At 32.3% G+C, this 72,089-nt stretch overlaps 4 protein-coding genes and 1 long non-coding RNA gene across 22 annotated transcripts; 2 read left to right on the plus strand and 3 right to left on the minus strand.

Moving 5' to 3' along the window:
- Window positions 1-3,074: 3,074 nt before the first annotated feature.
- Window positions 3,075-7,236, minus strand: LOC130801386 (probable serine/threonine-protein kinase PBL21). The gene is given in 4 exon segments (XM_057665227.1): window positions 3,075-3,856; window positions 4,699-5,090; window positions 7,003-7,048; window positions 7,050-7,236. Coding segments are annotated over 4 exon segments (717 nt in total). The 5' UTR covers window positions 7,125-7,236; the 3' UTR covers window positions 3,075-3,652.
- Window positions 7,237-8,725: 1,489 nt separating this feature from the next.
- Window positions 8,726-9,403, plus strand: LOC130800973 (extensin-like). The gene has a single exon (XM_057664717.1). It carries the CDS (start codon window positions 8,726-8,728, stop codon window positions 9,401-9,403), a length of 678 nt encoding a protein of 225 aa, XP_057520700.1.
- An 879-nt stretch (window positions 9,404-10,282) lies between these two features.
- On the plus strand, window positions 10,283-18,391 carry LOC130801457 (uncharacterized). Of its 17 annotated transcripts, none has more exons than XR_009039603.1 (11): window positions 10,283-10,642; window positions 12,543-12,599; window positions 12,686-12,823; window positions 12,913-12,971; window positions 13,085-13,165; window positions 14,454-14,533; window positions 15,100-15,225; window positions 15,353-15,425; window positions 15,644-16,452; window positions 16,524-16,631; window positions 16,881-18,380. It is a non-coding gene; the product is annotated as an uncharacterized LOC130801457 (long non-coding RNA). The 17 variants fall into 17 exon arrangements; XR_009039616.1 differs by lacking the exon at window positions 10,283-10,642 and having other exon boundaries at window positions 11,560-12,823; window positions 16,881-16,994; window positions 17,127-17,224; window positions 17,392-18,383; XR_009039614.1 differs by lacking the exon at window positions 10,283-10,642 and having other exon boundaries at window positions 11,561-12,823; window positions 16,881-16,994; window positions 17,127-17,224; window positions 17,389-18,383.
- A 1,553-nt stretch (window positions 18,392-19,944) lies between these two features.
- On the minus strand, window positions 19,945-28,657 carry LOC130801287 (uncharacterized). Its single transcript, XM_057665100.1, has 13 exons — window positions 28,488-28,657; window positions 28,294-28,411; window positions 28,132-28,210; window positions 27,961-28,036; window positions 27,616-27,699; window positions 27,411-27,515; window positions 25,573-25,653; window positions 25,430-25,494; window positions 24,744-24,813; window positions 24,584-24,661; window positions 23,113-23,210; window positions 22,878-23,013; window positions 19,945-20,458 (listed from the first exon to the last, which is right to left on the minus strand). Exons 1-13 carry the CDS (start codon window positions 28,542-28,544, stop codon window positions 20,312-20,314), a joined length of 1,194 nt encoding a protein of 397 aa, XP_057521083.1. The 5' UTR covers window positions 28,545-28,657; the 3' UTR covers window positions 19,945-20,311.
- Window positions 28,658-30,157: 1,500 nt separating this feature from the next.
- Window positions 30,158-38,444, minus strand: LOC130801636 (probable trehalose-phosphate phosphatase F). 2 transcript variants are annotated; one of them, XM_057665517.1, is made up of 13 exons: window positions 38,179-38,444; window positions 33,942-34,044; window positions 33,270-33,785; window positions 33,019-33,159; window positions 32,851-32,922; window positions 32,322-32,447; window positions 32,183-32,239; window positions 31,989-32,090; window positions 31,809-31,886; window positions 31,636-31,705; window positions 30,964-31,034; window positions 30,780-30,872; window positions 30,158-30,696 (listed from the first exon to the last, which is right to left on the minus strand). In XM_057665517.1, the coding sequence occupies exons 3-13, from the start codon at window positions 33,555-33,557 to the stop codon at window positions 30,628-30,630; spliced, it is 1,167 nt and encodes a 388-aa protein (XP_057521500.1). In that variant the 5' UTR covers window positions 33,558-33,785; window positions 33,942-34,044; window positions 38,179-38,444; the 3' UTR covers window positions 30,158-30,627. The 2 variants fall into 2 exon arrangements, with proteins under 2 accessions (XP_057521500.1, XP_057521499.1); XM_057665516.1 differs by having other exon boundaries at window positions 33,942-34,034; window positions 38,179-38,354.
- Between the last annotated feature and the right edge of the window lie 33,645 nt (window positions 38,445-72,089).

Consider the following 72,089-nt stretch of genomic DNA (forward strand, 5'->3'; position numbering starts at 1 on the left):
GAAGCAAGTTCGATGAACAATAATGAAACAATAAGAAATTCAATGCAAACAATAAGAAAATGACACAAGAGATTTAACGTAGTTCACTATCAATGTGATAGCTAAGTCTACCGGCACCGAGATCAAATAATTTCACTATGATCGTAACGAATTTACAAAATGAATTACAATCACACTCACAAATTTATTGGCTCACTTGTGATCTCTCTCAACTTGTGAATCCTTATGTATTAATCCTAAAATGGGAGATTAAATACTAATGTCTAATAAAAGGAAGTTATTAATAATAAACACAAAGTAACCGTCCCAAAAGACACCTCCCGTGAAAAGAAACCGCCATTTCGCGAGCCATGTACAACTACGTGAACCGCGAAATGGAGACAGAACGCACTCCGCGCCCCGCGGACTGAGTTATCAGCTTCTTCACGCCCCGTGGAGTTTTCTGTGCCCTGCGGACCTCCTCTTTGACCCATACTCATCTTCTTTAATGGTGCTTGCTAGTTTGAGTCACCATTAACAACATTAATCTTATTAAATTGGTTTTGATGGGTAGTCTTATGGTATCATTTTTTATAGTTTTTATTCTTGTTGATAATATTTACATTTAAAGTTGAATATAGCAAAACGCAAAAGCTTATATATTGCAAATATAATATTACTAACACCTTCAAATCACACAACTATTAAAAAAAGTGGTGGAGATATTGAAATTGTGTTGATATATTATAGGAAAAGAAAAAGTGTCGATGCAAAAAAAAAAGTGGCGAGAACAATTTATTAAAGAGAACGTTGCAAAATTATAATACAAAAAAATGTTGATTTTCCAATAAGTAATTTAGTTGGAAGTTTCTAGGTGCAGGGGGTTTCAAGATACCAACAAGAAGCAATTAAAAGGATGAATAAAAATAAAAAGTATTGCTGATTATTAGTAGCATAAAAGCTAGTAAGAAAGGACTACTCCCTCCGTCTCAATTTGTCTCATATTTTGTTTTAAATTATTTCATTTGTTCTATATTATTTTTCTATTTGAAAATAAATTCACCTTCTTTAATTATCTTCCATACATTTAAACTCATTTAATAATTTCATCCACATACTTTATATTTTTAAGTTCAACTTCAATTAGGCCTGACAAAAGTTGACCCGACCTGTTAATCCAACCTAAACCTAATTTGAAATAAGTGAGTCTGGGTTGAGATTTTGACCCAATTAATTAAATGAGTCGACTTGATCTGATCTGTTTATTAAATGGATTAGGTTCAGGTCAAATTTTAAACTTGAAAAAAACCTATATAACCCATTCAATTAAATGTGTTAATTTCGAGTTAAATCATATGTATAAGCTAAATTTATTTCATTTAATATTTTCTTATTTTTCATAATAAATACAAAATAAACAGCAAAAAAAACATAAAGTTAAAATTAAAGCCAAAAAAATTAGATTTAATCAACGTTAAAAACCTTAAAACGAAAACAAAAAAATTATAAACGGGTTAAATGGGTCGAAATCAGGTCAACCTGATCTGTTGCAGGTCGGGTCAAGGTTGTGAGTTTCGACCCAATTAACTAAATGGGTTGGGTTTGGGTCAAGAATTTTGTGACTTATTTATATATGACCTGAACCCAAACTCGATTCAACTTGATCTGTTTGACATGCCTAACTTTTATACACCTTCGTCTTCATGCAAAATCTCTAGATAAACCGTCATTAAATTTTAACTCGAAATAAAAATATGTGATGTTATAAGTTATAATTGTGTTCATATCTTTTACAGTTGAAATTATTATTGGTTTTTAATTCTTAGTTTGTTATTTGATCAAAATTGGAAAATTTAAGAGAAACTTTGACAATACTTCAAATTGGTTTTTTCTTTAATTTCTATTTTTTTATACTTGCAATAATTCTCTGAAGGAAATCATACTATCTCTTAAAGATAATGTATGTAATTACAAGTGACAATTTAAGAGATACTTTGACAATTGGAAAATTTTTATTGATTAAATATCACCAACATGATATATACTTAAGTAAATTGTCAATTTCTAAAATAAAAAAAAAACTTAATTAATAACTTCATTTAAAAAAACATTACAATATAACTAATCCTTCAATTAGTTAATTACCATATTTAATCATACTATCTATCATATCATATCATGTCATCATACATTATATTAAAAAGATTGAAAATTTTCAAGTGTCACAACTAAAGAGAGTCTGTCCAATGAAACTCATTTATTGACTAAAGAAAAATAACATGACATTTGATCTTGACCAATACCTGTACCATTAAAGTATCTTTGACTAGCATTTATTTATAGTTAAATTGAGTAAACTAGAGAATATAGTGTACTGTATAATATATTATTGACATCATATCATATCATACATTATACTAAAAGCCTTGTAAATTCCAAGTGTCACAACTAAAGAGAGTTTGCCAAATGAAACTTATTTATTGGCTAAAGAAAATGACATGGCATTAGATCTTGATCAATATCTCTACCATTAAAGTATCTTTGAATGACATTTATTTATAGTTAAATTGAGTAAATTAGAGAATATAAAATATTGCATTATATATTATTGTCAATTTCTAAAATAACAGAGTTAATTTATACGTATAACTGTCAAATTGAGTATTTTTATAGCAAAATATCCCTGGCTTTTTTTTTAATACCCCTATCATATTTTTATATAAGACAATGCTAAAAAAAAAAGGTGCATTGCACGCACTAATATGGATAAAAATGCTCTAAAAGATTGAATAGAGTATCGTTTCTTATTAATGTGGGCTAAGCCATGTTTGAAGGATGGGGTCAATAATATGAACCTTTTGCTAAGACAGTAGACAGCAAGAATATATGTGACATGACCTGTAAAGTTCCAAAGTCATACGCAAAATACAATTGCATTGGATGCCATCCACTTATAAAAAGCTTTTTTTCTTGCATAAATGCTCTTCTTCACTTGGGTAGCTACCTCTTCATTGCGATAACTACTTAACCCTTCCTTCCAAACATCATTGAAAATATTTAAAGAAGCCACCATTATCCCGTGGCTGCTTCCTGTGCATTGTTTTTTCGGATAAAATCTTTTTGTAAGAATTTAGTATCAACATTATTGTCCTTCCGTATTCCTTTTAACTATTTCAATGTTAATATTACTTTCTTTACTTATCCCTTTGCAATCATTATTAATGAATATTGCATCGTCATCATCATTTAGAAATAACGGAGAATTATATGCCATCAATTATCATTATCTAAAGAAGCAACCATTATACCATGTGTCTACTTGTTGGGCATTGTTATTTTCCCACCTAAGGCCCTCTTCTAAGAATTTTACTAATTACTGCAATATTAACATTAATTTTTATTACAAATAAGCTTAAAGAATGGAATAGGTGAGAATCAAATACAAAACCTTTTTAAAAAGTGGTAAAAAATTAAAATGAATGGAGAATAAGAATCAATATGAAATACCATTGGAATTGGTATATTATTACATGTTAGTCGGCCTCAATCTTTTGGGATTAAGGTTCTAGACATCAGCCCTTAGGTCAATCCATGATTCTGATGACTTGTCTACTAAAATTGAGATGGTAAATTTGACTTTTCGTTAAATTTATTAGTATGACTTTTGGTTCTACTATTTACTATAATCTTGGTGTGAAGCCAAGTATTCTAAGGCCACAGCGACATCGCTAATGAGGGGTCGGTGAGCAGGTACTTCCTGAAGACATATGGCTACAATTGCGACAAAATGTTGGAAACAGCACCATGGATAACGGCGCTGCAATGCTGGATCAACCAGCTGAATATATCGCTTTTTATCCTTGAAGCAAGGACGTGCCTGCACAGGATACATGTAAAATAGATGAGCCTTATAGGAGATGGATGATGATGGGCCAACATAACTCGACTTAACATAATTATATCATCATGCAAGAATCAGTCTCCCAATCGGTGCGCTGGCCTTGTGCAGACTTACTAATAAATAGGCTCAGCTGCTTAAAACACCCTCCATTGCCACTACGGCCTTGGATTAATGATCGGTATTCTGGAAAACCAAATTGATATGTGACATACGAGGACAATAAAATACTTCCTCTATCCCGATCACTTCTGAACTTGTCTAGATTTCTATATAATGTTACATTACGACCATTCCAAAGAAAGACAATTGTCATTGTCGGAAAATAATCCACTTGCGATCCCACATCGAAAAATTAGAGAGGTTGACTATCATATATACTTGATGGGCTGCTCCTCCTAATATCAATTAGTTTTAAGATGGAACCTCGCATCGGGTTTATGTGCAGTCAACTCTCCTCTCTTGCGGGTAATTCTAGGTACAAGCCCAAATCTTCAGTCATTTGACGAAGGTGAAAGTTTATATGTGAATGATAATTATACCATCTTTCAAAAAATTTTCTATGAGTTATCCCAATTGAATCCTTTTAGGGATGACGGGAATGCAATGAAACCCCCAATTTCTACTTTCCAACACTAATCATATCATCTTAGATCTTTGGTTTTTAATGTTCCCTTCATTTTTCAAAGGGAGGATGGGGGAGGAGGAGGTCGAAGAAACCAGGCCAGCTAAGATGTGTACACATAGAATATTAAACATCAACGGTATGTCAAGGTATACGATATCAACTTTTAATACGGATATATAAGAAGATAACTTACCCAATTGATTAGATTCTGCTCTGCGCGACTCCTATTTGGATCAATAGACTTGCGTCCACTGATAATTTCCAATAAAACAACACCCAAGCTAAATATGTCGGATTTCAGGGTGAGTTTACCACTCATGGCATATTCGGGTGCACAATAGCCGTAAATTCCCATCACACGGCTAGAAACATGGGTCCTGTCACCAACAGGTCCCAACTTAGCGAGCCCAAAGTCTGAGAGGATGGCATGGAATTCATTGTCCAGTAATATATTCGCGGGTTTCAAGTCACGAAAGATAACAGGCGGGTTGGCTTTGACATGGAGATACTCCATACCCCTGGCAGTATCAATGGCAATTCTCATGCGTGTGTTCCAGTCCAACAGAACCTTCCCTGGGCCCAAGTCTGAGAATATTTCAATACGAAACAGAATTATCAATATCATATGGATACATAAGAAAAGTTAAAAGAAACTAGCAACAAGTTCAAAACAACTAATCAAATTATAGCATTCAAGACTAGACTGATCTATTGGTTCATGTGGACAGCCACTGGAATTGGGTATTGGTTCATGTAGCCGACCTCAATCTTTTGGGATTAGCAGTCTGACACTGAAATCCAAAATGCATATACATCAAAAAGGATTGTACCGAAGGATAATCGTGCATGGAAAGACCCACATGATCAATATTAATGACTGAGGAACTTAACCTAAGAAGGCAGCATTTGTTAAAGCCAAAAAATCCATCTTAAACGCACAAGAAAAACACCACATGGGTGGGATCAGAATTTCTTATTAGTTTACTATGTGGCGGAGACTGATGATACATCCTGATTAATTAGACCTTTATTAACATGTATCTACTAGCTTGATCGAGACAGGTAATGTTCAATACATTCATAATCCTAGACCCTCAAAACCAGTCATTTCCATTCAAAAGAAGGGACGAATAATGCAAAATACAAAAAAACTCCATATGATTGGCTTATCAAAAGAAAAGATAGTATGAAGTGAAATTCATGATAGTGAGAACTCGGAATCAGTAGACAAAGTAGTCTAAACATATTTGAAATAACATTAAACAGGACATGTTTTCTTTATAGGCAGTTTCTGCTTTGTGATAACGACAAATAAATCACCCGTAAATGATCAAACTGAATCAAATTTCTTCTCTTTAGCGTAACAACCAATGCCTATCAGCATAATCATCTTATGCATTATGCAAGAACCGACCTTTAATATTACTCGCATACTGTTTACAAAAAGTAAAAAAGCAGACATATAGGTCCAATTATTGTTTCAAATTAGGTGTGTAAATATAGGTCCAATTATTGGCATGTCACTCCTACAGAAAACTCATCATAACTCGTAAATCGAAGGAATATTTCTTCGGGAGCCACTTGATAACCATTTCCGAATAACATATATAGACATAATGGACATTTGTGGCTATATATTTACACACCTAATTTGAAACAATTACTGATAGATTACAAGACTTATAAAACATTTCATTTGAAGTGATAGACAGTCGGGTTTTCAATATACTCCAGTCCTATATGTGAACAGAACTATTTCTTAATTTTTGAAGGTTTTGATGTTAGTTAGAAAGGGTTATTGTGTAGTAAGTTTCCATTAAATTCAACCCCTCAAATGAGCCGCCAACTCTCGTGATTGTTGAGGCGTCCCATATAGTTCTCTTGCTACCTAGGGTCATTACGATAAGGTAATTTGAGATCAGGTCATTAGGATAACCGGCTACACAAATTTTAAACCAAACCCCAATTCCAATCCTCTACTTAATCTTCGTTTGAACAATGGCATCCCAAAATTTTCATTATACCCAGCTTCAATGTGACAGATCTTGTATTCCTGTCCCCTTCTAACTTATAACATTGATTATTGATCTCCAAAAGAGCCATAATAAACTAAAGCCACATAAAACGTCATGTATTATGTGTTAACGAGATCTACTGATCAAATCTTAATGTATCCTGTTGGATTTAATTAATTAGTCTGTTCTAACACAGAATCTTATAAATAAAACCATAAAAAGAAAAGGAAAAAAGGCATCCTAACACCATTTTCAATGTTATAGCTTGAATAAATATACCTATATAAATTAGTACAATACACAAATGGTCAAAGTCAGCATAAACTAATCTCTAATCTCTAGAATCTAAAACGAAGATGTAATCCGAAAGCACCAATTGTGAACAAACAATAAACAAGCATATTATAAGCATAAGAATAATTTCAACTCATAACACAAACAAGAATAATCCCAATATATATGTATATTTCCGAATTACTTACCGAATAGATGATCTTCCAAGCTACCCTTAGGCATATACTCATAAGCTTAAGAGTTTTTCATCACCATCAGTGCAGTAACCTTTTAAGCTCATAAGATTCGGGTGGTGAAGAAGGCTAAGCATGAGAATTTCATATAGTAGTATCGAACTTTTATAAAACGCTAGTATTAGCACTTTTAAAAGATTTTTCCAAATGGTAACATCCAGTTTATGCCTTATCTAACTGGCCATAGCATTTTCCGTTAAATTCTTGTCAACTTCCGTTTAATTCACTATTTTAACGTTTTCATCCTTATTAAGTGTTGATTGTTGTCTTTATGATTAGCCCTAACAAATGAAGGGTTCTGCGAGGGTTTCTTCTCTTTTAGATGATTATGATAACTAATTAACTATAGTACATCAACGCTCCATTATTTTTTTGTTTCCTTTGGGAGGAACTCTTGTATGAGACTTTATTTTTATTTATTTTTTATTTTTTTTTATGGTGAGACATATTTTAGTCCGTGACACTTCGTCAATAATCATCTTATAGATCCACAAATGCACAGGTAGTGAGCGTTGACTTGCATACAACGCATGATGAGTTTCATTCTTTTCCAAAACCGTATGGTATTAGGAAGATTACCCATTAAGTATTACATATAAGTCTACAACCCACTATTTTAAAGATATGAGATCTTACTCACATATAAAGTATTTCCAACAACATATTCATATAATAAATCTATCAAAAATAATTTTTTTTACCGTGTTGTGAGCATGGAATTTAAGATGTACTCCCTAGCTCCAAAGTTTGTTATATAGTACCCCCTCAAAACCTACCAATAAAGTGTAATCCAACCTATTTTTTCTCTTCAAGTATTTGGCTAAAACTAATGGAAGCAAAAATAGTAGTTAGTCTGGTTTTAGCAGCCTTGCTAGCAAGCACAATCTTTACTTCCAAGTCCCACTCTCTAGACGAGATTGCCAATAACAATTTTTTTATAAATCCTAATATAAGTTGTTGACTTTTTTATGTGACAATTAAAGAAATGACTTTTTAATACTTTTTTTTTTCTTTCTTTCTCTTTGATAGCACAAGTCAACTAGATATTAACTTTTTTAAGTCGTCCATTTCTCATTGAAGGAGATGCATAGTATTACATGAATTGATTGTCAAGTTGCCTAAAATATACAAGCACACAACTCTGATCTACAATAACTTTTTTATTGAGAGTTGGGGTCAAATTTTGGGATGCCTGTTCAGTGTCCACAGCAATATATCTGTCATCAAAGACATTCATGCATGTACATTGTTACATTGACTAATCTAGTTCTTATGAACAATCCTCTCTTAGTTGAGATGCACCACTCTGCAATTCTAAGCCAAACTATACTACTAATTTAAGCCAATTTGATTAGATTTTTTTTTTCTTTTTTGATATTGATAAAAGAGATTCATATGTGGATTTTTCTCGAGTCATAGAACTCTTTGATCATACTCTCTTTCACGGTATGAGTTGCTACCTTCCTTTCCTCGTGCCCACGCCTTCCTTCCTTCGTCCCCAGACCCTGATCATAGTTCCTATGAGTAGGATACACTAATTATGATGATGATGATTTTGATAAAAAAATTTGATAAGATTATTGACTCTGTATAAATTAACTTCTCTCTATATATATAATATGTCATCATAAATCAAGATATCTAAAACCTTTACAAGCAATCTAGGGCAATATTGGAAATGGGACGCCACAATAGTATGGTGTGGCTGCCTATTTTGGCAATTATGGTGGCAAGTATAAGTATAACTACAAAATGTCAGCAACCTGGGAGGACTACTATAGCTCCTGAACCAGCTCCAACTTCAGTTGTGGAACCAAAACATGTTCTAGATCTCGCTCTATTTTTTCTAGGCCTTTTCGATATAGCACCAGAACCACCAACACCATCAACACCCCCTATGCTCAATCCTATAGCACGACCACGACCAGCACCACCACCACCACCACCACCACCATTTATGATGAATCCAACACCACAAGTGATTCGTCCATCACAACCGAATGAGATCAATCAAACACCATCGCCAGTGTTTAAAGTGCCTCGTTCATCACCACCAAAAAGGCCAAATCCACTATCTCCACAAACAATCTCAACTCCTTCCGATCCAATTATGGAGCAAACACCTGCGCTCAATCCTACAATATCACCATCACCCCCACAAGTTGATACGCAGCCTCGTCCACCGCCAATGCCTATGCCTATGCCAAATCCTCCACCAATAATGCCTATGCCAAATCCTCCAGCACCACCAACACCTATGCCAAATCCTCCAGCACCACCAACACATATGCCAAATCCTCCAGTACCACCAACACCAGAAAGCGATAATGAGAATGATGATCCTACATTGCCATAAAGGCATAGACCCCTTCCAGAAGATCGACTTGTATGATTTTGATCATTTCTTTACAATTGCGCTTTTTTTGTTTCAGTGTAAATTGCTCTTCATATTTTTATTAGAAGATTGGGTTTAATTTCATCAAAGAAGAGTGCAATTTGCACATTCTAATAACATGCGTTACAATTTATTGCTTCTGTTTTTAACATGTATTGAGGATTGCAGATTGCTGGTGTAAAGTAGTTAACCACACAAGCAAATACTCCAAATTTTTTTTATTTTTTTTATACTGTACATGTCTACATGAACATCTATATATGTAGATGACAAATAGCAACTCAACAGGGTATCTGGGGGTATATGTAGATGAGAAATAGCACTAGTCTAGTTTGTTCCTTTAGTAAGTCATAATCCACTATCTAATCCAAACTATATCTTTTTATAGTTGACAAGAAAGTATCTTATTATTCTACATGTAAATCAATAGTAAACTCTAATGAACTTCACTATTATAAGAATTAGATTGTCGTACATCCAATGACTGCTTCCCATCGTCGAAGCAGGATCCACTTAGCATTTGGTTGATGACATGGTGGTGTTGTATTACATGTATAACTCCATCTACATATGTTGATGTCAGCCTCTATAAAACACCTTCACCAAAATTAAGCCTTCTCCTGATAAACAAAGTCCTATTTTTGAGGGGCTAGAAATGGGGGAGAACGTTGGTGGAAAAGTTTTTGGTGATAATGGTAGTGACATTGGCAGCTATTATGGCCCCAGCATTAACACCTGCGTTGATAGTCCCCCGTGAACAAACCACTGCCAATAAGATCATTGCCAATGACTACGTTGTTTATTAAATAAATAAATAAATTCAGGGCGTACCTATTAAGATGCCTGGGTTGCCCAGGCACCCCATTAAAAAAATTTAAGTTTTCTTTGAACCAGTCTCGAACCCACAACCCTTTGATTATTTAAGTCGAGCAATAACCACTGTACTACTGCAGATTTAAAAATTCTCAAATCCCACGTAATGCGAATCAGTCGACGCTTCGACTTCGAGTCCTCCACAGTCCCAAACCATATTATTACCCAATTCATTTTCTCCTGTTTGTGAATTCCCATTCAACGCCTTCACAGTCGACGACCATCAACCACCACCACGACGGTCGACGACTCGATGGACGGAGACGAAAGTTCTCCACAGACTGTCCACTGTCCTTCATTGTCGACAACCTCTGTTTAGTGTTTAAAGTAAGTTTTAAACTTTTATTTAGGTTTTGGGTATATTATTGTCAAATTTTGCTAATTGCTACTGATGTAAATTATTGCTAAGTTTGCTAATTGTCAAAAGCCCCTGTAAATTATTGCTAATTTTTCTAATTGTTAAATTACGGCCATCAACCATTTCTTTGTATTTATTGAGTAATTTATTGTCAAATTTTGCTATTGATGTAAATTGATGATAGTTTTAACTTTTAATTCTTTGATACTAAGTGATGATAGGTTTTAGTAGTTTTAATTATTTTTTTATTATTATAGTTTCAGTTTTTAAAATGATGCGAATAAAAATTTTTTAAAGAAGAGATGGATTAGTAAAGTTTTATTTTATTTATTTTATCTTTTTATGGAATATATCATATTTAATTAATGTAATGCAAAAAAAAAAATTATTTGTTTAATTGTACTTTGAGATGCATACTTTAAAAACTTGTGCAACCTTTTTCCGAGGCCTCCATTTTCTCCACTGTCCGTCAACAACCTTCCTCCTTTCTTATTTATTATGACCAACTAAGTATACCATTGTCTCATTATAATTATACCCACCTTAGATTTCTTTCAAATCCACGACATATACTTCATAAACATTTATAAATTTAATTGTACATCTAATTTGTTTAAACTATACAATTTAATAAAATTAAATTAATATTATCAAGTTTTTGTCAATAGTTTTAATAAAAATATAATACTAATACTCTCTTATTCCCTTTAAATGTCTTATTTAATTTTTCAACATTATTCATCAATCACTTTTATTATGTTTTTTTTTTAATCTATAAGTTAAAACATAGTCAAGTGGTATCTTGTTTAATTCGTATTATTGTAAATTTTATTAATATTAACTTTTTATAATTTTGACTTAAGTACAGTAAAAAATATTTAAGATTGAAAACGCGCATTAACAAATATGTCAAAACCTAAATGAGAAAGTATATTGGACGAGTATTGTACGGAGCGGCTGTATTAATTTTTTTAGAGGTGCTTTCATGACATTTTAAATTTTTTTAAAAAAATTTTGCAGTGTATTATTTTTTTTTTTATGTGTGATTATTCTTCTATTAAATTCCAAAACACCGTCTATGCGGGAGCTGGTGAGTAAGATTGAATAATGAAATGTTGTTGTGTGATTGTTCTACCTATATACTCCCTCCTATTCAGCTGAACTGTCCCATTTGACTTTTCACACTTGCCGAGGCAACATTTTAACTCTTAATATCTCAAATTATGCTTAATTAAAAATTATAAAAAGTTGATATTAATAATCCTTGTATTGAGACAAATCAAACAAGATCCCATATGACTATGTTTTAACTTATAGATTAAGAGTAAAATACAAATTAAGAGTGATAAGTGAATAGTGCCAAAAAAAAAATGGGACAATTCAGCTGAATAGGAGGTAGTATATTATTATTTTATAGCACTAAATTATAATTACGGGTTGAGAAATGATTGAAATCAAATGAATGGAGTAGGATTTTTTATCTGAACGGTCCATTGGTTCATTTTGGGGAACTAAACCCCTTGGAGATATTATTGTGAAGGTTTTTATAAGAAAATTTAGTACAAAGAAATAGGTCTTATGAAACTTTAATACGAAGCATCGAGACTTTAAAGATAAAAAAAATATTATATCTTATTTGTCATATTAGAGACTTGAAAGGAAGAGATGAAAATAAAAATCTCAACTAAAATGTCATTCTCTTACTCAACTCCCTCCCACCTGCCAAACACCCACTTAAGTAATGTACTTAATTATGAGAGATGGAGATATTGGATGATGTGAACAATCTTTTTGAGTTATTGTTTTGAAGTTGATAGTGGGTTTAGGGAATTCTTGTTGATCGTTTATTTTTTGAGGTTGTGTGGGTAGGTTAAAAGAGACAATGTAGACGGCAACGTTGATGCTTCTGAATGCCGGTTGAAACGGGTAACCTTTGATGTGTAGCTTTTAAATCTTTGTCGAAAAGTGTCCAATACTGTATTGATCTGAGTGGTAGTGTCAATTTTTGGAAGGTGGGAGCTAAAGACATGATGAGGGAAGGAGAGCGAATCTTTCTTCCTATTTGTGTTATGGAACCACCTATCAAGAAGCAGGAGTATGAATGTAGCGAAGAAGAAATGAACTTCATTCGTTGCCTTGAGATATATAAGGTGTGATATCCTTTAACTTTTATTTTTACTGTTGTTTTGTGAATTTGGCTTGGATAATGACTCACATTCTCAATATGTTGTGAAATCAGGATTCTGCCATAATTGCTATCAACAAACCCCTAAAACTGCCAGTATAGGTAAATGACAGGTATAACGTGCATTTTGTATCCTCTGCTTTGTAGAAGAATGTGCAGCTTCGATATGTAAGCATTTTTACTTTAAAATTATGACTTACTGTGATGATTGATCGACATTCTTCAGGTTGGCCTTGGGATTAAAAAGAGTTTAGATGAATTGGCTGCCACATGTCTTAGATATGACATCAAGGAACGTCCAAGATTGGTGAGTTATGTGCATACTTTGTTTATGTGTTGTCATTCTTGTGGTTGAACCTATTATTCTGAGTCACATTTTTTATCAGTGGCCACATTGAATCGTAGGGGTAAAGCTCTAAGCGGTTTCGGACCTACCAAACCAGTAATCTGCATCATACTGGTGTAAAAAATCATGTTTTAAGCCGGTTGAAAAGATATTTCATAGTTTTAGCTGTTTTTTGGCAGTGCAACAATCGCATTACCCCGTCACATCTGAAACCCAATTGTTGCAGAATATTTAGAGTACAATCTTAGAGTGTAAAGTGTATTAGACTTCTAGTTATAGCACCACTGGTAACATAACATCAAACTGTAATGTGACTTCAAAAATCATTCATAGTTTTAGAAGGTAAACAACTTATTTGTTCTCATGAAGCTCACTAGTAAGAACTTGGGATGCAGGAACTCTTGTCTGTTGAACATGAATATTACTGGAGTTAGCCATATGCATACTTCTTAAAGTATAAGGGGAATTATGTACTTTACTAGCAGAAAACATGCTAGTTGGTTTTCTTTACTGCATCTGCACTTGGAAGTTCATGATAGGACTATAGGAGATTGGTCTGCGTGGGTTCAAATTAGTTAGCTAATGTAACAAAGTGACTTGACATTTTTATAAACTTATTGTTGTTTGTTTATGTCCAATTTTCAACTACATTAAAAGATCACTATTAGGGATTATCAACTTGAGTGTGATAGGTTAAACTAAAATCTCACAATTTTGAGTTGGTCATATCCTTCCTTTATCAACATTTATTAGAAACAATGTCATTTCTAGGTATGGATACCGCTGGTAAATCATTTTCGTTTACTCCGTTTCGTGAGGTTCATTGTTAGAAGTTATGTGGACTTCTAGCGTTTGGTGTTGCTTCTTTGTTTTTGGCACATGTCTTTGATTGGATGGAAGATTAAAACACTTGGTAGATTCTAGTGTATGTGTTTTTAATTGTAGTGTTTTGATGGAATGTTTGAACTATTGTTTTAGTTTCTAACTAGTTTAATGCACCCATTAGAAGTGGCATTTTACTTGATGATATCGTGTGTGGTTTCCTTTTGTTTTCGCTTAGAATATATGAAGGTTGGATAAAAAAAAATTTTTTGCGATCTGTCTGCAATTGTAAGTCGCCTGATAAGTTGACTCGTCTCAACAGAAAAGAATTGAAGAAGAAAAAAGGGGTTGAGGACAGTGTAAAAATACATATCTTGCCTTCCTGTTTAAATAAGCCCGTTAACGAGAAGTTCATGTTTTTTTTTAGGTTCACAAACTCGATAGAGATAGTAGTGGAATCTTGGTAATGGGAAGAACACAAACAAGCACAACAATTCTTGAACAATTGTAAGTCGTCTTGTAGAAAGCTATGCCTTTTTATTGATTTTTGAACAATAGATGCATTCTCAATTTCTTTTTCGTTCTGCTTGGATCTTGTTCATGTTTCTGTAGATTTTTTCATCACCAAATGCCATTAAATAAATTATACATAGGTTTCCACTTAAGCAAGGTATGGGGGGCCTTATTTACGCAATCTTACCTTTTTAATAAGAAAGATTTATTCTCATTGACCCTTAATAGCAAACATTACCCACAACGTCACATAAAGTGCACATAATATAATGAGTCATTTTAGTACAGTTCATTATAATCGTAAACCAAAGAATTATAAATCGTTGGCTCCACTAAGAATGGACAATTCAATTTTGTATGTCACAAGGAAAAATCTCGATCAGCTTTGTTTTTTGTTATTGGCTATGTAGGCAAAAGCTTCACGATCTTAAGGTTCTTTTGTTCTAGTTGTGGGTAGTCTTGGAAGTAAGGCAGCAAAAGAGAAACATTTCTTTGATACTCATTTGGCACGTTTCTATAGCATTGAACAAGTATGTAATTCCTCTAATCTTCAATGCCAGTCTTGCAGTTAAGTGGTTCAATTTTTTTAGATTATTTTGGCAACGAAAAAAGATCCAGAGAGTGGGAAACCTCCCACTATAGTAACAGAAGATAACATACAGTTGCTTTTTGACATACAACAGAAGGTAATAATGAGGCTTGTTTGCAATTTCCATGAAAAGTATCTATTGGGTCACCGTTCATATAAATCGATAACTACCTGAAATTTTCTTATTTGTTGCATGTTGACGAACTTCGGGTGAACTATTCAAGGCATATGGTATCCTTGTCTGATATTTGTTTAAAGCCTCTAGGTGAGGATTGTGCCATCCAAAGCATTCTTCAGGTATATGCACCGAAGTCTAAGTCATATAATTGTGATCTGAATATCAATTAAATACATATATGCTTATCCATAATTTTGGCCCGATGAATGTTTAAACATTAAAAGGAGGCGTATACTTGAGTTGATGCGGCGTTTTTGTTACACTTTTTAATACCATTTTTCTTGAATTCACATGATATCCCATAACATTTTTAACTAGTATGTTTTTTTTTTGACAGTATTCCAGATGGATCCTTACAATTATGTTGAATATGGAGGCATTCAACACGCTTTGTATTGCTTTTAGGTATTGTCTTCATGAACTAATCTAATTGTTTTTTTGGTGGTGGTTATAAAGTGAAATTCATGTGTAGTTATCTGCTATGCTTGCAATACAAATGTTAATCTACAGAAAAAAGTCGCATCACTGCTTTGAATCGAAATTTTCAGCTAAAAACAGAGAATTTTCAATAGTAAAATTATGTGGTGACTTGTATGAGCTTCTGTAACAAGCTTATGATCTGAATCAGTTCAAGTATCATGACGCACCAAAGTGAAGCTAGGTATTCTGCTTGCTCCATTTTGCCTCAGCTGGGTGGAGAATATGGGGAATGTAGACTACGCTGTATTCGACAATTGCTAAAAATTGTGAAAGTAAATGTATGTAGATAGATTCTTGTAGGCTATAGCTGGTGAAAGAAGTCCCTGACTCCCAGTGTCAAATTGTGTCAGGGATCTATTACTATATATCTTAGGTTATAAAAACGTGTTACCTTTGTCAATGGAGGTTTGTTATTGTTTACTTTCTTTGCCATTTAACAGCAAAATAATTGAACAAGTTCTTGTTAAAGTTGCCTAAAGACTCCTTGGAGATAATGATTTATGATACTGCTTCTGTCTTTGAAAGATTGAAAGCATAATAACTCTTTTTTGGAGCATGTATTCCGTTGCAGCATTACACATGCACGGACTCATGTTTGAGCGCCTTTAAAGCCCCACTTGATCCAAGCGCTGCTTGGGGAGGATTTTTTGGCAATAATTTTCCGAGGTAATACCTTTTTCAACTATGTTACAAAGCTGCGTGGATAATGGACTAATTATTTTACATTCAAATGTCAGGCTTCTGCATTTGTGGTAACTTACCAAGTTACTAACACGATTGATGAGTCCAGCGATGCAAATGGGAAGGCTATGGAATGGGAAAGAGCTTTTATTAAGTTGGCTAAGGTTTGAACTTTGAACAATACTCCTTGTTTGAGTATGCTCATGTCTTCATTTTTTTATCTATGTTTTGTAAAATGAGGAGAGGATGTGATGGAAGGGGAAAAGAAGATTACTAGTTTTAAGTCAATGCTGAAACTGCATATATCCCTTTGCCTTCTCCGTTTTTAATTAGATGTACATCATATTTGTTGAATTTCAGGTGAACTTTTCTTTGGTTGCGTGATTTGACCGTTTGTTCATTTTCATCAACAGGAGGAGCTGTTAACCATGGTGCAGCCCAACAATCTCAGTTTATCTTTTTCTTCAGAAAGCTCAATTGAGGATGAACTTAAACGGGAAAGCAATGCTGATGTCATAACAATTTTAGTAAGTTATATAAGAGGAAATGTCCTTCTTTTTGTGCTTATTGTTGGTGATGTTGTGATTATCTGCCTGCCAGTTTTGGTATTAATAATGTACTCAAGAAAATTGAGATCTTGACTCTTGACTACTTATTAGTTTAATCTGCGTCAGATAAGCTATCTTGTGATGTTTGCTACATATCTCTTACACTGGGCGACAGACCACATTTGTCCATGTTCTACATTTCATCCAAGGTATGAACTGAATAAACTGTTACCAACTTCACTTTTTACTCAAAGATAGTGTATACATTATGATCATAGTTACCATTCGTATTTTGCTAATTTTCATCACGAATTACATCATTACAAAAAATTAAAGGGTTTGATTTTATGTAATTTCCGTTTGTCAAATGTAGAAGGGTTTGGATTCTTCGCCATTTCTGATTCTTTATCAAGTTTAGAAGGGTTTGGACTTCTTCATTTGGATACTTTTCCTGAGTCTTTGTCGAATGTAGAATGGTTTGGACTTCTATAATTACCATTTGTAGACATTTGATTTCTCTATGCAGTGTTAGAAATAATTTGCCTTGCGTTTTATCTTTTGTCAAATGTCAATTGACAATTCTTGAGTTATTGGATCTATTGTAAATTTTTTTACTTGAGCTTGAATCAATTTTTGGGCACACTGCACACCAGAGGTCTGGTTAAACTGAATGAAAAGTAACAATCTAAAGCAACAAAACACAGTAATTCAAATCATAAGTTTAAAAGCAACATCAGTTTCCTAGATCTATGTGCGCACAGGGAGTCTAGTTGAGAGGAACATCCATAGCTCTAGGCTATGTTACTCTCGAGTGAGGCTAGTCAATATTTGAATGATAATTTATCTTAAAATAGGGAGTAAGGGTTCCTCTACTCCGTCAATGACCATATCAATATCAGCATAATCATTCATAACACATTTCTCTCAACATAATAAATTCAAAGTTTTAATAAAACGATTTATAAAATTGTAGTCTGGCCAGATCCTTTAAGGGATTGCTACTACTCACCAAAGATGCTTTAAAGAGCTAAACCTGGTTCTCCGCGATCACTAGAAGGGTTCTTCGATAATGTCGCCTCCTGAAGCATAACAAATTACAACATCACAAAAGAGCGTTCGATACTACAATCTAAATCGATACAACTTATTGCTTTTCCTCCTAGTCACCGCACCGTAGCTAAGACTTTATTCTTAATGTCCAACAATTTCTCCATTTATACGTCAAAACACCAAATACATTTAATTTTAGAATTCTTTCCCAAAAAAAATTAGTAAAGCCTCAAGTCGCTGCTACTAACAGCGACTTTAAGGTTAACTGGTCAACTCTTTAATCTCGTAGGTTGGAATGAGGAAGTAACTGAGAACTGGAAACTTAAAACGCATTAAGTCGCTGATACTAACAGCGACTTAAAAATAAATAAAAAAAATTTTTAAGTCGCTGTTAGTAACAGCGACATTACACCAAGCCTAGGTTAGAATGTACGGACGCTTATTTTGGGAATAAAGTTTTCACGAAGCTTATTTTTGGAATTAAGTTGTTAAAACATCTTATTTTATTCAAATTTTCTATATTTATGGAGCTTAGGTATAAATCTATTTATCAGTAAACTACCAACTAAAAGTAAAATCCAACTCGATAACATATACAAATTCGTAAATGAGACAGTTTCATATAATTTTGAAGTGATGAGACTATCTTTATTAAGCAAATTCATGTATATTTAATGTGTTAAATGATCACTTATTATTTTGAAGTGATCAATTAAAAAATTAGATTGATTAAATGAGTATGTCTCATACAAGACAAGTTGATTATATTTTATTTATCTATTACTAATAAGTAGAACTACCCATTGGATCAACAAAGTTTTTTCTTATTTATCTTGCCCTTTATCGGAAATATTAAATGGTAACAAATTAAGGGAGTAATTTACATAGGAATGCACACATAAATTACTTCATACTTAAACCTTTGCATAAGTTAGAAAAATCCATATAATTATGATTTTATTAGAAACTTTTCTCCAAGTTCCAAGTCTCCTTTGTAACATTCCTCAAAAAAAAAAAAAAAAAAAAAAAAAAAAGAAACCTTTTTTAACATCGAACATGATTTTATTTTGAAAAACTTGTTAAAAATAATTTCAAATATCACTAAATTGCTCAAAATAAATTATAATATTAATTAACTCAAAATAAGTCATTCAATTGGAGTAAACTTCTTAGGAGTATAATAATCTAAAGTATATTTTTACTTAAATAAATCATGAATATTTTGACTAGATAAATAAAACTTTAGAAAATCATAAAAAGGCTACTCTAAGAGTAATATGAAATATTTTGAGTTAATCTTAACATTAAAAATGATTTTGAGCAAATGAATTATAGTTAAGTTTATTTTTAACAAATTTTCTTTTTATTTTTAAGCCATAAGAATGTACCTAATCGTCATAATCATCTTACCCAATGTATCCCACTCATAGAAAAACTAAACACAGAGTCTGGAGAGGGAAGGACGGCGGCAACTCATACCCATAAAGGACAGCGCGCCTAAAGGAGTCCCTCGGCTCGAGAAAGATAAAGAGACGTAACTACACGAGAAAGATAAATTAAATGCCTATAAATAAAATAAATAAGTGGAACCACCTACAAAATAATAGAAAACAAAAAAAACTAATAAAAGAAACGAGAGAAGCAACAAGGCAAGAACACCAAAAGGTAATCTAAGAAGACATCAGTAGTCTAAAACATGGATATGACGCCTCCAACTACCCCTGTTCCTAGTCAGACGAGATTTAACTCATATAAGTCAACTTTTATTTGCTTATCTCAAATTTTCTCGAGCCTTCAACTTCTCTTACCCTCTACTATAATGCTTTCTACCCTCTTCACAGGATATATTGAATAAAAACATTGAACGTATCACTTAAAGTTATATTAAGTTGAAATTTATTACTAAATCACACGTTAATTAATGGATGCAAGAGCCTAGAGACGAAGCAATATGCCATCGTTATATGTCGAACATAATCCACAATTGTCCAAAAGTAACATACCCCCTTCCTAAAGCACAAAGATACAGATCCACTGATATAAACTTTAAAGACATCTTCAGGTCTAGAAAAGATATAACAATTTGTTATCAAAGCTTACATGCCATATCTAAGCCGAAGAAAAAGCAAGGGGGCAACCTATTTTGCCAGAAGTTAGAAAAATAACCAAGTTGCGAGGTGAATGCATCATTCCACTCGACTCAAAGTGAGGATCAATCTTCACTTGCGAACCAACACAACAAATTTTCACACGTTCGGGGGTGGCCAAATCTTTCCGAATAATTCCTCGACTCGGTTTGCTTGATTTGTGTAGCCATCGATACCAGCGGTAAGAAGCTCCACTGAAGCAGGTCCCATTGCTGCTGCTAAACTTCTTTGGTCCCACTTCACAAGCTGATACAAAAGGAAACATCCAAATACCCAACTTCAATTTTCCTAATGCAGTTGTAAAAATTCTGGCATACTAAATGCAATGCTTGTAAAACTTTAGGGATGAAATAGATAATACTCTCTCCTTCCAAAAGATATGTTCCTGTTTGATTGAAATAATAAACTCATATGATTAAGATGGTGGAACATATCTTGGGGACGTAGGGAGTACTATCGTAAGGGACTCGAGGATAAAAGATGCCTTATTGGGATGGTTTACTACAACACATGGTGAATGCAACAAGAGCCTCTTTTAACACTAAACTTCGTTTAGAGAACTCCAACTCTATTAGAAAAAATATATATGCTCGTTCACTACAGTTTGAGGTAGTAGCTAGCGTCTGAGGTAATAGTTTCTCAAAAGCTAACAAATGAAGCTTTTGTTTGCTTTAAAAATTTTAGGTAGTTTGATTTGAGGAGGTTTATTAAGTGATTCTCATTGCTTATCAATTTTTGTCTTTTAAAAGAATCCAAACACAGCTTCTACCGAACACGTAGTTGACAACTTGACATAGCTAAGTTAGCAGCAAACACAACCTAAGAGCAACTAAAACTTAACAGGCCTTGACTTGGACATAATGCAGATTCAATCATTAAAGTACATAGCAGTAGCATGATTACAGTAGCACTATTTGTAGATACCCTATAATATAAAGGATCTCATTTCATTCACAAGAATTTTGGGAGATGGGTATTTGAATCTCCATTATCCTGACATGGGAAATAGGACTTACCTGTTGGCAGAGGAGTCCAATACATAGCTAAAAAGGTATTCTTTCAAAAACCGTTAGTGTAAAGGAACAATATTATAGAAAGCCTTTCTTATCGCCTTTTTTGCTTAAAACAACTGTAGGAGCTCCTCAAAATATGGCAATAGTAACAATACTTATTAATTATGACAATCAAGTTCCACACTCTGCCAATGAATCTATGATTCAATGAGCAATTATCATTGTCCTCTCTTCTATTACTTTCAATGTTTGATCCTGACTCCCAGGTGTTACAGCAGTGGCGAAGCCATATGGGGAATGTCCTCTCTTCTATCACTTCTAATGTTTAATCCTGACTCACAGGTGTCATAGCAGTGGCGAAGCTACATGGGGGCTGACAGGGGCCGCGCAGTCCACTCTTGCGGTATACTGCTCGTATTGTTACAAGAGTAGTGGAGACTTTGTGATTCAATGGGTATAGGAAGTCATGCTAATACAATGTGTTAGAAGTTCACATTTTCTTGGAAACAATTTTCTTATGTTTTGTTTTTGATATAGTTGTCAATATAAATATATTGATCATATCATCATACTGTTAACAATTTTCTAATGTTTTGGTTTTATTCTAGTGCGATGTCTTATCCCCATAATGGAGAACTTTCGTATATTCAATATCCACAAAATGGAAAAGAACTTTAAATTATTTCATGGGACACTGTCTAATGCCAGAATCCTTTAAACAATGATCTACAGCATAATAAACTTGGAGCAGGCATACAGCAAAACTGGTCGCCTATGGAATTAAAAGGGATATCTATGATGGCCATTAGAAAATTATAAGGGTATTAAAAAAGTTGTCATGTTCATTTCTAATTTTCATTCGATATTCTCTTACCCCTAAAGCTAGCCTATGGGATAAGGCTAGAGAACGAAACCAAGCTTAACCAACTCAAGGCCTAACTCAATAAGGCACCAACTAATAAGCCTTGAGCAATTAGAAGGTGCATTCAGTGACACTGAGGTATGACAGAATGGCTTGGTGATGACAGTCTGTAAGGTATACACCCCCATTTAATAAAGTCTAAAAAAGTTCTGGTTCAACCAGCATTTAAGCTTGAATCAATAAATCATTTAGAAGATTATTGGCTTATCTTACAGCAACTTTTGGATCTCCTTAAAACTCTTTTTAAGAAGAAGTCACCAACTTCACATCTATGAGGTACAAATTCTGAATGTTTCAACTAGGTCAGATGAACATATTTCTTGAAGATAACCCTGCTGAAGGCTTGATGTAGTGCAGAAGAAGAAATACAACAGAATTACAATAAACTATACCAAGTTACCAACAAAATTGCATTTACTTTTTATCCTAAATTCATAGGTTTAGCTTGAAAAGTGTTAAATTTGTCATTGGGCTTGTGCATAACAAGACCCACATCTTAAAACCAATTGGTAATAAGAGGAGTAGCCTATCAAGCTTATATGTTAATCAATCTCTATCTATTTGTTCGATGTGGGAACACATGTAGGTTATTTTTGCAACAATAACAAAGTGTGAAGAAGTAGCTCATGTCCAATCAAGCATTCGATAAAATCAATTAATCCAGAAGATATCATCAAAAGCTCAACAAGGAGATGAAAATACCACTGCGCAAGTAAGGAGAGAAACAAACCTCTTCTTTGCTGAACTCATAGGTAGCCGCAGATTGTGGGGAAAGCCTCCTCATGTAAGCATATTTCTCATCAGGAGAGGTTATAGTTTCTTTGAGTGACTGTAACACCTTTAAAGGTGCTATTATGTAGTCTACCCTGCAATTTAAATGCAATACAATATGATTTAGTAGTTCTTCAAAACTATCAAGCACTTTACAGGACTAATTTCAAATACCAAAAAGATAAATTGTATACCCAAGGAGACTATATAGGTCCTGCTTGTTGCGAACTGCTGCTGCCATTAGCTTTGATTTGTGGCCATATTTATGGATATAATTGTATGTTTTAGTTACCTGCAAATATTTTGTATTATGACATTATGAGACAAGGCGTAAAATTTTTACTTGGCATGAGTTTAAAGATCAGAAATTCACAAGTGACAACTGCCAAGCTATGGATCTGAATTGCAAGGCCTAAGGAGGACCAAATGTTTTCCTCAAACAAAATAGAATCAACGGACAAAATGTTTCATAACATCAACCAACTCCAAATGCAACATGAGTATCTGTATAATATCATAGAGGCTTGAACAAAGCCCAATTGTAAGCATTCAAAACATCAGCAGGCAAAACACATAACAAGTTTGTCCAATTGAACTATGCATATAACTCGTCAAGGCTAAGTGAGGACAGCCTTGAAATTTTCTCCAAAAGACATGCACCCCAACCCCAAACAATGTACAGGATACAATTGTTACCAAGATCGAGGAATGATCCGGGTCGCGGAACGGGATCGGGAACGTAATTCACCATCTTTTAAAATTTGGGTCGGGATCGAAAAATTTTGGGTCGAGAATTTATGAGTCGTGGAACGTTATATATGGGATCGAGAAACGATTTTGGGTCATTTAATTAAAATTTAAAATAAAGGAAAAGAAAAAACCATAGAACAAAAAAAAATAAAAAGGAAAATGAAAAGGAAGTAATAAACACCCATTAAACACTCACGTGATTTTAATGAGTGTAGTTTACTTTTATTTTTTTATTGGAAATGGGCTCAGAAAAAAAACCCAAGCAAATTTAGTAAAAATCAAAACCCTATCAACAAAGATTAATACTCCATACATAGTATTGGCAGCTGTAAAAATCAAATGGCATTCTTCATCCTCCAGTACCACTGTCCAAGGCTTGTTTGTTCTTTTATTTTTCTCTTTTTTCTTTTATTCTTCTCTTTTTATTTTCTTTTTCTTCTTTTCTTCTCCTCCATTTCCCGTGTGATGTTGGAAGTTTGATTTTGTTGTTGGGTTGAGGTTGGATTGATCGAAATAACGTTTCAGATCGTGTATCCTAGCGATCCTGATCGCAATTGACCCGGGTAGAATGATCCAGATCGCAGTTCGCTTGCCAAAGTGGAGATCCCGGCTACATTGGGATAAACATTCAAGCAAGTAACTTTTTGAGTAATTTTTATCAATAACAGGAAACTGAGGGTAGTGAAATTTATAATTCTAATTCAGATAGAACGTTATTTGGTTTGCTCCAAGAGAACTCAGAATACAAGAAATTCAATAGTCACAAATTACAAGACAGGAAACACTAGTTCTAGATAATTATTTATACTGATGGACGAAACCTCCTTTTAAATTTAATTTATACTGAAGTCATTAGAGATGCTAGACATTAAACACACTTAAAGATTATAATCTGGAAGTCAATCTAAAACTCACCAAAGCCAACCCAGGATCTTCCCCTCTTTTAACAGCAGCATCAATCTCAGAGTCACCAGAATGATTACGTGCCCAATCCTGAAGAATTGCAAATGATTTCATACGATGGAAGGCATAACACTGAAATCAACCCTATGCTCACTGTTGGCAGAAATTTTACCCTTAAGCGGCCAACAAATATCTGAATCACAGATGCTCCCGCTTGGGCTGCCGCAGAAGCTTGAGCAAAGCTAAAATATCACAGAATAATCATCAGCAATGAGCTATATGACCAGAATAGTCCCATGTTTCATATATCAGGACAATCAAAAAATATATCTCAATAAAAACTGACAGGTACGTAGTTCCTCCATTCCAAATTTATTACGGCTAATCAAATTTGTTAACTATCAGGGACATTTAACTGATGCAATTAAGTTTATTAGTAACAGACCTCTAGATTTTTCACTAGTCAGTGTCAAAGAACCAACTCAACCAAAAGTTTGAGCTGATGTTTGAACTTTGAAGCGCCAGGTTATATTACATACTCTATCACGACTCCTCACACGAGAGTCCTTTGGACTAGAATTGTGAATGCAACACGGGCGCTACTCATACATGATGCTAAATATTCCACTTAAAATGAGGGGTTTGGATGATTCAAACTCGTGACTATTGTATCATGTTGGTTTCTAATACCATATCAAAGAACCAACTCAACCAAAAGCTTAAGCTGATGGTTGAAGTCCCGGGATATGCCATATACTCAATCAGTCGCGAAAAGATAGTATCCCATATTTTATCAAAAAGTTGAGTGAATGATTGACACTTGAATCACAAGGAAAACATTTTTAAAATTAAACATACCTATAAACAAATGTCAAGTGAGTTTGTATGCCCTCAGATTCAAGCACCCTTACAGCCTCTATTCCCTGAACATAAAGGTAAAAATTTTAACTAACACACTTGCTTGGAGAGAACAATAATTTTAAAATGTAGCGATTAAAAACCTGCCATGTTGAAGGAATCTTAAACAGCAAACGCTCAGGCAGGACACCAACATCATTGTATAACTTCAAAAGGGCATGCACCTGAAATTTTGATAGCATATAAGTTGTAATTAAGAGAAAGAATGTCGCATGGATAACACAGTTAGGCTGTTATATTCTCATAAATTGAAGAGTTTGCAAACTTCAGAGTTCAGGCATGCAAAATTTTTGTGTCTCACAAACTTCAAAGCTTGCAAAAGATGTGCAAAGGAGAAAACAGTCATTTAAGGAATTAACGTAACATGCTAGTGCACCAACTTATGATAAAGAATAAACCACCCATGCTAATGCACCAACTGATTCCTATGTCAAACAAAATATCCATACACCATACTTTACCCAAAAAAGCATGACATATTATGCAAACTTCACTACCTCAAGCCTTCATGCACATTAAAAGCCCTAAATACATTTTAAAAATGGCTACCGCAAACAACATATTGGCCACAAAAGCAGATTGAGGCTCGTAACCACAACTACAACTGAAACCACATTCTTGCATTATAGTTTAGTGCAACTAGAAAAGGAAAATTTCTAAGCACAATTGGTTCAAAATAAAAAATGCGCCACTACTGAACTTTACATGTAATCTTCATAGTCCATACTATGTCTTGTTTACATGCTATGTGACATCTTTTATGTGGTCTGGTGAACCCAAAGACTCCAAATAAAGAAAAAGCTGAAATTCCATATGGATAGCATTAGTAGGGGGTTTGATACTATTTTTGTTTATCTTACTCAACACAACAGTACCTACTCCCTAAGCTGACATCCCTTCCCATTACAGACCAAGCAGAAGAAATCAATGGCGAATTGTTGATCTAGCCAGAAATAACATATCTGAACAAATAGAGGGATTGATAATGTTCTGATGTTATCTCGCTGAACACAACAATAACTACTTTCTGTGCTGACATCCTTTCTCACTGAATACCAAGCAGATGAAATCAATGGAGAATTGGTGATCTAGCTTATACGGCAGAAATAATGTATCTGAATTCTGATCAAAGATTATGGTAGCCACCATTTACTATGAGACTTATACTAGTATTTCCATATCCTCAAAGATCGGACACATACTTCATTGTAAAATTTATGTTCAATTTTGCAGTAACTTGGAACTTAACTGACAATTTTCTCTGCTCATCATCTGACCAAGGCCCTCACTAAGGAGTCAGACTACTCTCTTTCATCCTGCAATGAAACGGAGAACACTAGACCAGTTGAAAGCATAGTTTGTCGGGAAAGGGTTGACGTTAAATGGAGCAAGACCAAAGGGCCATAGCGCAGGCATGAACCGCCAGCATCATTAAAGTGAATTGCATGACTTCAAACAGGGATTCTGAGAGTAAAATAGATTACAACTGTGAGGATAAAGAAACAGCAGTGGTGACTTAATCGTGTCTAAAGTGCACCTTCTTGCGCCTAACGAGCCTTAGGTGTGCCCCATCGAAAATTTGAAAATTTGAGATCGCTTCGAGCAGAGATGGGGCTTTAAGGTACACGTTTATCAACTTCTAAAAAGAGTCCTATTAAGATGGGCATTTGCAGCATGTCAGCAACAAATTAGTGTGTACTATCTAGTATATGACACTCCATTATCTGCATCTCGACATTCCACATTTAATAAAGAAAAAAGACCACATATGACATCACATTTTGCATGAACATAATACACATCAGTATGCATTATGTGATACCATAACTAAAAACTTCATACATGCATCAACATCACAATGTGCCAAGTATTAACAAAGAATCAGCAGATGAGTGGAGAAAGTGAGTAAAATGATAAATACCCTATGAATTATCCCGTGAGTGTCATAAGCAAGACGAGGATCCACTTCAGTCGACACCCTACCTGGTACTAGCTTAGACAAATCAGCACCAACGTTTACCAATGCCTACTCATAATCATGCAAATAACAACTATCATCCAGCAAGAATTAACAAAAAAAACCCATATTTGATCCAGCGAAGTTTAGAGTGCAAAAAAACGGAAACCTTGTTGAGGAAACATGGCAATCGAGCATCTGGCTTGTCAATAGTAGCACACTCAGAGTCAGCCAAAGCAGTATCAACTGCACTCTACAACCAAAAAATAACAACGAAAAATCTTGAAATTATTAAAAACAACAAAGTTGAAAGCATATCAACATCAAGACACATGAATAGTGAATACTCAAATGTTGATGACAAATTAATTAAAGAATAAAAAGACTCGATATTCATACTATCATTACTATGTTAAATTAGAGTTCCACACTTCCACGAAATCATCACATCGTCAACTACTTTAATTTCTTCTCCGAAATTAGAAAGTAGAAACAAATCCGTAATCGGTAATACCTTGAAAATTGTATCAGGAAGACTCAAAATCCCTAGCAAAAGCGATGAGCTAACAGTAGCAGCAGTAGGAGGAAACCTACAATTTCACATTCATTAAAAATCATTTTTTTCTAAATTTGATCATCAAAGTTAAAAAAAAAAAATTAAAAGCAATGAAATGATGAACTAAACCTTTCGAAATCATCAAAAACAACGGTATCAGGGACAATCTCACTAAAGGTCGAAACCGAATCAAGTTCAGTAATTAAACCTTAAAAGAAATACATCATTTCAAGATCAGTAAAATAGCAAGGAACAAATTGAAAAATCAAAATATAGGAGAGAAAAAATTACCAGAATCAAGAGAAGAAGAGAGATTGTTAGAAGAAGCGCGAATTTGAGGAAATGATGATCGTCGGAAATTGAAAACGAGATTAGATCGAACATGGAGGTTCGATATCGATAACTTTCCCTGCATCCATTGAAAAATTGCATAGTTTGAGAAAATATAGTAAGAGAGAAGAAAAAGAAGAAAGAGAGAGAGTTACCTGAAGAGGGGAAGAGAGATAAGAAGGCGGAGATGACAAGGTAGTAGTTGCAGACATTTCTGGGTGTGATCTCTTATGTTCTGAGAAAGTGACTGAGGAGGACTATTATAATTTTCCATTTCATGTTAAAAGTCTTTCCTTATTCTCGGGAGAAAATACGGAGCATCATTTTTTGATACTTTAGAAAGATTTTATTTTTGTCAAAAACTATTTTAAATATTCTTTTATCAAAAGCTACCTAGAAAATTTATTTTGTTGTCAAAGACTATCTATTAAAAGTTCTTATTAAATAATTAATATCTATTAGGAAATATCGCTATTTAATTTCTTTTAGGAATAACATATTTAAAATTTGAGATTTAGACGTACAGTACTCTTATCCCTAAATCCCTTAACCTTCCACTCAAACTAAAATTAGGATTTTAGAAAATTTTACTACTATCCAATGGTTACTGAATTCTTTGTCTCTAAAATTTGATTCACTCCACTAAAATTAAAATTAGATGATAAAGAACTAAAGGAGCATACATAAAGAAGGACAACTTTCAAAGCTTGAGCACAAAGGATTTTAATAGAGAAGAAGGAGCATGATGAATAACCTGTTTCAATCGAAATTATGATTTATAATGTAATGTGTGAATGAAATTGGAATAAGATTTAAATGAGTAGTCACGTGATTTTCACATGAAAGAAGAAACAAAAAATTTGGATGAAAATCGTTAATAGGTAGTCTTTGACAAAAAAATTTGTAGATAGTTTTTGACAAAAGAATATTCTAGGTAATTTTTGACAAAAGTAAGAATTTTCTAGATTATTTCTAAGAATTTTCCCTAAAAACATAATTCAATCCATATAGAGTACATCTCATAGTAAAGACAGCTTTAAATAGCAATTTGTGAAAAAAAAAGCTAGGCAAAGAGTCGATTGGTACTTAACAAAAGAAACCACGCCCATTCAAAGAAAATAAGAAAAATATTACTACCTCTGTTTTATCCGCATGCATTATGGAGAAAATACACACAATTTAAAAAGTGTAAGAAAGTGCGTAATTTTCCAATTTTATCATTATAATATATCTAGCGATGAATAAAAAAATAAAGCAAATAAATTTAAATTGTTCAATATACATTTAGAAATCCATTTTGCCAAAACTAGGCAAGTATTACGATTACAATTACATGACATATGAAGCAAGATGCTTTGCCAAACAAAGGCAATATAAGTAATTAATATCATGATCATATAAAAAACATATTTTGTTCCCTTTCAACTATTCTAAATTATATTTTAATAGAAAAAACGCTTAAAATTAAGATCAAATTTAGCCAACCTATTGCCAATTCAGAACAAAGTGTAATCCATTGCTTGTCAAAGACAAAGTTCGACCTATTTTCAGCAAACAACTTAATTTTAAAACCATTTTTCTCAAATTTATAAACATGACTAGTTTAAATACCACTTAGAATTTTAAAGGGAAACACTTTCCATCCAAATTCAGTGTTAGAGTATATAACATATCATGGGGCCTCAACCATCGGTTTAAGCTTTTGGTTGAGTTGGTTCCTTGACATGGTATTAGAAGCCAACGTGAGAGGTCACGAGTTCGAATCTCAACTACCCCTCATTTAAAGTGGAATATTCAGCGCCTATGCGCATCCACACTTCTAGCCTAACGGGGTCTCGTGTGAGAGGGCATGTTAGAGTATATAACATATCCTGGGGCCTCAACCATCAGTTTAAGCTTTTAGTTGAGTTGGTTCCTTGACATTCAGAAGCAAAGAGAAACTATTAGAGTAAATAATTAATTTAGCCAAAAATCTTCAAGAGTAATAACATCTAAAATAAAATACTTTGCATTAATCAGTCACTTAATTAACAAAATACTAACTGCTAGATTTTTCAATTACACTGCTAAATCTCCACCTTAAACATAAATTTACTGGAAAAGGTGGAGTGATACACACATTTTGTTCAATATAAGGCTTAGTAAAAAGAAGCAAAAATTACAAGCTAAGACTGAAATTTGCAAATAATAACAATGCTGGGCAGCCCTTTGCATTTGCATTGCTGCATTAATTCAAAATTTTAATCTCTACACTAAATAATATATGTATTTATAAAAATAATAAAGACTAGTTAATTAAATCGTGTTCGTCGAACTGGAATTCTGCTCCTTCCAGTGCACCAAGGCTTCCAGAAATTGCTTGACCTGCTCATTCCAAGTACAATTACTGACTAATCCTCTGATTAATTGTGTTTTTATGAAGTTAACAGGATGCAAAAATAAGTTACCTCTGAAGGGTCCTTGAGAGAGTAAGATGCCTTGGTATCTTTGGGCATTGGCGATACAAGTATACCGTAACCTCGATTTCCTTTTCGAAGCGCCTAACAAGATTGGATTTAGCGTTATTATCACATTATTTTACAGTAAACTGGATTATGTAGTGATTAGTGAATGAAACATAGGCTAACTAACCTTAAATGCATCTTCATCAGTTTTGTCATCTCCTATGTAAATTGGCAGCACATCATCACTGTTCCCTAACCCTGTGTTATAGTGTGCAAAAGATCAGAAATTTCAGGGCTGTTGTTATCATGAATGCGAAGGTAAGGGAATCTAGCAAGGGTCTGTCTAGGTCGTGACCGAGATCATTTTGTAAAACTACGACTTATATTGAATTTTGTACCATACTACTAAAGAGTAGTCGTTGAATTAGTTTGGTACAGGTGAGTGTTCGGTCAACCTTATATTAGAATCCTAAATTCACCCCTGTGGGAAGAAATGTGACCCAACCTCACAACAACAAATCTTGTATGAGACCGTCTCGCCGTTAGAGGGGCCCATACAAACAGTCCATTAGTAAAAAAACATAAATAAAAACAACATAATCTGCATTCACACTTGTAGGGGAAGCGGGTTTTTTTCATAGTTTGGGCTGACCCAATTGAAGTCGTCTCATGGTGAGACGGTCTTAACAAAGAATTAGTGACCTCCCAAATGTTGGTGGTCTTCAATGGACATGCCCCCGCAAGCCTTGGCCTAAGGTAGGCTATTTGCAGGGGCTCAATTGTAAGCCCCATCTACCAATCAAAAGTTGGGAGGATACAAAAAACAGAAAATGAGAGAGCCAGAGGTAAAATTAAGTACCAAGGGAATCAAGCAGAAATTCTACTGCCTTCCCCTTGTCCCAGTCAATTACGGGTCGAACCTCTAAAACCTGCATAATTGAAAATCAATACATATCAGTGAATGTTTCTTACAACAAATGTAGCAAATTCAATGAGACAAAAGAAATACATAACAAGAAATGGTAATGATACCTTCCGCCCATGAGTTAAGCACAAACGAGGGTAATTCTTAAGGATATCATGGACCAGCTGAGCAACAATTGGCCAATTCTGTAGTTCAGTTAACAAAAACAAAGCAGCAGTCAGTGTAAGGTTCTATCACATACCCAGCACATTTGTTTCTCTAATATCTCAAAATGTAAATATACTCACTTTCTCTTCTACATTACGGTAATGTACAGACGCACAAAACTTGTGGTTCTCAACTTTTGCGCCTTTGATATCCTTTGTTATTTCAACAAGGGTTCTAAAAACCTGAAAGAATAAACAGAAAACTGACAAATATTAGTGCCATATTCAACAACCGAGTAATACTACGCATTCAAAAATTCATAACGAAAACAGACCTCATCGATCATGGGCAAAAATTCGGTAGCAGGCTGGAAAAGATTAACTTCCTTTTCCTGAAAACCAGAAGTAGGCAAATTCAATGAGATTACATAGGTTGATTACGGCTGTGTTTCATCAGAAGAATCCTAATCTGACCTGCTTATCGGTGGAGTCTTTACAGAGCAAGTAGTGTCCGTTAGGCATTTCGTGCACAGGGCTCATTATATCCATTCCATGGCTACCAGCATAATGTAGTTCGGCTAGGCCTACTAAATCATACACCTGAGACAATAAACAAGGGAGACGCAATAAATTAGTAACAATCGTTAGCTACTAGTATCACAGAAATGTATTAGCGGGGTTGTTTCGGTCATGTGCAAGGTACCCAACTACATAGGGCCCCTAAAATTAAGGGTCTCAATTGTTACTTCACAAATTCTTGTGAAAGACGGTCTCTTTGAGAGACCATCTAGGCCGGCCCATAAAGGAAAATATAGAGTAAGAGTAGGCATTAAGCTTCAATGGCCTGGGCCTGAGAGGCGTCAAAGACACGGTCTCTCAGGAGATTGACTGTTGTCACTTTACGTTAGTTTGATTACTTGATTTCGGACCAAATTTGTAAATAATGTAATATGACCGATCTGAAAACTTAATGCGAGTTTTTTCCCTTGTTTTCACTACTCACCTTATCGCGGCTTCTTCCACTGATGATAGCAGTTGGATAATACTTGGCAATGTTTCTAACAGCAGAACGCATCTGATAATTTGACGAAGTTCATTAGACAAGGATATAGACAGAACAATTAAGAAAGAACAATCAAAACAAAAACAATACAATTAAGAGTTTCCTTACATCATCTGCCATTAGTGCACAATCAGGGTCATCAACGATTGGAGAAAGTGTTCCGTCATAGTCCAAAAAGACTGCAATCTTCTTACCCTTGGCAAAATCTGTAATTTGCTTGAAGGAAGTCAAGGCAGAAGGATGCTTATTCTACAATTCACAAAGAAACCAAGAAAGGTATAAGTATAATGTATAAGAGTCATTTAACCCACATAAATCTCATTCAAATGATAGTGTACCCATAAGGAAAAGAAAGTTACCATCCAAGAAGAATAACTAAAGTCAGTGTCTTCGGAAACAATCCCAACATTGAAGTCCTTTATGTGCCTTTTACGAGGAGGTGAAGACGATTTCATGGCATCTAACCATCCATTGGAAAGAACGTCCTCAAGCAAACCGGCTTTTTTCTTAGGAATAGATATATACATCCCGGGTGAGAACGATGCTCCCGTCTGAGAGCAAGTCATAAGGGTACTCGGATGGATGCCAACTCTTTCCTTGATGGGAGCGGGATCAGTTAGAATAGGGGAAGGTTGGCCTGAGATCATGTCTACCGAATCCAGTTTTCTTACAACAAAGAATGTAAATCTACCGAGTCTAACTTCTTGGATCACAAGGATAACCAATCAAAACACAGTTACTAACTTATGTAATCTACTCAACTATCCTGCGCTCTTGTCAATGAAAAACCACCTATTTAAAGTTTTCTTATCACTGCAGCATGAATCCCGTTTCCAGCTTAATGCACTGTCCATCAATGACGAATTCTCTGAATACTAGTAAAAAAAACACATTTCCCGAATTAATTTCAAGACGTAAAGGCCCAACTGCCATTGATAGAGTATATAACATATCCTGGATTTCAACCATATGTTATATGTTATATATTCTATTAGCCACGACAAAAAATGCAAATTTTATGCAAGCATTACCTCGTCATCTCGAATCCTTGCTGCATTTACACAAGATAGCTGTAAATCTTGTTCTCCAGCCTCAAATTTCTAAGAATATCTCCGACTTTTCGCCTGAAGAAAACTACCATACGAAGCTCAATTAACTGAATGCTCAAAAGTCACAACTCACAACCACACACTAAACAGTATAGACAACCATAATATACTGTTTTGTTGATCTTAGACTGCCGCTTCTTGTAAACGAGGTGGCACAAACAAAGGAGAGACAAGTTGATGAATTAGCAAAGGGATAACTTTTTGTATTGAAGAAACATGAATACAATTATGGAGCTACAACCAAATAGTGAGTAGTGACCAGCATTTATATAGTAATAATATAATTAATGGCCATCACCTTGTAATCTTTATGTTTATATTATATTTATTCATTTTATAACTTATATCCTCAACTACTACTCATGGGCACAATCTAAATGAGTATGTAAACATGATACTCCATGTCATTAACTTGATTTAAACAATGTTGTAATTTCAATTTTTTCCGAGTTTAATGCCAAATTGGAAAGTGGACCACCATCAATTTAAAGAATTTCCTCTAAACAAATCAAAAGGCAAAGAAAGGAAATTCAGGAATTTGAGAAGCATGTAAAATGTACCTATTTACATATTTGGAAGAAATCTTCTCAAAGATTCACTTCCCAATGTCAACAAATCCATAATCACATGTCATTAGGTAAAATAAACCTTTGTTAAAGACGATTTCACAATTTGTTTTGATTCATGTGGCAGACCTTGATTTCGGCCAGCCGGGCTCAACCCCATAAAATATCATCATTATCATCATCTTACCTAGTATATCCCATTTATAGGAGATACACAAATTCTTGTGAAAAATGGTTTTTTTGAGATATTATCCCTAATTGGGTCAGCCCCTTATCATCTTTTTGTTTAATTAAGCTTTAATGGGCTGTGCCTAAGAGACGTCTTTTAAAGAATGGGCTGTGCCTAAAAGACGTCTTTTAAAGAGACGGTCTCTTAAGAGACCGGCTGTAGGAAATATGATTAGGGTCTGAAAAGGAAAGGAAAGCTGCAAACCCCTAAAATATGTACTAATCAATTGATTTTACATTAATTCTCTCGATAAAAAGTGTTTAAGATCCACCACTGGTTGCTAACATGTGACCTTTCAAACTAGAGCACTCCCCTCCAATACCTTATTTTTTTAAGAGTGTGATAATGGAGATTAAGAACTAACTCTTCAAGAACATTTAAAATATTTTCCCTAATAAATATGCCAATAACTAGGCAGTTCACAATAATTTATTTATGCTAAGGTCCACTTTGTCCCCTTAAAAAAATGCTTACTAACAGCTATGTCACCAGAACTCAAGCAGTCGGCACATAAATGCACACCATATAATACTGTGAAAATTACTTTAAATTGAATTGTCACTTTAGGTAAAAAGGGCTTCTAGCATAAAGACTAAAGAAGCAGACTTTCTTTGTAATAAAACTAAGTTGATTGTATCAAATTTTTTACAGAAGACAACAAAACAACCATAAGAAAAGAAAGTGGACCACTTCTCTGTTAAAAAAGCAATATTCCTGATAATTAATTAGACTTAAAAAACAACATTTTATTATGTAGAGTTGACACAAAAGTTAAAAAATTCCAGTTGGAAAAAAAACTTCTTTTGATTTTAGGCGTGTGTAAAGTGACAAATCATACATGCTCCTTTAAATTAAAAGGATTCAAATATTAGTTTATATTAGTTTATACCTTTTTTAGAAAAAATAAACAGGTTAAGAAATTATTATGTATTTTTATTTTATCCATATTCATAACCAGAAACACCATTAAGCTAATTAATGGGTTTGGACTGACCTTGACTTCCAAAGGAATCAAGAAAGAAAAGGCCAATAAACAAACAAAAGACAATAAATTTGAAATCCTCAATACAAAACAAACTAGAATTATCATTATAAAAGGTCTTAATTTGTATGTGGGTTTTCTCAATACAAACTTTGATCACTTTCCTTTTTTAAGTTGCACTGGTTTATCTCCAAGTACACTTGATCCACCAACATGAATATTTTTTTTATGATTTAAAAGATAAGGTTTTACCAATAAAACAAATCATTCTAAATCTAACTAATTAATACAAGAATCTTCTTTGAAAAGGAAACAACTTTTTATCATATACCGTTAAATTCTATACATGAAGAATTAACAACCATAATATAGAGGTAAAAATATTATTTTGAATCAAACACTAACCTTTTTATCAATTATCATCACAAGAAATCAAAGAAATACTCCTCCTACCGAAATAAATTGCTATTTTCCCATACTCACATGAAGTAAATTATATAGCAATCTGACTAATACGGAGACGTATTATTATAAATCACCCACTTACAAACCACACAAGTTATGTACAAAAGAATGGAGTATATACTACCAAGGGCAATCAATACCATGTCATACATAATACATGTTGACTTTAATGCCCTTATGTTAGGTATATCATATCACCCCCTTCAAATCACAACACCTCTTAAAATTAGACAAGTTTTACAAATTATTCATCATAATTACATATACAAGGTTGAACTTAAAGCTAACTAAACCAAATTATTGACATTTGAGAATGCAAAAGGCCAAAGTCAACGACATATAAAAACGTGCATAAAGTCTTAAGATATATAAACTTCTAATGTGGGTAATATACAGTCACAAGCAACAAAAGCTTTGAAAATACTTAATACAACAAAATTAACAGAAACAACAGTATAAATTCATAACTAATTCACATTAAAAAGTGAGATTAACCAATAATTATGTTATGACTAATATAAGCTAGACTTGAGAGTGACAGAAATTAGGTGAAGTAGAAAAGGCTACTGTTTGCAATATACTTAATTAATTTAATGCCCTAATAAAAGTTGTAATGAAGAAAGAAAATAACAGTTGATTAATTAAAATTAGTTTTGATTAAGACATGATTTTAAAAACTTTTAGTCATTTTCAAATATTGTTCAAAACAAACTTCCAAGCATATGGTAGTAAAAATAAAAAGGATTATGAAACTGTACGACTATTTTGGGTCATTATAGTTGGCTTTTGGGACAGAAACAAAGACCACCTGAAATAAATACAATTTTCTTTTTCATTTTGGTAAATGGGTTTGGTAAAACATCAATTTTCATCAATTATATTGCATAGATTCCTAAAATTTTAAGAAATAAAAAAAAGTTGATTATAATTCTAACTCAACACAAAAAGAGTTAGTAAAAGACTCCAACTTTAAACTTGCATTGAATTTGCAATAATATTTCGTTACAATAACATTAATAAATTCGAAAAGTAAAAAAAAAAAAAAAAAAAAAAAAAAAGTTGTTTCAGCTTTTAGTAGCAAAAGGGCATTAAATAGGCCCAAAATAAATTTCAAAACCATAATAACCTTTATAAATCATAAATCCACCATTAGAAAGTACAAATCTTTGACAATTTAAATGATTGAAAATTTAATTTTGCATAACCCTAACTAAGTTTATCCAATTACACTGATTAGAACTCATTAATCATAAAATCTAACATCAAAAAGCACAAATCTTTCCCAAATTATGGTTATAAAAGACAAAATCTTTAACCAGAATCGGTCAAGAATCTAACTTTAATTCCTAAATAAATGAACATCAGTACAACATAAATTCAAGCATCAATTTCTTTTTAAAAACAACCACAAATTAAAAAATACAGCAATAAAACTACATATAATAATTAATAATAAAATAAAAAGAAAGGAATTTGATATGATAATAATTAGTCCAACATGCGCCACGTCCACCGCCAAATACACAAATCAATTACTTCTTCTTCCTAAGTTAAGTAATTAAAGCACAGAGATTTCACAATTAATGAAAGTCAGATGATTTACATGTTTCACCGAAAATAGTCAATTGTTTCATCAATAAAAAAAGAAAAAGAAAAATTAATTAGCTGTAATTAATACCCATCAACAACCCAATATACCATTATTTTTTAACTTTAAATGAGAATCAAACTCAGATTTCCACTCGAGAACATAAAATTTGCCACCAGACACCATTATTAATAAATCATTCAAAAATGGAATAAAAATAATAGATCTATGAATGCGAAAAAGAAATTAAAATGCAAAAAATGATGACAATTTTCCCAGAATTAAAACATTGAACAATGAACATTATAGTTAAGATTGCACCATTTTACCTGAATAAAGAAAATGCAGAAAATATCCCTCAAAACGTCGTCGTTGTGGAAGAAACGGGAATGGCGGGGAGTATAAAAGGAAGAAGGTAGTTTTGAAGGGAAAGGAAACGGCGGAAATAGAAGAAAAAATAAAGGAGGAAGGTAGAATTGCTTAGGAATGAAGGAGGAAAATGGGAACGGAGAGGTGTTGTGTATTTATAGAGTTTGATAGGTTTTCTAGAAGACGTGTTTTACACGGCAATTCGGAGGCGTTATGTTATGCTCTAATACTCCAATAACATTAACATACCCTTTTTTTATTCGGTGGTCTTATATGAAAACGTCTCACTGTTCACTGTGAGACAACTTCATAATAAGAAGTTTATAAGTTAAATATTTTTATCATTAGGTTAATTAGTCTAAATATGAAGCATATCGTATGGTGAGACCGTGCCGTATAAAATTTTTTTTATTACCTCCCCACCCACTCTATGGTCTATGGGATATGGATGTATGATTTGGGGTTCATGGGGGTGTGATACATCTCAAAAACTTGCTTAATAAGATAAGCCCTTACTTACTTTTTAAATAATTCTCTTTTAATTGTATAGTCGATCTCTTAAGAGATGTCTCTAGATCCAACTCATTAAAGTTTAATGCATATTCTTATTTTATATTTTTCTTTATGGGCCGATTTAATTATTAGAGAAGACCGTCTCTCATAAGAATTTGTGTTAATTGTGATCTTAACCTCTGACTGTTTGTTTGGAAACTGACTATAAATATTAAAAATGACAAGCCTTTAGTATAAATTTTTATACACTAATGTTGTATTGAGATTGTTTCACTGTGAGACGACCTTAATTGAATCAGCTTAAATTATTTAAAAAAATATATAGTTAAATCTATTTTTAAAAAGAAAACACTTCTTGTAAGTAAATATAAAAGTCACATCAACAATTATAATCATTTAATTTAATAACAAAATAGGTTGATTTTTAAATCGTATTCATGTGATAAAAGTCATATCAACAATTATAATCATTTAATTTAATGTTTCAACTTTTACATATAGATGGAATACATTTTGCAAAGAAATAAAAAGGATGGTAGGTAAAAAGGTATTTTTATAAGAGATAACTTTTGGTGAAATAACCTTAAATAAAAAATCTATACTTTCATAATATATATAAGAAAATCTTTTACAATAATTTGTGATTGGTGCATGAAAGGCAAGTATGGTCATGATTTCATAATAGAGGTGTGCAAGGGGGTAGGGGTTAAAACTTAAAAGTACATGATCCGGCCTATTATTACTTGGTTAAGCTCGTTAATTTTTTTAAAAGATCTAGCTTTAATGGGTTGACCGAAAAAATAAAGGTGGGGAAAAATTTAAACGGGTCAATTTAATATTATACAATTAAATATGTTCTTTATGACCCATTTGGTATGTGGTATTAAACGGTAGTAATTGGAAAGAAATCTAGTGTTAATTTGGTTGACAAATCTCTTGGCTACCTTAATGGCCATACTTTTCCAACTTCAATCATCTCATTTTCTTTATAAATTCATTTCAATTCATTATCGTACCATTATGGAGAGGAGGTGTTAGGCGGTAATGGAAATTTGTAAAAAAAAAATTTAATAAAAATTCCATCACCATAGAAATGACATAAAAATATAAAATTTTACACTATAAGTCATTCTCATTACCACCATTTAATTACACTAACCAAACGATCCTTAGTTCTTTTATCTTACTGTGTGATCAATGAAGCTAAAATTAACAACATTGAATTAACAAATTGACGTTGCGTTGCTTAATAGATGAATATTGAACATTGACTTGAAAGTAAAAGAATCTATAATGAAAATGTTTTTGGACAATTAATTCAAATATGATGTTTACTAGCTAGAACCTAGGTGAAGCTAACATTTTGATGCAAGTATTGAATGTTTTTGGACATTAATTTCAAGGACCTAGGAATAAATAAAAGGATAAACTGGCCCTATCCGTTAAGTTGGTTAAAAAAGCTAGCTTAAACAAGTAATTTATCAATTAATAATTTTAATTGGACAAATCAGCTAATAGCTCTAACTGGCAATTAAATAGTCAAACTAGTCAACAACTCCAGCCAGAATAGTCAAGAGTTTGAGACCTATGCTAGTTAAAATGGTTATTAAGGCCAGAGATGTAATACACGTTGATGAGAAATTATATACATAAAATACTTGTGAAAAGTTTAAAAATAATATTACTAGCGCTCCAATTAATGTATTGATTGTCTTTTATTTTAAAAAATTATTTAACATAGATAATACTAAAATCATTTAAATTTTATAATAATAATAATAATAATAATAATGTTGATGGCATCATAATGACATTTTGGAGGGTAATAATTTCATTATAAATTGATATTTTTTAAGGTAATATGACAACCTCTAATTCTATCTTAACTCAATAAGTAAACAATCCTCAAATGGCCAAATATAGTGGTGTTTATTCGGGTCATCGGGTTAATTTCGGATTAGAAGTTTTGGGTCGGTTCAAGATTTTTACATAATTGTAAATTCATTTTTAGTCGGGTCAAATCAAATTCAGTTATAAGGTCGAGTGAACATCGAGTCATCGAGTCTGTTTTGAACACCTCTAGCCAAATGTTTTAGTTAATGATGAGCATAAACTAAAAATTGAACATATTCCATTACAGGATAAAATAAGAAAAGATGATGAGTTAGATGAGAATCAAATTTAAAATTTTGTCAAAGAAAAACAACTTTAACAAAACAAAATTACCCGAATCTCAAATGATCAATGCAACCTATAAATTTGAATCAAAATGGCACAAAAAAGGTTAAATCTTTTGAGTTAGACGTTACCAACACACTTAAAAACATTTGAATAAAATTGAAAATCAATAACTAGTAAAGGGACAGGCACTAGAAGCTAGGTTTTATTATTATTTAGTAATTTCTTAAATTTGGTCGGTTAAATTAAACTACATGATTTTGCCATTGATTAGCTAGTTTTGGGACATTTTGTTCCATGCATTTTAAGAATTAATAAAGCATTATTAACATTCCTAGTTAATCGTATTATTATCACGATTCACCACCGAAAGTTCCCAATAATCAATAATAAAGAAAGGCTTGATTAAGACTTGCCATTCAACAATGGGTGAGCTAGTTTCTTACTCCTTAATTACCATCACACATTAATAATCCTAAAAATACACATATAAACTGTGCAATAAAGACAAAAGGACAAACTATATCATTGTTTTTGCTAATTATAAATATTAGAACCGAGTAATAATAATAATAATAATAATAATAATAATAATAATAATAATAATAATAATAATAATAATAATAATAATAATAATAATAATATATTATGGGGCTTAATTATCACATAAAGTTTAATTTTGTATTGAGTTGTTTTTTTAACTTAATATCAAAGCTTGATTTGTTTGTTGTGCCTTTATAACTAAGCACGGAGTATACAATAATTTTAAATAAATTATAGAATAAATTTTGTTTAGTTTATTTTATAATAATACTTCATTATTATTGGTTACTGTTTCGATTATGAAACAAGGAAATGCGAGACACTTGGAAGACTTGAAGTGGAAGCGCTATCGAGAGCAGCAATCAGCGGAATAGAAGTGACCTGAATTCCTGCAACGCAATACGTTAGTCTTGCCCGGGGGTGATCTCCCAAAAAACCCCTCCGACGCTCAAGTCAGATAAATGATGAGATCCACGAATGAATAATATTAACTTGAATGCGAAGTAATGTATGGAGGTGCGGGATGATTGTATTTGGTCTACTGGTGAATAACAATTTGTGTAGAGTTTGGTTATAGAATCATGAGCATGGCCTGCGAATGTGATATGCAACAAGTATTTATAAGGAATGAAATTAAGGGGGTTATTAGGATCATGGGGAGTTATTGGCATGATGAGGGATCATGATAGTGAATGGAGAGTAGTGGGTATTTACACAATGAAAGTTAGGGTTCATGGAAGTAAGGGTGGTTACATGGTAATTTAATACAGCAAACTAAGAAGTTATAAGAGTCCTTTGACTACGAGTCAAAGTCAACGGAAAGTCAAGGGATATCAAGGTAATATCACAATATTAATTAAATAAATAAATGTTACCATAACAATTACATTTGACTTTTTATGTATAATTTGAGTTTTCATAAATACATATAAATACACTTTATTAAAAACTATTGAAATTTTTTTTAAAATTCTATATATCGAGACAAATCAAACATGTTGCACATAAATATATATTTTAATTTTTAATTTTTTTATATCCATAAAAAATTATATTTAAATTTCTCTTTTTGATGTAAAAACAAGCTAAGAGAAATACTCCTATCTCACATGAAGTTGAATATTATGATTAGCAATGTTCATGATTTATCATAAAACTCAAATTTGAATCCTAAATGGGCACAAAATTGGACCCAAACCTTAAAGAGGTTTTGAAAATTTGAATTCTTCTTTAAGTACTCCATATCATTTTCTTTATTTTATACATCAACTGGTTAAATGTTTGAATTTATTAAAAAAAAAAGAGTCAATAATTTAATGATTGATGAGAACACAAATAGGAGTAGTAAATTAATTACTGAAGAAAAATTCTAACTTGATAATTCTTTATTCAAAGTAATAACTTTTAAAAATAATATTACATAATTTATGACATATAAACGTTTATGCAAACATTTTATTAATAATAATAATAATAATAATAATAATAATAATAATAATAATAATAATATAACAACAATTACAAATAAAATATTATAACAAATAATAATGTTAAAAGTTCATAGGATTCCAGTTAAATATATAACCTCATATTTTGTCAAACAAACAAAATGCAACTTATAAACTTTTAGGAATTTCAATTTCCTATGATAAAACTTATGAGCAAACAAATGACACTTAAATTTTTACATATACTTAGATTTTGAAATTAAATCTAAATTTATAAATTTTAAACAAGATGATAAAATTGATTATCTAAATTGATAAGACCGTATATTAATAGACCCAAATTCTAAAAGAGTAATAGGCTATAGCAGAAATGTAGAATCACGAATTCATGTGGATTGTTAGTAAAAACAAATTAAAATGAAGGTAAATTATTAATTTGGTTGGATTTGCACACCCATAAGGCCATGACCCAACAAGACTCAAATTATACGAAAAGAACACGGAAAAGAAGTGAGTGGAGGAGAAATATGGGACGATGTGGCCACATGTGGGAATGGGATGGGATCACTTTTGACTTATTACCGTACGTTGTTGTGCTTGTGCCACTTCGTTTCTTCCCTCGGTTAAGCTAAACATCCGGCGCTAATTTCGCCCACTCTCTACTCAAGCTTAACGGTTATCGGTATTTATTTGAGTTATTGGGTTGATTTCGAATTATATATTTTAGATTGATTTAAAGTTGATTTTGTATCCATATTAATTTTTACATAATTGTGAATCATTTTTGAACTCAGACTAAATCGAATTTGATTATAAGGTCGGTTAAATATCAAATATCGTCAGGTCTTTTTTGAACACCTTTAACCATTTACGTTGTGTCATACTCCTCTCCTCTTATTCGAAAGTATACTAGAATTCACTATAGACAAGCTAGAGGAGAATAAATTAATTTTTCCTACATGTGGTCATAAGAATTGAACTTCAATCCTAAAGGCTAAGAGTGAAAGAAAAGCTCACAACCACTAAAATAACACAGTTTTCATATTTTCATTCCCTTTGATTTTGCTACTCCTTCTGCCCCAACCCCAAGAGCAAATGAATTAAGTAAAAATCAAGAAAAGTGGTGAAAGGTATATTTTAAGAGAAAGTGAAAAAAATATTTGAATGAGATAAAAAAAATAAAAAATAAAAAAAGTTCAATGCATGTGAATTAGAATTAAAGATTGAGTATTATGGATCACAACCTAATTTAATGGGACGAAATAGATAAATAAGGTAAACTCTTTAGAACAAAGGGGTTTATCTTAGTGTTTTTTTGTGTTATTTAAAATTTGAAGTAATAAAAGTATTTATACGTAAATATTAGATAAATTTAGTGTCATATATATACTATTTTATTTCAATCTTTAATATAAATGTTATTATTGATTATTGGTGATCATCATTTAATTATCGAAAAATTCATACCAAATTAATATGTATCTTATATACAATTTGCTACAACATTAAGACTTTACATTTTTAGTTAGCGTATAGTAGATAGTAGTGCAAGAAAAAGACAAAATAATAAATAAATAAACAAATAAATATATATGTTGAAACTATATAAAAAAGAATAGATGTGTATATCAAATTCACCAAATTTAAAATTATAACAAATTAAAAAACACCATCTAACAAAATTTTTAAGTTATCGAGATTTGTCATGAAAATTTGATGCATTTTATATTTAATTTAAATAATTGATCATAAAATTCTAGATACATAATATTAAGATTTGTTTAAAGGACATACTATATTAAGATTTGTTCTTTTACTTGATTTCCTGTAATATGTTCTATAAAAAAAATTTAATAGCACCCGCGAAGAATTCGTAGGTATTGAGAACACATTTGATGGCGGTAATTATGTCCATTAATTCGTAGGTATTAAGAACACATTTGATGGCGGTAATTATGTCCATAGATTATTATAGAACTATACTTTCCCCGTATGAAAAATAATTAGAGTTAGGATGAGATTTCGTACAAATTAACAGCAATTAGAATAATGATCAATCCCTAATGGGAGTTGGAAAAAAAAAAAAAAAAAAAAAAAAAAAAAAAAAAAGAAAAGGGAAACAAATGCCATTATTGTTCACCTCGAAATAAACATAAGTCCAAGAACATAGGCGTAACTTTTGTAGAACATGAGAATCTTTGGCTTGATTCCTTTAACTCCAAACTTCGAAGCATCAAAGAATCTCATACTTATTCTACTCCATCTGTTTCAGTTAAGTTAATTACACTTTTAATAACGTTCACAGTTTTGATTATTGTGTTACCAAAAAAATTAAGATGAAATGTTAGCCGTTACTTCTATTTGTAATATAAACTTGAATTTAGTTATTTAATAGGGAATTTATCATTTTTTAAGAGATGTATATATCTATATATAATTTACATGTAATTTTTAAATTTGATGAAGGTAGTAATTTAAAACTTAATAATAAATTCCAAAAAAAAAACTCGATAATATATTTATGTATAATTTACATGTAGCTTCTAAATTTGATGAAGGTAGTAATTTAAAACTCAATAATAAATTTCAAAAAAAAAGCTCAATAATTAATTGTCTTTAATTAACTCAATTCTTAAAAATTCTTCCAATAATGCATCATTCATGGAATCTTAATACATATTTAAAACTTTCTTATTTATTTTAGTCAATGTCAAAGTTGGTAAGTAACAATTATAAAGAATTAAAACTTAAAAGTAATATTTTTATAAATTGGTTCATGAAGTAACACTTAAACTTTTAAAAGTATTACTTGGTTTATATGCACGTTAGTTCACACCATCACTTTGTGAGTACGTATTTGTATGATGGTAAGTTTGATAACTTTTAAAAAATATATTTTATATACCAAAATCATTTACTTAAGAAAACAATTCTTCATGACATGCTTATCATCAAAATACAACGAATTTTCTACTTCTTATAATCAAAGTTTTTATCCTCAAACCATGTGTTCGGAACAAAAAAAACCAATTGTAATTTCTCAACAAAATAATGTCAAAAACCATAAACTTTACCCAAAAAATTAAAATTACTATTTAATGAAAAAAGAATAATCAAAATATCCATTTTGCACCATGCTAAATTATAGTTACAATTACAAGTTTTATAAGTTTTGGATTTTTCCAAGTTAAAGTTAACACTCCATATTTCAATTACAATTATTAAATGTTCAACCAAATGATTATGGTCTCAAAAAGTTCAAATTATACCATTTTGCCACATAGTTCAAATTATAGGTTGGCCGGAACTATTTTGTCACTCTTTTTGAAAACATAGGGTTTCTTTCAAAAATTAGAGGTAATGGGTATGGATTTTCTAATCAGTTGGAGTATATATAATACTTTTTTCAAATAAAATTTTTAATTTGATTTGTATTGTCAAGGGACTCTTTACATTGGTCGTATTCTCTACTATAGGTATCCGTTGTCATCGTCTTTCTTTTCTTAAATTCTAATCATAATTTCTATGAACGGGATACACTGAGTTCAACTGTCCTCACACCCTTTTAGCCCTTATTTTCCCTTAATCTATTATGTAATACGAGAAAATAATAAGAAGAATTTATTAGAGGTAAGTCGGTTTTATATTCCTAATTTAAGACTAAGCAAAGGTCCAGCTAGGGTTTGACTTAGTTTACCTTGAAAAAACTTTGTATGGATCATGCATGTGAGCTGTAACAGTTGAAAATTGTCATTCATACTTATTACTTTTCTATTTAGTTTAATTTTCATGTGAATATGTCATGATTATTGAAATAAGATGCTTGACCACCCAGATACCAGCATCTTGATAAAAATAGTCAAAGAAAAATGATTGATAACACATTAAAGTTTATTAAAGTTTAAATTAAGCAAATTAAGAGTTGCATTAAGCTTTAAACGATTTTTAAACGTATTAATTTAGTACTCCCTCCTATTCATTCACCTTAAGAGTCCCATTTGACTTTTCACGGATTTTAAAGAGAGTCAAAAGTAGAACCCTAAGGGTAGGAAAGAGAGTGGTATTATGGGTTTTTAATGTAAGGGAGGAAAGTTAGTATGGGTAATGGAGGGTATAATAATTGAAAATAGGATAAAACTATTAAGGGCATAAAAGTCAAAAACCCATACCAAAAATAAAAATGGGACAATTAAGGTAACTTAACCATAAAAGAAAATGGGACACATAAGCTGAATAGGAGGGAGTAATATTAAGCAAGATCAAGGAAAATATTTTGTTATTTAAATGCTTATATTTGTTATTTTTTATTTTTTTTGAATTATTAAAAGAACTTTAAAGAAAAAGAAATAAAGTTGACCACTAAAATGTTTGACTTGTTAAACTTGTTAGAACAATATTTAGTCTTGTAAAAGCAAATTAACCTAAAATTGAAAATTTTAAATATAAATTAACCAACATTATGGACAAATAACTCAAAGCTGGTATTTTGAAAGTCAATTTTTTCAGAATAAAATAAATAAAAGACAATTGCAATTATTATAATTTATAAGTACAAAATTACGTCCTATACAAATTCAATATTATATAACATGATTTAAGTAGTATTATTTTAACAAAATTATTTCATTTCAAATTTAAAATAATTCATTAACATATTACTTTGTGAGTTGACATATATAAATACTTGTCTTTGTTACATATTAACATCTTTAGTTCGATCAATATATTTTACTTGTAGCTTATGATACAATAACATAAAGCAAATTTAGTGAATGAAGATTGAGTATATGTTTGAACCCTATGGGTTAACGAGCTATTAAAATGGGATCATTTCATATATAAAAAAATATGAGACCTAATTTAAACAATACAAAATTTGACCGAAAATCCGTCCAACATATCATTTTGATGTCTACTTATTGATTACCTTTTAGAACTTAACATGCTTACATATATAGAGACATGTAGACTCTAGTAGTATACACTCTCTTCGTAGTATACACTCTCTTCTTTCATCTCTTTTAGCGTCATTTTTCTTTTTGAGTTGTTTTTCATTTTAGATCATTTTTATTTTTGGACAATAATCTGCCACTTTCTTTTAAGCTCATACATATATTTTAATGCTTTTCTGATTTCTTCAAAAATTACACACAATTCATTCTCACTTTTTTTTTTTTTTTTACTAAATATCTATATTTTCCTTATACAATTCATTTTAACTTTGCTACTATCCTAGAGATACAGAGAGGAGTATAAAATATAATAAACACATGGTACAAAATACACATCGTTATCATAAGTGCAAATCACAGAGGAATCAAGTTGCACGAATTAGGTAATCAAATGTATAACAGTATAATAAGGTACACATGTTTATTGTCTACTTCCATAAATCACATGTTTTTGAGGCTGGTAAATGCGTGTGAATTACACTTGATAAAGGAGTAGTGAGTACTTTCTCTTTAGCTCTTTGTTTGGGGTAGGTCATCAAACTACCTAGCTAACCAACCCACAATTCTCCCATGAGCTTTTTTCAGTTCAACTTGCGATGTATTTGTTTATTTTTACATCATTTTAACATTTACATGTATGTTAAATTTTGAATTTTGATCGTATTAGTTTAAACTTTAAATTATATATGTGTTTAATGTTTATACATAAAATATAGCCTTATATTGTATATGTGTTTAGTCCACTTAAAAGATCCATCAGATTAAATATTAGAGTCTCACGAATATATATATATATATATATATATATATATATATATATATATATATATATATATATATATATATATATATATATATATATATATATATATATATATATATATATATATATATATATATATATATATATATATACACACACAAAACCTAACTGGTATTAGCCTCATAAAGACAATATTAGACTTTCTCTTTCTAAATATAACTAATATTAATTATTATTTCACTTCACCATACTAATTTGAGCGTTAAAGACATTGCCCCGGGGCTGTTCAGAATTTTTGATGTTATTTTTAAGAAATCTTATAGAATCTGATCCACTATTGTGAAGATAATGTAATTGCTGTCAAAAACACTACTTTTTTTGATTGTTTCCTATTTTTACTAAAACAATATCTTTAATCACATGTAAATTGTTATTATTGTAGTTTAAAGCTATTTGAGTTGGTACTATAGCAATACATGAAACTATTTTTAGTAAAAAATTAATTTTTATTATGATCAATATCGTAGAACATAATGTACTTGCATACTTCATTTGGTTGAAAGTAGTACAAAATTGGAGTAGTGTTACATCAAAATCTTGAAAACGATGTTAAAGCATCATGTTCCTTGACTCCTTGTCCTTTTCCATGAGAATAGGTTAGCATTATTGCCTTATTGGAAATCCTTTTTCATCATAAAAATCATGTGTTTAAGAAAAATGGAGAAAAAAAGAAGTACGGATTTGATTTCATGGTGTTCGCACAAGAAATATAAAGCAATATGGCGATAAAGGATTTTTGTTGCTTATTTTGTCACAAAATACGTTTGGCGATAAAATAGACGACAAAACGCTTCGTCGCTAAATACTTTATCGCCAAAAAAAAAATTATCGCCTAATTTATCGCTAACATCGATTACAGGTCATAAAAAAAATTAAATATTTGTCATTATTATTAAATAATAATAGTAATTACTATTATTATTTAACAATAATAACAACAAATATTCAATTTTTTTAACAAATATACATTATTAAAGTAACATTTACACAACAGATAAAACTGAATTAAATGAAAATTAATGAGTAAATTAAAATTTAACTAAAAAATAATTAGTAAATTATTAATGGTTCTTTATTAGAATAATGATTCCTTAAAAAAAATAATTATCCTTTCCAAATTCTGAAAAATAGATAAAATTCTAAAATTTCATAAATGGTCCAATAATATGGAAGAACAAAAAAAACCAAAATTGAAAAATAAATGAAGAACATAAAGTAAATAAACAAAGACCCAACACAAAAAATCTGAAAAAAAAAAAATGATGGACAAAAAACAAGAAAAAAATGAAGAACAAAAAACCGAATTGAAGCACAAAAACATGAACAACAAAAACAAACAAAAACAAAAACCCAACAACTTAAAAATGAAAAAAAAAACAAAGAACAAAAACTTGAAAGAAAATGAAGAAAAAAAATCGAAGAACAACAACACTAAATTGAAGAAAAGAAATGAAAAACAACAACCCAAAATCGAAGAACGAAAAACGAAGAACAACAAAAAATCAAAGAACAAAATCAAACAACAATACAAAATCGAAGAACAAAAGCAAACCCATAATCTACATAAATAAGAACAAAAATACAACTCAGATCCAGAAAAACAATCCAGATTGAAGCATTAAAAACTTAATATTGAGAAGATTTTTTAAAAGGTTTGAGATTAGAGAGAGGATAAGTGTTCTTTTCGAAGGAAGGAGAACGAAGGGTAGTAGCTTCCATTAATGAAGTGATTAAGCTTCTTATAGAGATAAGTTTATGAGGATTTAGGGAAGTAGAAGAAACGTAGGAATATAGAGATTAGAGAAGGAAAATGGGAGATGGAGAGAGATATGGCACAATACTTAACTTATAAAGAAAATGAATAAGTTTTGGTGATAAAATGTTTTGTCACCAAATTTGTCAACAAAATTAAGAGAGAGATAAATGGCGATTGTTGATTCAATTAGGAACGGGAACAGCAACAAGAGGGGGGGTGAATTGTTGTTGTTGCAAGTTTAAGCGATTGTGCCCTGTTTTTGCGGAATTATTCAAAATAAATAAAGCTTAAACTAAGAGCAAAATAATAAGAGAGACGCACGATTTTACGTGGAAACCTTTTGGGCCTAAACAAAAGGAAAAACCACGACCACTTGGGATTTCTAACAACTTCACTATGTTTAAGGCAATTAGTTACAATTACAATAAACACCTTACTTCACTCGAAGCGAAACAACTAGGCCAACTCTTCACTCTCTAATTGCTTTACTCAAAGCAACAAACTTAGCTTTACAATAAGCTAATCCTCTCTAGCTTTACTAAAAGCTATCTAACTTCCCCCTTAGACTCACCCGAGTCTAATTACATAAACTCTCAAATTCCCTTACAAAAAGGATAGAAATTCTCTAAAATAAATCAAAGAGTTGCATCAAGAAAATATTCTAAATTAATTGGCAATTTTAAGAACAAAATATTTCTTGTAAAATCCAACAAAAACGTATGAAAAACACTTAAGCACAAAACGTTGGATTACTTCTCATTTTTTTAAAAACCGGAATTAACTTGCAATTTATAGAAAATAATATTCCTAAGAAAATGGAATAACCCAATCCATTATCCCACTATCAAAAGATCATGGGAGAAATGTGGATTAAGCAAACACACGGTTATTTCCATAAGATTTGATTAAGTCAAATCACACGTGTACAAAAACAATAACCGTTGTTCCCTTAATAACCGCTGTTCCCTAAAGTAGCAGTTTCTTCAGTAGTAATTCCTGTTCCCCAAATTAATGGCTGGAACTTCATGCTATATTTTAGAAAACGGTTAATCTTAGTGGGAATGATTGCTTGCTAATTTTTAGGAATAAAAACCGGTTAGAAAGATTTGCTAAGACTAATTCAAAGTCAATTAATTCTATTTTTAACAAATCCAGGATTTACTAAAAATAGATCCTAAAATAAAGGATCTTAACAAATAAAACGTGAATTCATTTTCTTTAACAAAAACGATTAGCCAATTAACTTTAATAAATTATTACTGCAACAATTTAATTTAAAATACATTAACTAAAAAAATAATAATTAAAATATGATAACCAGAATTTTTAGTCAACGTAGTCAACCTTCAGCTCAGGAACAGTGTGTTGTCTCCAGACTTCAGTTTAGCTAGAACATCCAACTTGGGAACAGTAGATCTGCTGTCTCCATTTTACATCCCAAGCAATATACTTCTCCTAACATCAATTGAAACCTTTTGACATGTATGTTTCCATAAGCTAAGGCATAGGTACTATCAACGATCATAATCATAATCGGATATCGACCTGCACAATCTCTAAAAACATGTTTGCTTAAATAAAGTGTAGTCATCATCAAAACTCAAGAGGTCCAACAAATTTCCCCTTTTTGATGATGACAAACTTTTAAACAAACTTAAAAAAAATAGAGTAAACCAAATGTTGAAGAGTATGTTAGAGATCAAACCTACTCTTCTTAACTAAATATCATGATACGTTACTCTAGAAATAATCAAAACAACAACTTTATATTATTTCATCATAAAATCAAACAATGAGAAAAAAATGTAGATTTAATCCATAATCATCCATAATCAGAGCTAAAAGAAATTAGCATAAACAAACAACTAGTAACACAAACATCAGAAACAAACCAGCACCTTAATCCATAAGTCCAACATAATAGATTTAACTAGATCTCAAACATGTTCAAGCATTATTTAAGTTTGTGCCAAATATTCCCCCTTTTGACATCATTCAAAAAGAAGATAAGCAATCAAACCACAGCACTAAACATATAATTATAGTCAAAGAGAGAATAAGGATGCACAAATTAAAAAGCAATAAGCAATGAATGCAAACATGATAAGCAATGACTAATCAAACCTAACAGTTAGTAGCATATGTAAAAAGGTTCAACAAAGTTAACAATGTTTAAGATGTGTACCCCAGCTGGTACTAAAGACAAAGAAATTGTTTGGTGACAGATATAGTAACAATGAAACATAAAAGATATTAAAGGAGAACTAGGAAGCAGGGGCATCTTCATCAATATATTCTGTTTCCACCTCCACTGTATCCAATTTAGCACCAAGACGAGCCTCCATTTGAGTCATCTGGTCAGCTAATGAGGCTAAGGAAACACGAATTTCATCTTGAAATTTGAAGAAGCGATCCTGCAAATCATCAAGCTTAAGAAGAATAGAGTATAAAGGAGCAGTAGGAATGGTTGTCTGATCAAAGCTTTGTTTTTGAAAAGGGTGAACAGGTGGTGGTGATCTTGGTGTTGGTGATGGTGGTGGTGATGGGAAATGATGGGATGGTGGAGTGGTTGGCTTTGGTGAGGGAAAATGACTGGGTTCAGCCCTAGAGTCATCATCAAGAGTAACTTCAGGTCCCATCCCCTGGTCTTCTTCCTCCTTATCAGAAGGAACAACCTCCTGTTCCTTAACTCCAGCTCCTTCTTTCTCCTGTTCCTCCTTCTCCACTTCTTCCTCTTCTTCCTGTTCCTCCTTTTCCTTCCCCTCTTCCTCCTGTTCCTCATCATCAGAATCAATTTCAATCTGTTCCACAGCATTTTCAAGGATCCCTTCCTCATTTAATCTAAGGCGCAAATTACTCAAACATTTTGCACCTATCATGTTACTGGGACCCATAGGAAAACTATATTCTCCAAGTGGAACACCAAATTTTGAGAAAATCCAGGACAACAAACCACCATAGCCTACCATACATCTTTTGGCTATACAATCATTTAAATGCGAAATCATCAAGGAAGGAAAATTAATCTTTATATTGTTCACCATACAGTAAATCAAAGTGGCATCTCGAAGACTTACCTCACTACGTTTTGAATTTCGTGGTAAAATAAACCTTCGAGCAATGTTGTAAAGTAACTTGTGTAAGGGGGACAAAACATTGTGACTCACTTTACCTCTCTTTTGCCTAACACCTAAACATCTCCAAACATCCTTTTCATCAATCCCAGAAAACTCAATTTTTGACCCAACATAGTAAACATCAAAGCCAGTGGCTGGTACTCCTAGCCACTCTCCTAACATCATACTATCAAACTCAATTTTAATTTCTTTAATTGAACTTGAACAGACTCCATAATTAATAGAAAAGTTAGAGATGAACTCACGCATAATTTCTGGGTAAATGGGATTGCAGCAGTAATCGCCCATGAGTGATTCCCAATGTTGAGTTTGTAAAATTTTGTGAAATTGAGGAAAGTTTGTAGTCTCATACCACTCTTTGTCAAGGCCAAAGCCAACTGACATTTCTTTAGATAGTTCCTCAGCATTCAAGTAGTGGGTTACCTTGATTTTCTTGACAGAACGTGTTAGAGGTGTCTTGGATCCTCTTGTTCTCTTACTGCCTGCATGTGTTTCCGGAGAGATGGGGGTTCCCTCCTGTTCTTTTGATGAAGACTCAGGCTTAGGAGTGTGAGAAGGTGGGTAGATGACTTGAAGAGGTACAGGTTGCTTCATTTTAGGACTCTGATTCTTGGTCTTCATAGATGTTTTGAGAGAGAAAAGAAAGAGTAATGGAGAGAATGACGGTTTAGGGTTGAGTGAAAGGGAAAGGGTAATGATTATGAAGTGAAAGATGGAACGTGAGGGAGTGGGTTTATTTGTGAGAGGTGACGGTTACTAAATGTTCCTTATTTATGCATTTTGATACAGAGACACGAAATGGAGACAGATGAATTCGATGATTCAACTCCTACTTCCCAAAAAAAAATTGCTGGAAAAAAAATTTATATATAATTTTTATTTTTTATTTATTTTTTATTTTTATTATATATTTATAATAAGAAAATGATAATATTATGCTACTACCGTTTGATCAAAATAATCATGCAATCATAAGAACATTCAAAGTATATTCCCTTAAAAAATGCGTACCTGATCCTTTCGATAATTGATCTTTCAATCAAGTTTATTGTGGTTGATTGATCATTTTCAATTTTTATTTTGTCTCTAAGAATCATATATGACACTTCCTTTAATGCAGCTTGATCATGCCAAGTTCCAATCTCATTTTCTCATGTTGTTCCCTTGGAAGCGGTTTGGTCATGATATCTGCTATTTGCTCGTTAGTGTTTACATGCTTAACAATGATATTTTTATTTTCAACATTATCCTTAAGAAAATGATGCCTAATATGGATGTGCTTTACTCGTGAGTGATGCACTGGATCTTTGGATATGCATATGGCACTGGTATTATCGCAATAAATAGGAACACATGCATACTTAATACCAAAGTCTCTTAGCTGCTGCTTTATCCATATCATTTGGGAACAGCAAGCTGCTGCTGCTACGTACTCAGCTTCAGCAGTTGATAATGCAACAGTGTTTTGTTTCTTGGAGCTCCACGAAACTAAACATGAGCCAAGAAATTGTACCATACCTGACGTGCTTTTTCTATTAACAAGATCTCCTGCATAATCTGCATCACTAAAGCCTTTCAAATCAAAGACATCACTTTTAGGATAAAATAATGATAAATCATCTGTTCCCTTTAGATATCTCAAAATACGTTTCACTGCAGTTAGATGTGATTCTTTAGGGTTAGATTGAAATCTTGCACATAAACCAACACTAAATGAAATATCGGGTCTACTAGCAGTTAGATATAATAAAGATCCAATCATGCCTCTATACATAGTTTGGTCAATATTTGTTCCATTTGTATCTTCATCTAATCTTACATTAGTAGCCATGGGTGTATGGTTGGTTTTAGCGTTATTCATGCCATATTTCTTAAGAAGTTCTTTTATATATTTTTGTTGATGAATAAAGATACCATTAGCAGTTTGTTTAATTTGCAAACCAAGAAAGAAATTTAATTCTCCCATCATGCTCATTTCAAATTCAGTGCTCATAAGGTTAGCAAATTCTTTACATAGCAATTCATTTGTGGCACCAAAAATAATATCATCAACATATATTTGAACAACTAATATATTGGAACCTTTATTCTTAAAGAATAAGGTTTTATCAATTTTACCTCTAATAAAGTCATTTTGAATCAAAAACTTTGATAGTCTTTCATACCATTGCCTTGGAGCTTGTTTCAACCCATAAAGAGCTTTATCAAGCTTATAGACATGATCAAGACACGAGGTATTCTCAAAGCCAGGCGGTTGTTCAACAAAAACTTCTTCATCAAGAAAACCATTCAAGAAAGCACATTTCACATCCATTTGATATAATTTAAAGTTCATAAATGCAGCAAAAGAAATTAAAATTCTAATAGCTTCTAACCTTGCTACTGGAGCAAATGTCTCAGTATAATCAATACCTTCTTGTTGATTGTACCCTTTGACCACGAGCCTTGCTTGTTTCTTACAATTATTCCATGCTCATCTAGTTTGTTCCGAAATACCCACTTCAAACCAATTACCTTCTTGTGTTTTGGTTTGGGTTCTAAATGCCATACTTTGTTCCTTTCAAATTCGTTCAATTCATCTTGCATGGCTACAACCCATTCGGAATCCTTTAGAGCTTCTTCGTGATTTTTGGGTTCAAGTGATGATAGGAACGCAAAATGTGCACAAAAATTTCTCATTTGAGATCGAGTTTGTGTTCCTTTATTCAAATCACTTACAATCAAATCAAGAGGATGGTCTTTTTGATATCTCCAAGGTTTTGGCACAAAATCTCTTGTGGGAACAGTAGCATGTTCTGGTTCATCAGCTTGATTAACATTCTGTTCAGCTACTGGATTGTTCTGCTCATCTGTGGGAACAGCTGGATTGGGAACAGTCTGCTGTTCCTGATGTTCTGGCAGTTCCTGAACTTGATCAATACTTTCTGCTTCTGCTGGAACCGGCTGTTCACCAGCTGTTTCTTGATCATGCACTTTCAATTCTTCATCATCTTCCTCTAGATTTGCAAGACCTAACTTAAAATTATTTGTATCCTGTTCACTTGACAAAAAGTTAGTTTCATCGAAAATTATGTGAACGGATTCTTCCACACTCATTGTTCTTTTGTTATAGACTCTATATGCCTTACTTTGAGATGAGTAGCCAAGAAATACTGCTTCATCACTTCTTTCATCAAATTTACCTATATTCCGTTTTCCATTAACATGTACAAAACATTTGCATCCAAACACACGAAAATAGGCAATATTTGGTTTAACACCTTTAAACAGTTCATAGGGTGTCTTAGAAGTGATTGGTCTTATCAATACTCTATTTAAAATATAACATGCAGTATTAACAGCCTCGGCCCAAAAATTTCTAGGTAAGCCACTAGCAATTAACATAGTTCTAGCCATTTCTTCTAAAGTTCTATTTTTCCTTTCTACAACACCATTTTGTTGTGGTGTTCTAGGGGCGGAAAAATTGTGACTTATTCCATATTCATTGCAATAACTCATAAAACTTGAATTTTCAAATTCTTTACCATGATCTGACCTTATGTGAACAATTTGATTATTGGTAGATTTTTGTATTTTGTTAGCGAAAGAAACAAACTCATTAAAGGCTTCATCTTTACTAACTAGAAATAAAGTCTATGTAAATCTACTATAATCATCAATAATAACAAACACATATCTCTTGCCACTACGGCTTTGTATACTCATAGGTCCACACAAATCCATATGTAATAATTCAAGCGTTTTTGAGGTGGTCACAACATTCTTTGGTTTAAAAGATGACCTAACTTGTTTTCCTTTGGCACAAGGATCACATATTTCATCCTTAAGGAATTTTATAGCTGGTAGTCCTGTAACTAGGTCTTTAGATCTTAATGTATTAATCAATGAATAACTAGCATGACCTAGACGCTTATGCCAAAGAAGTGGGTCGTCTTCTATAACACTTAGACACGTTAGACTGTTTCTGGGAACAGTGTCCAGGTCCACCACATAAGTGTTCCCTTTCCTGATTCCCTCAAGAATGATGTCTCCTGTGTCGTTCCTAGAAGTAATGCACTTTTCAGAAGTAAAGTTTACAGAGTTACCCTTATCACAAAATTGAGAAATGCTGAGTAAGTTGTGTTTCAAATTCTCGACTAAAAATACATTATCAATGGCGTGGGAACATGACCTTCCAACCTTTCCTTTGGCGATTATCTCACCCTTCATATTGTCACCGAAGGTTACTGTTCCTCCATCATAGGCTTCAAGTGAGAGAAATTTAGATTTGTCACCCGTCATATGCTTGGAACACCCACTGTCGAGATACCATGAGCTGTTCCCCCTCACTTGGACCTGTAAGATAATTAATTGTTAATTATAGGAACCTAAACTTTCTTGGTTTCCTTGTCGATCTTACATGAATCATATTTATCAATTTGAATGTTATCGACATAATTTCTGTTAGAGACAGTATACTGTTCCCTTTTGGTGCACTGTTCCTTCAGATGGCCAGCTTTACCACAGAAGGTACAGTACCTGTCTCTAGGAAGATCAACGTAAGCTTTCTTACTTTTGTTATTCTTAAAATATTTTAGGCCTTGTGATTTCTTACTTTTAGCATCTAGAATCCATTTGGGAGTTATTTTGATTTTCCCTTTTTCTCTTGAATTTAATTCAAGATTATTATTGTTGTTACGGTTGGATTCCGAATTCATTTTTAAATATTGAAAATCATTGCATAAATCTTTAGTAGATGCATCTATCAATTCCTCATTTAAGCCTAATAATTTGTATTGCGATAGCTCAATGTTAAGAATAACATTTTCCTTCTTAAGTCTCTCCATATTTTCCTTTAGGATTATATTTTGGTCCAACAAACCGAAAAATCTGTTTTGGACATCATGTCTAAAGGTGTTTATGTATGAGACATGGTCTTTGCTTACCTTAAGTTCCTTTTCTAACCCGAGACACTTATCATTGCAATTTTCAAGTTTAACTTGTGCCTCTTTTAACAACTCTTTTAATTCATTTTTACTTGGATTGAATGAATGGTCAGAGAATGAATTAGAAATATTTACCTGCTTTTCCTTGCCTTTATGTGTAGCCATGAGACATAGGTTAGCTGTCTCCTCTTCTTCGGGAACAATAGTTTCATTCTCACTTTCAGTTTCTCCCCATGCAGCAATCATGGCCTTACGAAAGTCAGTCTTGTTAAAATTCTCTTTGTTCAACGGTCTTCTTGAATCTCTTGTCTTTCCCTTACCCTTTTCATTCTTCCATGTTGGGCAATCCTTGATGAAGTGTTCGGTACTTCCACATTTGTGGCATTCAAGATTTTTTGTTCTTCTTTCTTTGTTGTTTCTTTGATTTGCATACCTGCTGTTCCTGAAGAACTTCTTGAATTTTCGTACCAACAAAGCAGCCTCTTCTTCATCACATTCTGATTCGTCCTGTTCCCCCGCTGCCAGAGCCAGTCCCTTGTTCCTGGAACTGTCTGCTGTTCCCAAATGCAATTCATGCGTCATTAGGGAACCAGCCAGCTCCTCTAGATTAAACTTTGTAAAATCTTTGGACTCTTGTATAGCAGTAACCTTGGCCCTCCAGCGCTCATCTTGAGGAAGGCTCCTAAGAATCTTCCTTACTTGTTCATCAGTGGGAATTATTCTTCCAAGAGAGACAAGCTCGTTTGTTATGTTGGTGAACCTAGTGAACATCTCTTGGATACTTTCTCTTGGCTCCATAACAAATCTCTCGTATTTAGACATTAACAAATCAATTTTGGACCGTTTTACTTCACTTGTTCCCTCATGGGTAACAGCAAGCAGGTCCCAAATTTGCTTAGCGGATTTGCACCCCATAATTCTATTATGCTCGTTTGGTCCAAGACCACAATGAAGTAATTTTATAGCAAGAGCATTTAATTCCATTTTCTGAAAATCTTCTTTTTCATATTCGGTTATAGGTTTGGGAACAATTTCATTGTTGGAGTTAGTAGTGGTTACCTCAAAATCTCCGATTTCTATGACTCTCCAAACTTGATAATTTTCCGCTTTGATGAAGATCTCCATCCTATTCTTCCAGTATGTATAGAATTTTCCATCGAACATTGGCGGTCTTTGAGTTGAATACCCTTCTTCCATTCGCTCGTTCATAATTGACATTTTTCGGGAACACCAGAATCTGCCCTCAGGGTTTCCTGATCTTCTGGGAACAGGGCTCTGATACCAATTGTTGATTCAATTAGGAACGGGAACAGCAACAAGAGGGGGGTGAATTGTTGTTGTTGCAAGTTTAAACGATTGTGCCCTGTTTTTGCGGAATTATTCAAAATAAATAAAGCTTAAACTAAGAGCAAAATAATAAGAGAGACGCACGATTTTACGTGGAAACCTTTTGGGCCTAAACAAAAGGAAAAACCACGACCACTTGGGATTTCTAACAACTTCACTATGTTTAAGGCAATTAGTTACAATTACAATAAACACCTTACTTCACTCGAAGCGAAACAACTAGGCCAACTCTTCACTCTCTAATTGCTTTACTCAAAGCAACAAACTTAGCTTTACAATAAGCTAATCCTCTCTAGCTTTACTAAAAGCTATCTAACTTCCCCCTTAGACTCACCCGAGTCTAATTACATAAACTCTCAAATTCCCTTACAAAAAGGATAGAAATTCTCTAAAATAAATCAAAGAGTTGCATCAAGAAAATATTCTAAATTAATTGGCAATTTTAAGAACAAAATATTTCTTGTAAAATCCAACAAAAACGTATGAAAAACACTTAAGCACAAAACGTTGGATTACTTCTCATTTTTTTAAAAACCGGAATTAACTTGCAATTTATAGAAAATAATATTCCTAAGAAAATGGAATAACCCAATCCATTATCCCACTATCAAAAGATCATGGGAGAAATGTGGATTAAGCAAACACACGGTTATTTCCATAAGATTTGATTAAGTCAAATCACACGTGTACAAAAACAATAACCGTTGTTCCCTTAATAACCGCTGTTCCCTAAAGTAGCAGTTTCTTCAGTAGTAATTCCTGTTCCCCAAATTAATGGCTGGAACTTCATGCTATATTTTAGAAAACGGTTAATCTTAGTGGGAATGATTGCTTGCTAATTTTTAGGAATAAAAACCGGTTAGAAAGATTTGCTAAGACTAATTCAAAGTCAATTAATTCTATTTTTAACAAATCCAGGATTTACTAAAAATAGATCCTAAAATAAAGGATCTTAACAAATAAAACGTGAATTCATTTTCTTTAACAAAAACGATTAGCCAATTAACTTTAATAAATTATTACTGCAACAATTTAATTTAAAATACATTAACTAAAAAAATAATAATTAAAATATGATAACCAGAATTTTTAGTCAACGTAGTCAACCTTCAGCTCAGGAACAGTGTGTTGTCTCCAGACTTCAGTTTAGCTAGAACATCCAACTTGGGAACAGTAGATCTGCTGTCTCCATTTTACATCCCAAGCAATATACTTCTCCTAACATCAATTGAAACCTTTTGACATGTATGTTTCCATAAGCTAAGGCATAGGTACTATCAACGATCATAATCATAATCGGATATCGACCTGCACAATCTCTAAAAACATGTTTGCTTAAATAAAGTGTAGTCATCATCAAAACTCAAGAGGTCCAACAGCGATAAAATAGGCGACAAAGAGTTTGTCGCAAAAAAGTTTTTACTGTTCAATTAAACTTCTCTCGCCCAATTACTAAAAAATAAACCATCTAAAAATTTTGAACAATATTGGCGACAAAAAATGTCTTCTTGTTATTAATTTTGTCGCCAAACTTAGAGATAAAAGCTTTCTTTTTGTTGCCAAAATTTTTTTTTGTAGTATGGGATGATCTTTGATAATCAAATGGTAATCAAACATCATTATTTTTTATTATGCAATCGTACCAAACTTTAGGAGGCCACTAGCTGTACGAAAAATAAGGCTGAGTGCTACTAAGAGTACAGCCTATTTATATTTATATGGAAATGTGTGGGAAAATAATTTATTAGATAATTTTAGTTTATTTGACATAGATAAATTGTTGAATGGTCAAACTATTTAATCATTTGATGTTAAGCTAGTTGAAACAAGTTGTTGTTATGAATCAATTATTTTTAAACAAACGTCGCCTAACAACGTGTTCAAATCAAATTGGCAAATCGTTTTGATAAAATTAATTAATCAAATTCGTCACTCTAATTGGCTAATAATTATCAGCTATCAGTCATTTGCCTAACATGCCTAAACGAGCTATAAAAATCATATTTGAGAATGTTTGAAAAGTTTCACAAAATCACTTTTTACAATCATTTTTCTTCAAAAACAAGTTTATAGTTAATAATTTTTATTTCAATGTATCAACATACTTTCTCCGTTTCATAATACTTGCTACTAAATATAATATATTATGTAGGAAAATATCACTATCAATAACAAGTATTATGAAACAAAGGAAGTACATATTAAAGACAACTATGAAATTTAACCGTTAAATTCCATGCGGTAAAAAGAGAAAAGAATTGAAGAAGACTTGTAATTGGAGGTCACGTGCCTGTCCAATCATCAATTGATAATCAAACTTCATAATATAAATATCATTAAAATGATGGTAATTGAGACAAGAATGGTTGTATAAAGTCGTTTTTCAAAAAATTTATAAAAGAAGTTTTATAGAAATATTATTATATACTTTCTCTATTCCAAAATATTTGCGACATTTTTTTATGCAGTTTAATAGACTAATTTAAATACTACAACATAATTTGCTTTTAGTGAGATATATTTAGCGACATTTAATTTAAATGTCGCTATTTCAAATTTCTAATAGTATATATAGAGGATTTAATGGTCATTTTTTAGACCCTTTAGCAGCATGATAAAAAATCACACTAAAGCTTTTTACGACATAGGATCTAGTAAAATTTCTCATAAATGTCATTATAGATTATAGTAACAATTACATATGCCACTAAAAACCAAGTAAAGTGTCGCTAAATCACTTTATAGTAGAACTTAAAATAAAAACCAATAATTATTACACTAAATTTATGAATTAGTGGCATTTTTTAATACCACTAAATCCAATGTTGCAAAAAGTTAAATTTGTTGTAGTGAAATTTTAATATTTCTAATTATATATAATAAAAAATAATAAAAATTTGATATTAATAATATTTGCAATAAGACGAATTAAACAAGATCTCATTTGACTATGTTTTAATTTATAGTTGCAAATAATATGAAATGGAAGAAGTAGTATTAAAGGTAGTATCCCAAAAAAAATTTTGTATTTGATGAAATTAGAATTACATATGGAAATATATATTTGAGTATACTACTTTGTGCCTTTGAATTTGCATTAAAAGGAAATAGAGTGTTATTTAAGAATAAAGTGAATATTGTAATAAATATATGGAGAATTAATTGTATTAATGAAATTTTTAAAAAGTTAAAATGTATGGATGAGATTAAAAAAAGTGGTAGACTATTATTCAAAAATAGAAATAATGTAAAATAAGTGGGATTAACCAAATTGACAATTAATATAAAATGAGTGGAACGTAAGGAGTAAGCTAGGTTCTACTCAGGGAATAAGGTGGCTAGAGAAAGAAGCATTTAGTATTGAATTCAGGTTTTTAAATGAAAGTTGTATATCTTTTAAGTAAGATAAGACTTAATTTTTTTACATATGAAACTATTATTCATAATTCATCCTATATTCCTTCAAATTTGCTACTAATAATAATATATTGTGAAGACAAATATCACTTATTCAGTTACGAATTCAAACACATACATATAGAGTATTGCATATAATAATCCTTTATTTATATGTATAAGTGAAACTTTTATCCCAAAACATATAGAAGTTAAGTCATAACTTATAAGAAGGGAGTAGGGCCAATATCTTGGGGCTCAGCATATAGAAGTATTTCACTTAATTTATGAATTTTAATTTAAGAAAAATAGCTAAATTTGAATCAATTTATTTAATTTATTCTAATATCTATTTTTATATTTTGTCTATCCTTCTGAAAAAGTAATAATTAATTTTAAAGTAAATGATATTATTTTAAAGGAATAGAGAAAATTTAAGGCTACGAAACAAAACAATGTAATAGTGCAAAAGGAAAAAAATGTTGCAATAAAAACGTACTTATATACTTTCTCCTTTCCGTTTTAGTCACTACATTTGCATGGGCACGGGAATTAAGAAAAGTGATTGACCTACACTGTAGCTGATTGTTTACTTTATAGAGTATAGTATTTTATTATTGTTAATTGAAAAAGAAAAAGGAAAAATAGGTTGTTAGGTTACTTTATAGAGTATAGTATAATATTTTATTATAGAGTATAGAGTATAGAGTAGGATAAAAATAGGGGTAGGTAGAACTTTAAATGATTGTTTTATTACTAAAAACGGAAATATAGCAAGTAATATAAAATTGTCAAAAATAGAAATGTAGCGGATATTATGAAATAGAGGAAGTATATAGCAAGGATGAAGACAAAGTTCAAGTCTTAAAAAATATTTTATGGTTCACGTAAAGCTAAAATACTACGTAGTACTACTGGTTCATTTAGATTTTGGTCCACATCAAAGTACAAATCTTCGTTTAGTACTACAATCACACACCCTTTATCTACAAATAAACATTCACAACTTGCTCTCCTTCTAATTTTGATATCATTACTACATAATTTAAAATATTTTTTAAGGAGACATATTTTGTGAGAATACTATATATTAGTTTTATTCTTATTTATTAAACTCTTTGGAGCATAATAAAAAATTATACTAAAATTTTTCGCGCTCACAAATATCACTATAGGCTATTCGCTATAGTGACAATTACATTTGTCATTAAAAATTCAAATAAAGTGTCACTAAATCATTTTATTGTGAAATTTAAAATAAAAACTATAATTATAACTCTATAAATATGTGACATTTTTTAAATGTCACGTAAATTATATTAGTAACATTATTAAACAAAAATATAATTTATTAATTAATAATATTTATTAACTAAACAAATAATTAAAGATCTTAGGTTAAACCATTTGAGAATTATTAAACAATTATATTACTCAATATAGTAACCACATAGGAATCCAGGGGGGTTTCTAAATTATTAAATAATTATATTAGTAACATTATTTATACCTAGATTTTTTTAATAAAATAATTTACAAATTGATAATATTTATTAACTAAACAAATAAAATAATTGTAATATAATATGCCAAATTGCCAACACTTATTTATTGCATGCTTAAGTAGGAGTAATATTTATTAACTAAACAAAGAATAACAGATGTTAGGGTAAACCATTTGTGTATTAAAAGAATTAGTACTAAAAAAAAAAGAATATGCCAAACTGTTCATGCATGTACTACCGAGATTCGTTGGATGTTAAAGTTTAGACATCAAATTTTGTTTGATTCTCACCATCTACCGATCTTAAGGATTAATTTTCTTCGCTCTAGCCTACCCACAAATAACTAAATAAATTGTATTTTTTCTCTCAAGTTTTAAGTTGAGATAAATATGTTAAAAAAATTAAACTTAAAAAAATAAATGTAAACATATATGTATGGATATTTCATTTTGTTTTAAGAGCATATTCAATAACATATTTTTTATTTTTTGACATTTTAAAATTGCTATTGATAATAATATTTTAGAAGGAAAAATTTTAGTAGCATTCTACTTCTACATGTCAAGAATGTATGGTGTCTCCTCTAAATAGAACATGACAAACTTATAAAAGTAGGGTATTATTAAATTTCACCACCCCTTATATAATGAATTTTCAATATTGCCTCTACATAATTTACGAATTTAAAAACTCTAACATATCTCAACACTCTCTAAATTAAAACAAGCTAAAACTTGAAATCGATTTGCAATGGCGAACCAAAATGAACATGAATACAATTCGGTAAGTAATTCAATCGATTCAATTTAAAAAAAAAAAAAATTTGATGAACACCAGTCCCGCACGATGGACCCAACCGCGGTCCAGTCGCGCATTTTACGAGACCCATCTGTGGCCCGATCACGTGCGACTCCTCTTTTTTTAAAAAAAAATTTTATTCCTCTTATTTATTTAAATTATTTTTTATTTTATTATTATTTAATATATGTTGTAGTAAATTATTTTATTTTATAAATTATATTATTATTATTTAAATTATTTTTTATTTAAATTATTGTAGTAATTTAAAATTTATGTTGTAGTGATTTATTTAATTTATAATTTATGTTGTAGTGATTTATTTAATTTATAATTTATGTTGTAGTGATTTATTTAATTTATAATTTATGTTGTAGTGATTTATTTAATTTATAATTTATGTTGTAGTGATTTATTTAATTTATAATTTATGTTGTAGTAATTTATTTAAATTATTTATATTTTATTATTATTTAAATTATTTTATTTTATATATATTTTATTACCTAATTATTATTTACATAATATGTTGTATTGTTAATTGTTAATTTATTTGAAATTCTAATCATTAAACTAAATTATTATTTATTTAGTATTTAATATTTTTATTATTAATGTTTATTTATATAACATTTTATTAACCTAATCTATGTTTTATTTTTATATTTTAAATACTGTTTATTAATGATTGAAAAATTATTTTATATTTGCAGGACTTTGAAAATTTAGGGGACAATGTAGATTACTCTAGTAGATTTGTTACGGATAGGGAATTTGATTCTATAGATGAATTACATGCTTGGGCCGATGAGATAGCAATAGGAATTGGTTTTCAATTTACACGTGCTTTATATAAACAAAAAGAAGGGCGTTCTAGAGTTAGTTTATACTTAAGATGTCACCGCTTTGGTAATATTAGAGGTGATTTGCATAACTTAGATAATGCTACCCGACCTGGTTCTAAAAGTAGAACATGTAGGTGTAAATTTATGATTGTATGTAGTAGTCGTAAACCAGGAGAAAAACCTTGGACGGTGAGGGTGTGTCCTGGTGAAAAAGGAAGACATAATCACACGTTCTTAGTGTACAGAGATGGTCATGTAAGGACAAATAGGTTGACTGTAGATATTCGGCAGCACATACGAGAGTTTAGTGCAACCGGTATGAAACTTGTGTTTATCATGACCTTAATTAAACAAAATTTTCCTGGTTTTTTTGCTAGTATGAATCAAATTTATAATGTAAGACAATTAATTAGGAGAGAAGAGAGGGAGGGTAGGATTTTGCTTCAACATTGTCTTTATATGGCCATAAAGCATAATTAAGTGGTTTGGACATACTTGGATAGTGAAGGGGAGTTGAGTAGATTATTAGTTGCAAATCCTACATCCATCCAGATGATACGTATGTGGCCTTATGTTGTGTTGATAGATACAACTTACAAAACAAACAAACAAAAGTGGTTGCTTTGTGAAATAATTAGAATGACACCAACCAATCACAACTTCTTAGTTGCGTTTTGTTTGATGCGAGATGAGACGTCTGTGTCATATTCGTGGGTGTTGGAGAGATTGAGAGATATTTTTGGCAAAGCTTAGACTCCTAATGTAATCATAACTGATCGAGACGAGGTTTTATCTGCAGCTATTCGTGATGTCTTCCCAGGTAAAAAGGTTATATTGATTAATTATTGTCTTTCTATTTATTGAATATATCTTAATTATATTCAATCTTTTGTTTAATGTAGATGTGCACATTTATTATGCATATGGCATAATACCAATGACATAGAGAACATGGTGGAAAAATTGTGTGGCAGGAAAAGAAATCAACAAGGGCAGATATTCAGGCAAACTAGATAGAACCCCTTGGTTAACAGTTCTACGCTTGCCGAATTTGAAAACAGATGGGAATCGATTGTGGTTACTTGGTCGACTAGGAATAGAAGGGTCGTTCGATATGGCTGGAACATGGATTCCACACAAAGAGAAATTTGTGGGTGCATGGATGAATGACTGTTTACACGTGAGTAACCAGACTACCAGCAGAGTTGAAAGCCAACACTCGTCTTTTCAAGTACTATCTTGGTAGCGGTAATAACTCATTTGATACCCTATTTAAAAGGGCACACGCACAAATAATAAATTAGCAATCGAGGATCCGACAAGTGCTACAGGAATCTATGAATTCTATTTCAAGGTCTTTGTGATATAATTTCTTGAGACCGTTATATTGACATGTATCCATTTTTGCGTTGGAACAATTGCTGCTTAAGCATAACCGTATGTTAGAATTGGGTGATTATGTATTTGACAAATGCGGTTGTGCACTTCAAAGCACCCATGGATTGCCCAGTGCTTGTTACTTTTATTTGTCGATCAGGTCACAAAGGTTCGTTGTATTTGGATGACATACATCCATTCTGAAAAACATTAACGTACATAAAGGTAGAAGCTGACACCAATGAAGGAGTACAGCACGCAAACGCCGATAATAAAGAGTACTTTCAATCGTTGGTTGATGAAGTGTTAAAATCCGATCCCGCAGTTGTACGACGCATGTCTCAGGTATTTGAAGATGAATTACATCCTGATGGTACCGATATACCTGAGCCATATGCAAGTCCACCGAGAAAGGGAAGACCAACGACAAGCAAAACCCTCAGGAGAAACAAAAGCGCTTTTGAATACAACAGATCGTCCTCTAGGGGTCACAGATCGAGATCTTCATCACGTGGGAGATCTAGTGCTCGATCAACGCAATCGTTAGTTGGAATTAACTTTAGTTTCAACTTATCAAGTACATGACTTTCATTTCTGTTATTTACATTAGTTTATTACAATTGAATGTTACTAACCTTTTTTTTATTACAGATGGTTCAGTAGGTCGTGATTTTTCACTCTTTTCATTGCCCAATCACATCTCGCATATTCTTCCTCCTTACTTGTTTGATTGGATTGATGTTATAGGTGATGGTAACTGTGGATTTAGAGCTATTGCCGTCACAGAATTGGGAGGCGAGGAGGCATGGCCTCTTCTACGACGTGTAATGTGCATGGAAATGCAAACAAACAGAGATCAATACCTACGTGTGTATCTATTAGCAGAGACGCTAGAGAATGCTATATTCAGAATTGGTTCACATAGCAAGGGACCTGCACCATTTATTCACTTGTTGGAGGCGCTGATGAGATTGTACTTTGCAGCAACATTTCTTAACATTGGCATTGCGTATTATGGTTCTGCTGACGGTAATCCAAACTATAGCTGTTTAGTTCTTCCGTTAAGGAGAACATCGAGTGTGCATGGTGTAAATAAAGTTATACATATTTGTTGGGTGAATAGAAATCATTATGTTCAACTATTAATGAACGATGATTCATCTCTACTGCCGCCAATCCAGCGATCATGGATAGAAGCAGCTGACAATTCATGTAGATATTTAGAAACACATTTTCGAAGCAGGATTTCTCTTTGGAATAGACTATATAGGGTACAACCACCACAAGGTAATAACACCGCTGAAGATGCAGTCAATTTAGATAGTCCATAGTGTAATTGTTGTGTAAAGAAATATTTAAGTTACCTTTATATCTAGATAGCATTCAATATGTATAATTAAATATGTTAATAAAAAATGTAAAAAACATTGATGTAAATTAATAGAAGCAATTCGAGTAGTTTTGAAATACAACACAACTCCAACAATTAGTTTTTATTTACAAACACAAATAGTCTATGAAGGGCTTAATTACAAACACAAAATAGTCTATGAAGGGCTTAATTACAAACACAAATAGTCTATGAAGGGCCTTGCCCTTTAAAAGCTTGTCATCCGGCAAATAAATCTCTAATTTCTTCCATATTTATATCAACAGTCTGTCTTTCCCAAGGGCTCATATCCACGATAGCAAGCATCCTGAGCAGTGGCGCGATTCGACTAGGAAATTCAGTTGCAAACTGTAAAAAAAAATAGTTTCAACAAAATAATAAACAACATTTAAGTAATGGAAACAGATAAATAGAAACATTATCGTATTCAACTTTGCTATCAGCTGGACCAAAACCAGCATTCGGTCCTTCGTCAGGGAAGAGAAATGGGTGGGAGGACACTCTAAACCAGTCAACGTAATTAGGAATAGCCTCTGATGGAACAGATGCCTGAAAAAGTGCCTAATCACCAACACGGGCACAATATGGGAACGTACTCCATGCCTTAGGGTAAATTAGCGGAGAAGCAACGGTCACGGAATAGGTACTATGTGCCAGTCGCAGAGCCTGGGTAGGTCTCATAGGAGGGGTGAATAACCTGTACAAAACCCAGCTGTTTGACTGTCCTCTCAGGGAAAATACACCTCGACGATATCAAAACAGGTGATATCCCCGATAAAGGCGGGGCGTGGGTGCTCATTTAATAATGCCCTAGAAGAAGTAATGTATGGAGTCCATTCCACCTGCTTAAAAGCAAAATTAGCATAAACAAAATAATCTAAAATTAAAATAAAATGTATAACAATGTGTGATGTGATGTACAAAACCTGTTTCTCTGTCATGGAGTCCAATATACTCCTACAGTTTCTCAGCCTGCTGAGCTCACGAACCGGCTTCTGCGTGGACCACATCTCAGCTATCGTCTTGTTAGGCACATCAGCTTGACGAGGATGGGGGCGGAAGGCCGGAAAGTGCTCGTAGATCCATGTTTGTAACAATGTAAGACAACCAGCAATAGTCTTGCACCCGGCCCTAGACGCCATACCAAGTTGCCGATACAAATACACCAGAGTCACTGCACCCCAAGCAATCTCATCCTGATCGGCATTCACAGTATGTATAGGGTGAGGTTGCATCCCAATTCTAGGCTTATCCACCAACAGCGTTGAACCCATAATAGTAATAGGTTGTAAACTGTGTCTCTAAAGCCTGAGACCGGTGGCACATGTGCATAATTTCACCAACGTTGATGCTCCCGCTAGTGAAGTACCCCTTCCTTCGCAGCTCAGACATGGGCTCTCCAAATAGACCGGCCAGCGCGAGCTTCCACTCACCATCAGCGATTTCCGCCGGGAGTGAACCTTCAATACCAATACCTAAAATGCATTGCACGTCGTGCAACATAATGATCATCTCCCCCTAGGGCATGTAAAAGGTGTTGGTATCCGGCTGCCACCTTTCCACAAAGGTCTTAATTAAAGCATTATCAATGTGTTGGTGCATAATGTATGGTAGACGACCAAGGAGAGTGGTAGGTAAAACTCTGTACAACTCATCAGACATATCTTGCAGTCTGATGATTGCCTCCAGCGGCTTCTTCCTAGTACGACACTCTAAAATCGGAGGCATACGCTCAGAGCCCTAAAAAATAACCTTAAGTATGTACCCCTCGTAGCTGGGTATCAAGCGGGCGTCAGTAGGGCCCTCGGGCTGAGGTGATGTGATCAGCCAATCCGTTTCAGCGGACTGTTGGCGCCTTCTCCCCCGTAGAGCCACATCGTCAACATGGTTGTCTTCTGCATGATCAAAAGCGACCTCTTGTACTACGCCCTGACGGTGTAAACTTACCGGCATGCCCTTGCACGACCTTCCAATCAACTGTCTGACCAAAAGAGCCTTCGTATTCACTATCCTCATCACTAAAGCCCTCTGAATTACTCTGCAGGCTCGTGTGGTCCTCGAAATGAGTACGCACTTGGTGCAGCGTACTCGAATGTTGGGCCTGACTATGTCTTGGCTGCCTCTTCCTGCCTAGCCCATCTAGCTGAACCCGTAACCCCCTCTCAGTAAGGTCGGCCTAGAATTATTTTCGCTCAACATGTCTCTAAAAAAACCCTTTCCTCTTCCTTGATTACTAGCTATTTACTACATTTTGATAATTTAATTAACTATTAATAATAAATTAAAATAATAAAATATTACGTTAAGTTAATTACATGAATAAAAAATAATAACTAATGACCATATTAATTCATGATTAAAAACGATTACGTAATTATAATTAATAAATTCTCGACACTAAAAAGATTATTAAATTAATTACATTAATAATATTAATTTAATGTACATTTAATAATATAAATTATTGACAAATAATATAATTCATACATATAAACTAATTAACATTTAAAATAAATATTATTAAATTAATAAACATTTAATTAATATATTATATAAGTTAATAATTATTAATTTAATATTATTATTATTAATTTTTAAATAATAATAATAATAATAATAAATTAATTAATAACATGTAAAAATCAAAAATTCAAAAAAAAAAAGAAAAGAAAGGAAAGACGAGTCACGCGCGACTCAACCGTGGCTGAATCGCACAAAACGCGCAACTGGACCGCAGCTCAATCGCGCATTTCACGCGACTGAGCCACGGTTCAGTCACGCGTTTTGTGCGACTTAGCCGCGGTTGAGTTGCGCGCGACTCGTCTTTTCTATTATTTTTTTAAAAATTAATTCGATTAAAAATTACCTCGATTTATTGTTGGCGTTTTGAATTCCTTAGCTTTAGCTTTACAAATTTTAAGTTTTGATTTAGTGTTTT

This window comes from Amaranthus tricolor, chromosome 15 (genome assembly GCF_026212465.1).
Source record: "Amaranthus tricolor cultivar Red isolate AtriRed21 chromosome 15, ASM2621246v1, whole genome shotgun sequence".
In the NCBI taxonomy this organism is placed as follows: domain Eukaryota; kingdom Viridiplantae; phylum Streptophyta; class Magnoliopsida; order Caryophyllales; family Amaranthaceae; genus Amaranthus; species Amaranthus tricolor.

Coding starts and splice junctions, on each gene's coding strand:
- LOC130800973 (XM_057664717.1), top strand. CDS start 8,726: ATGGGACGCCACAATAGTATGGTGTGGCTGCCTATTTTGGCAATTATG.
- LOC130801287 (XM_057665100.1), bottom strand. CDS start 28,544: ATGTCTGCAACTACTACCTTGTCATCTCCGCCTTCTTATCTCTCTTCC. Junction 28,412..28,487: donor ATCTCTCTTCCCCTCTTCAG/GTAACTCTCTCT, acceptor CAATGGATGCAG/GGAAAGTTATCGATATCGAA. Junction 23,014..23,112: donor GACCTATATAGTCTCCTTGG/GTATACAATTTA, acceptor TTTAAATTGCAG/GGTAGACTACATAATAGCAC.
- LOC130801636 (XM_057665517.1), bottom strand. CDS start 33,557: ATGATCTCAGGCCAACCTTCCCCTATTCTAACTGATCCCGCTCCCATC. Junction 32,923..33,018: donor GTGCACTAATGGCAGATGAT/GTAAGGAAACTC, acceptor TCAAATTATCAG/ATGCGTTCTGCTGTTAGAAA. Junction 31,887..31,988: donor ACCGTAATGTAGAAGAGAAA/GTGAGTATATTT, acceptor ACTGAACTACAG/AATTGGCCAATTGTTGCTCA.